Raw genomic sequence first — 71,862 nt, 5'->3', positions numbered from 1 at the left:
CCAGCACAGAAGGCATAGCTGTTCTTCCCTTTTCATGCCCCTCCTGGTCCTACAAGACAGTGGGGCAGGAAAAGGTGGGGAATCTACTGACCCACCCCTCACCTGAACCGGACCTTCTTCCTCTGCCTCAGACTGCCCTGACTCTCCCTTCTCCCCTGGCTCCTGTCCTGTGGGTGGTGTGGCATCCCATAAATCACTGGTCCCTCTCCTGGGTCCCTTCTCTGGTCCCCTGCCTGTGCCACACACTCTTTGGAGCCCTGCCCGTCCGTGACTCAGCAGGACTAAGCAGTCATGGGACAGAGTAGGGGGAATACCAATTTCGGGACCCATGCTCTGACACTGCATGTTAGCAGTAACCCTAGTCATTAGAAATAACTGAAGGTTATCCCTGGAGGTCAAAAGCAGGACAGTAAAGCAGTCACCTATGGTCATCAGACTAATTTTGTGCATGTAAGTCTAAACCACAGAGCCTAGGGCTTGCCAATCAGAAGGTCGGCGATTCGAATCCCTGCAACGGGGTGAGCTCCTGTTGCTCAGTCCCAGCTCCTGCCAACCTCGCAGTTTGAAAGCACGTCAAGTGCAAGTAGGTAAATAGGTACCACTCCGGTGGGAAGGTAAACGGCGTTTCCGTGCGCTGCTCTGGTTCACCAGAAGCAGCTTAGTCATGCTGGCTACATGACCTGGAAGCTGTCTGCGGACAAATGCCTGCTCCCTCGGCCAGAAAAGCGAGATGAGCGATGCAACCCCAGAGTAGTCTGGACCTAATGGTCAGGGGTACCTTTACCTTTACCTTTAAGGTGACCAGACACTCATTTACTCTGCATTAAATGTGCTCCCACTGCTGGTTTGGGAAATGGTGTACATGCAATGTGTACATGCAATGCTACAATCCATGCCTATCCTGTTGTTTCTTAAGAAATACTGCATTTTGATGCATTTCCACCCCCATCAGCTTTGACCTGAATCAAGAGTTGGAAAAGACCTACAGTGTGTTTTAAGCTGGCAATGTCTACACCAGGGGTCAGCAAACTTTTTCAGCAGGGGGCTGGTCCACTGTCGCTCAGACCTTGTGGGGAGCCGGACTATATTTTTTGGGGAAATGAACGAATTCCTGTGCCCCACAAATAACCCAGAGATACATTTTAAATAAAAGCACACATTCTACTCATGTCAAAACACCAGGCAGGCCCTTCAAATAACCCATGGGATGCATTTTAAATAAAAGGACACATTCTACTCATGTAATAACACGCTGATTCCCGGACCGTTCACAGGCCGGATTTAGAAGGCGATTGGGCTGGATCTGGCGCCAGGCCTTAGTTTGCCTTCCTATAGTGTACACAGCTTCTTTGCCTGTTGCTGTGTTTGGGGTGGGCATGTGTGTTAGTTGCTTGGAAACAGCAGAGGATGAAAGAAAGGTGGGAAGCAAAGATGCACTAAGAAGTTAAGGAAAGAAAAGGGAACTCAATGGCAGCAGGAGTTAAGCAACACAATTATTTTGAGAAACCCTCTAGCCTGCCATCTCATTTTCTGGAATACACCTGTGCATTTTACAATTCTCCACAATGGGCAGAAAGTAAGCAGGTTCTGCTATTCCTATGCTTTAAGAGATAGCGCCGGGGGAAATTTCTCTGTCATGCAGCAGCTAAAGATATAAGCAAGTATGTGAGTGTGATATTTTGTTTTGGATCTACTTAGGGTTTCAAAAAGTGAAAACCAGGACGCCCCAAAAGTTATTGAGATTTTTTAAGGAAGACCTCAGAATTGTTGAGAGTTTTTTTTTAAGAAACCCACCGAACAAAAGATGAGCCAAAGATGAGCCAGGCGATTGCCTGGGTGATGGGCCATTAAGGGAACAAAGGAATGGTACTTTTTTCTGTATGAAATGAAAAATGGGTGGGGCCTATACTGAGTTTTAGAGTTTGCTGTGATGTGAGCTAGAAGCTAGAAGTCCTATATCCACAACAGAAGCTGACAGAATGAGGGGTGGGGGGCTCCCATCTGTCCCAGCCTCTTCCTCTTCCTCTGGAGTCCGCCATCTCAGGGCCAAGCTTCATTGTGCCAAGGGATTCACAAGAGTACATATCGCATCCAGTAAATATTTAGCAGCTCTCCGCATGGATAGTTAGCCATAGCAAGGATGGATGTCTTGGCATTCTGACATGCATTACACAGTTACCTAACCATGACTACGCAGAAGTCCTCTTGAATTCAATGGGGCATACTCCCAGGTAAGTGGGGGTTAGGATCGCAGCCTAATTTCTGAGTAAAAATGCATAGGATTGTGCTGCCAAGCAGCCCCCATGTAAGTTCTTGAAGGCAGCACTGTTCTTTGAAAGTCCCATCAAACTGATGGGAACCAAAAATGCGTATCTCAGAAACGAAATGATGAGTCTGGGTATTAAAGCGTGGTTCAAGTGTTCAAATCACTTCACATACATGTAGAGAGCTGGGCTCCTGCACCTTCACAAGTTGTGAACAGAAGATTTTAGGAAGCACACCCTGCATGAAATTCCTGTGCCTAAACCCTTATCCTATACCCTTATCCAGGAGTGAGCCCCATTGAACTCAGTGGGAGTTGCATTGGTCTTCTGAATAGGCATGATGTATGGAATTGTGCTATAAGCATGCAAAGGATTGCAGGATTGCCCACTCCAGCCTCCAGTGCACCACTTCCTGCAGGAGAAGCAGCGCTGCCCTTTCCAGAGCTCAGGGGAGGCGGGTGAAAGTTCCTTCATACACTGCTGGTCTCCTCTGAGCCCTGACTCCTCTTAATCTAAGAGTCTGGTAACCACATCAAAAGGCTCTGCTGGCAGCAGGTGGCCCGCCAGCTACAGCTTGAGGAGCAATTAAGCAAAAGGCTCTCATTGGGAGAGAGATGCATTTCTTCCCAGTGTTCAAGGGCTTCTGCAGAGGCAGACAGAGAGACCACCCTGCAGCATGCCAGTGAACTATAAAAGCTTGGCTAGTCTGGGGGGTCACTAGCCCTGGAATGCAGGGAATGCCTTTTGCATGCAATGTGGGAAAGCTGTCACCCATTAAGAAGTCAATGACCTATCTCTTTATCTCCTCTTCTCCCTGCCACCCCTTCATTGCTCTGTGCTGGCCTAGAGGGATACCTGTTGCATAATCCTCCTTTGCGTGGCGAGTTCCCGCCCCCACCAGGATAAATAAAGACACAAGACACCGTATGTAAGGTTAATTGGGCGAATTAGGCCACAACTTTATTGAATTCAGGAATGAGAGGCATTGGCATAGGCATTGGTCCTAACGGCTATCCGGCTCCAGCCCATTTGCTGGAGACACGGGGAAGGGTTAACCTTATATCGGGGGAGACTCCCGCGAGGCACGTCGGCTAGGAGCTCCCCCGGGTCACCGCTCTGGGGCGTGCCTTTGGCCCACACCTCCATAGGCTTCGGACAGGGCCACGCCCCCCGGGGTCCTTTAACGGACCACCCTTCACTCGCTGGGGGGAGGTGATGGCGTTCCTCCCCCCCCCACACACATCGTCTTAACCCCTTCTTACCAATGCCTACCGCCAATGCCGAGAAGTTGTGACGAGTTGCTACGAGGTAGGCGAAAAACCAAAAGGCCCGAAGTTGCCAATTGGGAAAAATTCCTACCATGCCCCTTGCGGCGACAGACCGAAGTCCATAGCAATGTCAAAGGCCTGCCTAAGCCTAACCTACTTAAAGGGAGGGAGGGTGGGAAAACGTGGGGGCGAGCCGGCGAAAAGAGGGCGAGCCCCCTCCGCGCTGGCCCTAAATAGGGCAAGCCACGCCCCCCCAGCCGCCCAGCTGATTGGCAGGCTGGGGGGGGCCGGCCCGACGGGGAATCCCTTGCTCTTGCGGGGGCTGGAGCCAGCCCCCGCTCCCGTGGGTGGGCGTGAAGCCCGCAACCCCACCTCCTGGGGCAGGCCCGGAAGTGGCTTTCTCTGCAGGAGCTGTACCTCTGGAATGGTGGAATCCAGGGAGCCCTAAAGCTACCCAGTGTCTCCCGGGCTGCCTCAGTATTTGTCAACACTGTTGATGCAATTTCTGTGGCCCTGGCCTTACTGACATCAGCTATTTGGCATGTCAGCCGCATGCTGAGGGCGGATCAGGAAAGCGCATGAAGCTGAAGGATCTGTATCCTCCTCAGCCCCCAAACCAGTGAGAGATTTCCTGCATTGAAGTGGGTTGGACCAGTGGCCCCTCAAGGTCCCTTCCAACTCTATGATTCTGTGATTCAAACTATTTCAGCAGCTGGCCTTAGGCTAGCCCATTAATTTCCCTCACATTGTTTTCAATGGGAGGAAAAGTCTTTTGGAAAAACATGTTAAAAGGGTGCAGGAGTTTAAGGGCACTCCTCTGATCTTGCTTCCACTTTGCTGTTGTGATCCCAGCAATATGCTGGGATGCGGGTGGCACTGTGGTCTAAAAACCACTGAGCCTCTTTGACTTGCTGATCAGAAGGTCGGTGGTTCAAATCCCTGCGACGGGGTGAGCTCCCGTTGCTCTGTCCCAGCACCTGCCAACTAGCAGTTCGAAAGCACGCTAGTGCAAGTAGATAAGTAGGTACCACTGCGCCGGGAAGTTAAACGACATTTCTGTGCACTCTGGTTTCTGTCACAGTGTTCTGTTGCACCAGAAGCGGTTTAGTCATTCTGGCTAAGCTGACCCGGAAAGCTGTCTGTGGACAAACACTGGCTCCCTTGGCCTGAAAGCGAGATGAGCGCCACACCCCATAGTCGCCTTTGGCTGGACTTAACCGTCCAGGGGTCCTTTACCTTTTTAACCTATGTTGGGTAGGTACTTAAACTACCTTAGTTTCCTCTTGCAGTCTCCCAGCCTTAGGATTGCACCGTAAGGCTGCAATCTCATATCCAAGTAACAACGAGTAAGTCCATTTTGACTAAATCCAGACTTATTCCTGAGTAGACATGCATAGTAGGATTGTACTGGAGAAGACCAGTTGCTGGGGATCTTATTTGGTTTGTGCACTTTCCAGAGGCATGTGGATGGCAACTGTGAGAAGCAGGATGCTCAACTAGACGAATTTCTGGGCTGCTACATCAGGCTCAGGAGGGACACAGGTGGCGCTGTGGTCTAAACCACTGAGCCTAGGGCTTGCCAATCAAAAGGTTGGCGGTTTGAATCCCCGCAACGGGGTGAGCTCTAGTTGCTTGGTCCCTGCTCCTGCCAACCTAGCAGTCTGAAAGCACGTCGAAGTGCAAGTAGATAAATAGGTACTGCTCCGGCGGGCAGTGAATGGCGTTTCCGTGCGCAGCTCTGGTTCGCCAGAAGCGGCTTAGTCATGCTGGCCACATGACCTGGAAGCTGTATGCCGGCTCCCTCGGCCAGTAAAGCAAGATGAACGCCGCAACCCCAGAGTCATCTGTGACTGGACCTAACCGTCAGGGGTCCCTTTACCTTTACTTTACATCAGGCTCACGATGTGAAAATAAGAGCAGATGCACAGACCATGCAGGTTTAGAACCAGACTCCTATCCAGTGGAGCTAAATGCGTAAGGTTGGTGACAGTGGCAGGCATAAGCATGCAGTACTGACAAAACATTACAAAGCCTTGAAAAATATAGGATGTGTACCATTACTACTGGTAGCAGCAGCACAGTACCATTAACAGACATGGAGCTTTACCAAAGAAGCAATGGGTATAGTCCCTGTTCTAAGAAAACTACAATCAAAACCTTTTATCCACAGTCACAGAAGAGTTTTGGGAAACACATCACTGCTGCCCTCCCTTGGCTGGCCCTTATTTACCTGGATTTTGTTTGTTTCTGACAGGGTGGAGGTTTGAAGGCTTGCATAGGTTAAAAAAAAAAAAAAAAAATTAACATACAGTGTTAATGAGTACCTCTCCCTCCCCGCCGCCCCTGGAGAAAAGGTAGCTGAAATAAACAAGATGAACAATAACAGCAAACGCAGACACACAGTTAGGAAGAACATCCTCACTAGGGCACTGGCAGGAATGCAGAGCCAGACAATCACAGGAAGGTCCTAACATGCCTACAGTGTATACATGTTTGCTCAACAGGGGTGCAAAAGCACGTTCATTTGCATTACCTCATCAGCTAGCCTTCCACCCTTGTCCCAAATGGCAACACAGGGGTGGGAGTGGAAGAACTTTTGCTAAGGGGACCCTTGGAGAGCCAAACTTCCCCGTGCCTCTGAGTGGCAGAGGCCAGACTCTGAGGGATGTGGAAGTGTTTCATCTTGGTGGCATTGCTGACATTCCAGTGGGCTTGGCAACGTGGCAAGAGCTGCAGGAGAAGGGAACCTCCAAGAGCACAGGCGGAGAGGAAGGCTGGAAGGGCTGGCAAGCTGGGGGCACAGGGGGCCAGACGCCATGCCTTGGCTATGGCAGTGTTTTCTTGAGATAAGGGAGACCTATTCTCGCTCGCTCCATAGCTGAGACAGCAGCCGAAACTTTGCGTCTGACTTGACCTTCCATTGTAGCTTGGTGACGCTAGCAGACGATGGAGTGTAGTGATCCATCCTTTCCCACAACAGCTCCCCATAACCTCTCTCAAAGGGACACCCCCCTGACAACTTTTAATATAAAAAATTGTGCATTCGTGATGATTTGTGCTCATGATGGTTAACAGGATGAATCAATCTGATCCAGCTTTCTCTGTGGAAGTTTCAGGGTGGACACACTGCTCTGTTTAAGTTCAGTACATGTCCTGGAGCTTCCTGGAGAATGGAAGCAAAGGAGCAACCAGGCCAGTTGGCAGCAAACCCTTGCAAGCCTGTTGGCCTCCTTCTGTGCCAGACAACATTCACTGCTGGTTTGACTTTGGAGTCCTCCAGACTTGGTAATCTGGGGCCCTCCAGAGCAAAGTATGAGCAGCAGTTCTTTATCCATGTCTTGCAATTTAGCAATACAGTGGTACCTCGGGTTAAGAACTTAATTCGTTCTGGAGGTCTGTTCTCAACCTGAAACTGTTCTTAACCTGAAGCACCACTTTAGTTAATGGGGCCTCCCGCTGCTGCCACGCGATTTCTGTTCTCATCCTGAAGCAAAGTTCTTAACTTGAGGTACTATTTCTGGGTGAGCGGAATCTGTAACTTGAAGCGTCTGTAACCCGAGGTACCACTGTACCATGGACATAGATGGACCAGCTTTCCACATGCAATCACAACACCTGAAAAGTTGCTGCTGCCATAGGGCATCAAATCCTCGGCAAAGCTGACTCCAGCATGTGCAACCATGATAATTATATTCTGCTTCCACAGTTGGAGACAGCTATGCTTCTGAATACCAGTTGTGGGAAAGTGCATGAGGGGAGAGGGGTCTTGCGCTTGGATCCTGCTTGTAGGTTTCCCACAGGCCTCTGGTTGGCCATTGTGAGAACAGGATGCTGGGCCGAATGCAGGATCTTCTTATGTTAATCTTCAGGGAAACTGAAGGATCATGGATTCCAAGGTGGGATTCCAAGGTGGGGTGGATGGAAGGACGTCTGTCACAACCCAGCATCCCATTTCAAGTCTACAGATCTGCCTATACACTGTGTTGTTGTGCATTCCTAGTACCTGGTGTGTCTCACCTTGCCTCTTCTGTGTAAGGTGGCCGGCTGCAAAAGGGGGCTGGGCTGCTGCACCTTTCATAGTTCTGTAGAGGAGGGGATTTGCTGAAATTCCCTCTTCAAAGAACAACTACTAAAGGTTGGACTTTCTTTTGTACCTGGCCAGCATGTGTCATTACAGTTTCAGGTTACAGACTCCGCTAACCCAGAAATAGTACCTCGGGTTAAGAACTTAATTCATTCTGGAGGTCTGTTCTCAACCTGAAACTGTTCTTAACCTGAAGACCACATTAGCTAATGGGGCCTCCCACTACCACCACGCGATTTCTGTTCTCATCCTGAAGCAAAGTTCTTAACCCGAGGTACTATTTCTGGGTTAGCGGAGTCTGTAACCTGAAGCGTCTGTAACCCAAGGTACCGCTGTAGCTCTTTTTAACTCCGTTAGTTGGGGGAAACCAAGTGGCATATCTACATGCAACAATCTTTCCAATATCATTCTTATACCATTTTAACTCCCATGTCTTCCTCCAAAAGAATCATGGGGATTATATAACAATGAGGGTGCAAACATTCTCCTACGTATCAGTAGCCACGCCCAATTAACCTCAGTTAATCTTCCCAAGGGGAGAATGACAAGTAAGGCAGTTCCAATCTGTAGTGTCGATGTGCCCGAAGAAATAGCACATGCATCCAAAAGAGGACATGTCACAAGTACGGTGTTGGGATTGTGTTCCTCGGACACACACACATATCAAATCCCTGATGTGTTTATACCGATGTGCAGGATCACAGCAAGGCCAAAGGGGTGGGGTCTATTTTAGAGGGTAGGCTTGGGCACCCTAAATAGTCAATACCAAAAATAAATGCCAGGTGTGCCAGGGAATAAATAAGGTTCTCCACCCTATAGATAAGGGGTTAGGGGGTCATTTTGGCACCTGCCCTTGCTAATGAATGATGGGAAGGGAAATTGACTCAAAGCAGCTAATTAAAATGTATATATAATTTTCCTCCAGGATTATAACAGCTGCTCATTCATTGTTTGCGATTTTAAAAATAAAGGCTTCTTGGCATGGGGTCTGGGAGGTGGAGGCAGCCCAGCATCCTGCTAAGAGGTAGGAAAGCATGGCAAGAAAGCAGCTAATTCAAGTACATGTTCATAGCTGGGTCTTTGCATTCATGCATTTTCATTTCCAGTTCTCAAAAAACTGAGCAGGCACTTTGCTGGCAAGACAGAGCGGACACCCACACAGCACATTCAAAGCACTCTTAGACCACTTCAATGGCCTTGGCTTCCCCCAAAGAATCCTGGGGAACCGTAGTTTGCTAAGGGTGCAGAGAGTGCTTAGGGCACCTCTCACAGAGCTGTAATTCCCAGCGCCCTTTAACAAGCTACAGTTCCCAGGGCTCTTGGGGGGAAACCATGGCCATTAAGAGTGCTTTAAATGTATGGTGTGGGTGTGACCAATCAAACCATGTAAATGTAGGGAAGAGGGGTGCTCCAGAAGGTCCATACTCTGCACACAAACTGTATGCAAAATATATTTATGTATGCATAGCTGTCTAGGCATCATGCATTCAAAACATGTTTAAGTATATGGCTTGCCACAAAGAATTCTGGGAACTGTAGTTAACGGTGCTGGGAACTGTAAGTCTGTGGCAGTGAACTATGGTGCCCAGGATTCCTTGGGGAAGTCAAGTGCTTTAAATGTGCTTTAATGGTAGGGATTGTGCACAGCAAGAATGTGTTGACTCTGCAATGAATTGGGATGCTTTATTCCTTGTGCTTTGTCCTGATGGTGAGTTTGGAGTCTTCGCAGAATGGCGTAACAAGCGACACTGGCATTACCGCATTGCGTGTGAGGCCATTCCAACCATGTCACAGTGGAGTGAAGCAGGTTTCCTTGCCATTATTGATCCATATGATTGGGATGATGGAGCACCACGGGTTCAGCCATGCCCACAAATCCAGTGTGAATCAGTGACGTCCCATACCAGGGGACAAGTAACGCTTGCTGGTATGAGTGGAAGATACCACCTTGCCTTGGGATCCTGTTCATCTCTGGTACGATGCTGGCTCCCCTCTTGGAGACCTACCACACTTTAGAAAACAATTGTTTTATTATCCATCACTGTGCCATCAGTCATTCCCCATCGCTGCTTTCCTGGGCATCCCTATCCCTCCCTGTCTGGGATGAGATTAGAAGCAAGTGACTCACAGGACAAGAGGCTTCCACAGTTCACCCTTCATCTCTTACCTGCTGACAAAGACTTTTTGTGACTTGAGAGAGAGAGAGAGAAAGCACCCTCCTCCCCACTTCTCCCCACTCTTCTTGCTTCTCTGTCTGTGATTCAGATTGTAGCTGCTGTTCTCCTGCTTCCTCCCCCGCTCCTTGTGGGGATCCGGTGTTTTCCCCCACGCCTCTGCCACTTTTGGCACATCAGCCACGGCAAATAAAGACAGCATTCCGCAGAAGCTGCCCCCAGATAATTGGCCCAAAAAATATGGAATCAATTGAATTAAAATAAAGAATATTAAAGAAAGGACACGAGAAGGCATAGGAAAACTTACTTGGCCACAACATTAAAAATGAAATAGAAGGGAAGAGGAAGAAGGAATGTGGTGGTCTCAGTTAAAAGTGGTCTCAGTTGCCCTTTGCCAAATCTCTGAGTTAGTGGACTTGCTTTTTTTACTTTTCAGGGAGGAACCTGGGCTGCTGAGAAACTCCCAGCCATTGCATAGCTTCACACAAGGTATCTTCACTTGGGGATTTGCTTATAGAGGTCGCAGGTCCTTTAATTGACAGGTTCTTTAATTGACCTGTAATTTATTTTCATAGCCAAGGAGGAAATATGAACCTGGAGAAGTGTCCCTAATTAAAGAACTCTTATTTCAATCCTTCAAGAGGAAGGCCTGAGTGGAATTCACAATTTGCAGCAAGAAGAGTGATGCCAAAATGAGACCAGATAGTAAATTACATCCCAGAGTTCAAATACTATAAGGGAGGGAGACAAACCTCTCTCCACCTGCTTTCTCCATAACATGCATTGTTTTGCACATCTCTGTCATGTCACCTTTGACTTGCCCTTTCTCTATACTAAAAGGTCCTTAATGCCGCCACTTTTCCTCATAGAGAAGTTGCTCCATCCCCCTTCATCACTGCAAAGGTGCTCCACCATCTGATACCACACACAGAAGACCCTGCTTTGGTCCTGGGGGGAAACAATGTTGCGGGAGCAGTTCAATGCATCGGCCATGTAAGTCTGACGCACTTGCATCATGCAAAAAGCCAATGTCTAGAAATGCACAGGGGCAAACATAGCTTCACAGACCGGAGCAGCAACCCAGGACTGTGATATTAGAGGCTAGTGTGCACTGGCAGGGTCATGCGCATGGTCCAGAATTAGAAGTGGGCGCAGGCGGAAGCTGGAGTGAAAGGCTCTCTGTTTGTCTGACAGCAACCTACCCCACATGCAGCACTGGTGCCTCCTGACATTTACCCACCCCCTCCAAGCCAGCCCACCTCTAGCTTGCAAACAAGAGGCACAAAACACTGGAAATCCCCTCTGCCTCATCATGTGGGGAGGAGGTGGTCTTCCTAGTGTGATCTCACCCTCTTTTGTGTTAATGTGTTGGATTAGTGGCAAAGTGGGCCGGCCGAGGGGGAATGACGGGCAGGAAACCAAGAACACATCAGACGCACTATATTTAGAGGCTTTTATTCAGCTGAGGACAATATTCCTTCATTTCACATTGTTTAGGAGAGGGCAGAGGGCAGGAGCGCTATTGAAACCCTTTGTCTTCAGAGATGCCACTTTGTCTGGGTCCGTTGAGGGGGGGCGGGGGGGACTTGTTAACCTGCTCAGACACGGGAGCTTTTGTTTTGTTTTGTTAGAGAAGATGCCCTAGTCTGGGTGCCGGAGGGGCAGAGGAATATTGCGTGGGTGATGGTGATGTGGTACCTGTCTGGAGACAGCTGACACACTGCTCTCCATTTTCAAGTGCGGAATCAATTAAGAACCATCTCCTGTCACTTATATGGCTAAGGTTAATTGTTATTACCTTTCAGCGGGGGGCGGGCATCAGCAGAGGTGTTCAGCTGTAGGCTGAATACAGCATGACAAATGCTGCTGGAGTTATGGCATTGTGCAAGAATGTCTGGAAGCAAATAGAAGAAAATTCCCAGTCACTGGGGTTTTCCACAGGCAATAGGTAAAGGGACCCCTGGCCATTAGGTCCAGTCGCAGACGACTCTGGGGTTACAGCACTCATCTCGCTTTACTGGCTGAGGAAGCCAGTGTTTGTCTGCAGACAGCTTCTGGGTCATGTGGTCAGCATGACTAAGCCGCTTCTGGCGAACCAGAGCAGCGCACTGAAACACCGTTTACCTTCCCGCCGGAGTGGTACCTATTTATCTACTTGCACTTTGATGTGCTTTCAAACTGCTAGGTTGGCAGAAGCAGGGACCGAACAACGGGAGCTCACCCCGTCATGAGGATTTGAACCGCCGACCTTCTGATTGGCAAGCCATAGGCTCTGTGGTTTAATCCACAGCGCCACCCGCATGCAATATCTCACAGCAAAAATGTTATCTCGTGGACCGATTTGTAGGCGCTATGCTCCTCGCCACTAGACAATTCTTAATTGGATGTTTATTTATTCATTTAATATTTTGCTCCAGGAGATGCAGCCTACGACGGCTCATTCAACCATGTAAAATAATCGTCGCAACATAGGTTATATGGGGCCAAAATGCCCTCAAATAAAAAGCATGTCTTTAAAAGATGGGGAAAATGGGGGGACTCTCAGGAAAAGCCACAAGAACTGTGTGGCCAGTGGCCACCTCAGCTCACGGCATGCAAAAAGCAAGCTGGAAAATTTAAACACCATGAAAAACAGATGGAGGAGCAACAGAATCTCCCTCAACTCAAGGGAAGGGAGCAAAAGGCTGCACAGAAAATGGTGCTAAGAAGGGTCAGTGGAAAGCCACAAATGCCCCAGCACAGCTTTCATCAGCCTAGTGCCGTCCAGCTGTTTTAGACTGCAATTCCCATCAGCCCCAGCCAGGAAATTGTAGTCCAAAATAGATGGAGGGCACCAGGTTGATGAAGAGGCTACCCTGCTTCCAGAGAAAGAGAGGCCCACTTCATAGCTGGAGCCACATGGCTCTCAATGGGTACAAGTCATTGTGACAGCTTGCCCGACTCCTTTCTCTGTTTGCCCATATAGATTTCAGGCGCATGGTTGGAGTAGGGATTGTGGGAGAGTGGTGTGTATTGCATGAGCATAGTGAGCACCTGTGTAGCACTCAATAAGCTGGTGCAGAGGGATTTGAGGGTATCATTCCAGCTTCAGGATTTGTAGGCAGGGCTAAATCCCGAGAAGTCAATAGCCATTCTCCACTCCAACGCCTTGCCCCATGCTATTATACAGAGCAGTGACGATATTGGGCTAACTGCACGCAGAGCCACTCTCCCCAAAAGACCTTATCAAAGTATGAGGACTTTAATGCCAGGCTGGTAAAACACATGGCTCGCCAATACAGAGTATACGGCCAAGCATAATTTCAGCATATCCCACCCTCCAGTTTATATGCAGCTATTATACCAACACTGGAGAATACCCAGGGCAGTTCTTACCTGGCTTCTCACGATAGGAAACAGAGGGGAAATTATTGCAATAGTAGAAAGTGCTGAACCTGCATCTGGCCTGACCCATACAAACTTGCAAACCATCTTTCCTGGTGGGTGAGCAGCAGATTTTGCTCTTATAACAGACAAGCTGCAAGATCAAGACAACCATGGGATGGATCTTTTGGAGGTTCATTTGCCAGGATGTGAGGGGGCCATATCTTTAAATGAAAAGCCCTTCATTTATTTGTGGGAGGGCACCTTTCCCCTTCTATCACACTGATTTGTTGCAGGAAGGGTACTTCCCTGCCAGTTTTAAAATATGGGGAAGCATTCAAACAATCCCCAACTGAGTCCATACTGGTAAAGTTCAGCAAGAGCTGCACCACACCGTTCTGTGTAGCTCGGTTCAAACACTCTCAAACTGGGCTCTTCCTTTGCTGCCTGACACCCACCCCGTGCCCCAGCCTCCCTCTTACCACAGGTTTAGACATTATGTGGGATGCGTGTGCTGCTGTGGTCTAAACCACTGAGCCTCTTGGGCTTGCTGATCAGAAGCTTGGCGGTTCAAATCCCCACGACTGGGTGAGCTCCTGTTGCTCTGTCCCAGCTCCTGCCGACCTAGCAGTTTGAAAGCACACCAGTGCAAGTAGATAATTAGGTATCGCTGCTGTGGGAAACAGTGTTTCCATTCTATCTGGTTTCCGTCATGGTGTCCTGTTGCACCACAAGCAGTTTAGTCATGCTGGCCACAGGATCCAGAAATCTGTCTGTGGCAAATGCCGGCTCCCTCGGCCTGAAAAGCGAGATGAGCACCGCACCCCATAGTCGCCTTTGACTGGACTTAATCATCCAGGGGTCCTTTACCTTTTACCTTACACATTATGACCACCATATGAAAATCACATGAAACTGCTCTACGTAGCAAGCAAGCTGTTGATGTGCAATGGCTCATTACATGAATTAGATGATTTCCCCCGTGGCCCAATGTTTGCTCATAACGAGATGCTGAAAATCACCCAGTTTGATATAGATGAATGGCTCACTTGATGGCCAGCCCCCCTGCTGAAACTACCTTGGTTTAATGGTGGCAATTATGATGTATAAAACTGGCCCTAAACGATTCAACGCTGACCCCCAGTACGTGGCGAGAGCTAAAAGTTAAAGGAGCAAGATCAATCATGTTGTGACACTTGAAGCACTAAAAGGCTTGTTACAGCATGAGCCACATGGGATGTGCACATGGGATGTGCACATGAGCCACATGGGATGTTGCATGGGATGTGCAAACAGAGAGTGCTTCAGCCTGCAGAAGTGCACACAAAGGCAGTGCAAAGCCTTCGTGGACCAGAGGCCGTACATGTTGCCAGTGTGGTATAGTGGTTAAGAGCGGTAGACTCGTAATCTGGTGAACCAGGTTCGCGTCTCCGTTCCTCCACATGCAGCTGCTGGGTGACCTTGGGCCAGTCACACTTCTCTGAAGTCTCTCAGCCTCACTCACCTCACAGAGTGTTTGCTGTGGGGGAGGAAGGGAAAGGAGATTGTTAGCTACTTTGAGACTGCTTAGGGTAGTGATAAAGCGGGATATCAAATCCAAACTCTTCTTCTTCTGACATCCCCATGCCCACTGGAGAACAGAAACACAGAATGCAGTGCTGGCTAAGTGAGACCCATGAACGATCCTGGGCCCCCAGCAAATGCACAGGCATCCCTGCGAGCTGGTGGTGAAAACCCTGAAGAACCCCCTGAAAAGTGGGGGGGGGGGGCGAGAAGAACCCTGGAAAGTGACCCCATCAGATGTCGTATGCAAACTGGTGCCTGGTCAAAAATCTGCTTGGGGGGAGGCAGCCTGTTAGTTCCCTTTTACCCGAGTATTTACCTGAGTGCTTGGCGATTTCCAAAATTCAAGAGCAATTTATTTCCCCTCCTTCCTTAGATCCGAGATGCAAGACAGGCCTGGAGTGAAGTGGGGTTCGCTACATGCAAGGATGGATGGATGGTGGTGGGAATGCAATGGGCTTTTGATTTTCACATCTCTTTATTTTACCTCATGAGTCATGTCATCATGTTCTCAGGCGCTGAGTAACTGCCGGGTCTATTTTTACTCTTGTTCAGCAGGCTTCCTTTCCTCAGCGGCTGCTGCGTGAAGAGGTGAAGGACAGGAGAATGGTGAGTTGGGGGAAACAGGCGGGTTATAAGAGATGGGGTTGGGTGGTGGGTGGAAAGGAGGGGGAGCTGAAGGTGTTTCCCACCCTCCTCGAATTAGGGGGGGGGATATGTTTATTATCCTCAAAGAACAGGGTGTGATGTGTTATATGTCATAAATAGACATATATATTGTTATATTGGTGGTAGCATGGAAGAGGGTAGGGGGAGATATTCCTTTTCCAGTGCTATTTGGTACTTTGGAAAAATAAAGAAGGAAAACAGGACACCCCCCCCTCCATCAAAACAGGAAAGAGGTATGGAGGGGGGAGAAGGGGGGGTGTACCCATCATCAAATGCTCCTCCCGGCGCAGGAAAAGAGTTCCATAATGTCCTGAAGCCAGAGAGAGAGAGAAATGAATGGAATGATGTGCATGTGTGTCTTCGTACAGGGGAAGGGTTTTTAATCCCCAGCTCATAAAAATACACAGGCATCAGCGCACATCAGCTCACCCCACACCCCTCCAGTGACAGCCTTAATTTCCCCTATGCTTTCACTTAGGAAGGAGACTTACGAAGCAATCCTGCGTTCCAGTTTTGTCGAAGGGTGGTGGGGAAATACGTTACTGTTTTGCCCGTTGAATGACCGCCATCTCCTATGCATGCTCAGCTTGGAAAAGAAGGGGGAAATGCACCACTAACTCCCCCCCCCCAAGGGCACAGAAAGAGCAGGCACCCCCACCTTGAAACACCGCCAAAGCCCGCCATCAGGCCAAGGGGACACACCCCCTGCATGCCATGGCATCACAAAACAATGCCCCCACTCTGTCACCTCCATAATGATCTTCCGACCACTGAAGACGACCAATTGGGTTGAAACGCATGTGGTCTTCAACACATTTTGTTATCTGTTGTCATATAATTATTTTGGTCAGGCTTTGATTCAAATAACAAGTCAATTTTTTTTCTTGTATCATCTTTGTAATTTTATCTGTTTTGACCACATTTCTATTTTTGCTTTGGATTGTAAAGCTGTACTTTGTTTTCCTATAATATTTAGAAGTTTTGGGTTGGTTTTTTTTAAAAAAAGAAACTTTCAAAAATTCCTAGCCGATTTAATTTTGGAGTCTGGCTTTGCAGGTTGGGGTCAACATATCCTGTTTTGATCATTCTGCCAGAGTGATAGGCAAACCTACAGGCTTTATCTGTTGTGCTGCTGGCAGTTCTGCAGGAGTCACAGGGCTGTCACCTAACCTGATGTCCTGTGTCCCCCCCCCTCAGCTGGAATAACTTGAATATTATTTCCTTAGGTTGCAACGCTATACACACCTATCTGGAAGTCTCAATAGACTTAATAGGGCTTACCTCTGAGCAGCTATTCATAAGACTGCATAGTAAGGCAGAAGAGTCAAGTTGACCCATCATGGATCAGGTGCTCCTTAGAGAACTCTTCAGCCATCCAAGGGGTCTAGTAATCAAAGCTGCTAAAGAGTGCACCTTTTCATTACTTCCAATGCATTCCAATGATAAAGCAGGGATTCTCATCCACTTTAGTTACTGTATGCAACCAGAGGGTGGTATTTCTAGGTCAATAAATGCAGAGTTCGGAGGTGTGCCAACTCTGCTGGTGGCATGTCATGCACTCAGGTCCTGCTTTTGGGCTTTCCATAGGCATCTGGTCAGCCAGTGATAACAGGAAGCTGGGCTAGATAGGTCATTGGCCAGGGCTCTTCCCATGTTCTTCTGCAGCAAATCTCCACCTAGGTGGCATCTTGCTCAGTAGCTTTATAATCCTTTGATACCTGTAAAGACTGAGCTCAAAAGTCTTTTTTATGCTTCCAGTTCCTAGAATTCAGCATAGTCTATTCAAATACAAAGCACCCTTTAATTCTCTAATCCACTATGTCAACACGCCCCTGCTTTATGCCTAAAATGCTGCCTTTGGGCTACAATTTCCCAAACACGGTCACCCTGGCCTAGGCTAATGGAGCAATCATTTCCATGAAAAATGGTTTGCCATGCATCATTTGGGTATAATTCTTGCAACAATCCTGCAATTCTTCATATGTTGCAAAGGGAGGTGGGAGCTGAAGCTGTAAGAGATTGGCTTGCCTATACAGCCACCTAATGAGTTTATTACAGAAGGGAGTTTCAAAACAGCAGGATCTTCCTGATTTGTAGATCAGTCTCTTAGCCACTCTGCTATAATGGCACTCTATGAGCCATAGATGTGGAACCGTAGGACTTGCTCCCAAAGCCACTGGAAGAACCCACCTAGACTAAGCCAAAGGCCTACCTAGTCTAAGGTTACCAGATTTTTTTTCAAAGAATCTGGGGACACTTTTTTAAAAAAAAGAGGAAAAAAAGTTATTTTAAAAAATATTAAGAAGTAATATCTTCTATTCTGTGGTCTCCTCTGTCGCACGGCCTTCCTCTGGGCCCGGCCTGCTCTCTTGGAGCGCTAGCCACCGTGGAGTAGGCTCGGGTCGGGCCTGGGCTTGGCCATGTGTCCTTGCCCTCCCAGTGCCCTCCTACTTCTCTTCCTCAGCGGCGGCAGCATCATGGCAAGGTCAGGGCTCCCCTCTTTTTTCTCCTTCCTCTTTCTCTCTGTTCCTTCTCCTCCTCCTCTCCTCCTTCTCCCTACGTTGGCTCCGGGGTTTTCCTGGCCCTGGAGAGCTGCTGGGCAGTTGGCTGGGTGGCCGGGCGCTCTTGCTCCCGGCTCAATTTAGGTCACGGGTGTGTGTGTCAGCAGTTGCCCCAGTTGACGCTCCGGGCGTCCCCGGTTCCCCCTCGGCAGTGGAGGCAGCAGTCTCAGCAGCCCGTAGCCAGCCTGGTAGTGCAGTTGGCTCTGGCTGGCTTCAGGAGCTGCTCATTGCCATGGCACCCGCCATTTTGCCTCGCCAGAAGTCCCCATATCATGTTTCTTGTGCCGTTGAACCAATCACGCAACATTCATTCCCTACTAATAAATCCACAACACTTAAAATATAAATCCGGGGACATTAAATGAAATCTGGGGACATTCCGGGGACCGAATTTGTCTGGGGACAGATTTGTGAATCCAGGGACTGTCCCTGGAAAACGGGTACATCGGGTAACCATAACCTAGTCTAGCATCCTGTTTCACACAGTGTTCAAACCGCTGACCTCCAGTCCCTCCCTTGATGCCTTATGAGACATCAAGTAGCTCAAACAAAGCATGCAAGCCAACCTCTATGGATTTCTTAAATTTTACTTTCTGGCAGAGGAGCTGTGGTTCTCTCCTAATTGAAAGGCAGAGGAAGCCACTGCAGCTTATGGTGCCATTAGCTTCAAAAAGAGGATTAGGCTTTAAAATGGATGGCTTTAAAAGAGAAGACAAATTCAAGGAGGATAAGGATATCAACAAGCCACACAATGGCTATGTTCTACCTCCACCTTCAGAGCCGGTATGTCTCGGAATCCCAGCTGCTGGGAATCACAGGTAGGCAGTGTGCTGTTGTGCTGATGTCCTGCTTGCAGGTTTCCCATGGGCATCTGGTTGGCCATTGTGAGAAGAGGATGCAGTAGGACTGCATTCATAAGAACTGGCTTTATAGCAAGGTACTCAAACAGCCATTCACGCTCAAGCAAGCTCCTCTTTCTCCGCCTCATCTCTCAATCTGCAATACATGGATATAGCCCTCCGTATGTTGTTGGACCCCAGCTCCCAGTAGCCCCAGTCAACAGGGCCAATGGCCTGAGGAGATGGAGTCGCAGTCCAACCGCATCTAGAGAGCCCCAGGTTCCCCACCCCCATTGTAATGATTACTGAGGCACTGAATGTAAAGCAGCAGCATTAAAAACAAACACACTAAGTACAGTAAATGCTCTGCATGGTAGGAAACACGCTCTGCACACAAGTTCAAGCAGCTTGAAGTATTCACTTTTAGTTTGGAGAAAAAATAGGTCAAAACAAGCATGCAAGAACATTTTAAGCTGTCAATGAAAACCAACCTTAGTTGGAGAATGATGATGGGCAAGAACCAAGCGAGTGTCCAGTGGTTTGGTGCCAATTCTCCTGGTTCGGTGAGGATAATGTATGTGAGTGGGGAGGTCTGGGAACCTCCTTGCATAGTGTCTATCCATGTCATTTGCACACTTAAGAACAACTCAAGTTGATGTTTTGGTCTCAATAACCCTGCAAAATAGGAGATGGTGAAAGGCACTGACCTGCCTAAGGACACCCAATGAGATGGCAGCTGAGCAACCTTATCCAAATCTGGTCTGGAACCCTTCTAAAGATTTCTCAGGGAAAGACAATCCGTTCCCTTCCCATGTTAAATAAATAGTTACTGAAATCCTTAAAAGCCTTTGAATATTATTTACTTCTGGCCTCATCCAGTGCTATAGGTGGATAGTCTTGTTTCCAAACATCCTTTTCCTCATTGTCTGAAAAATCAGTAAGAATCAGCTTCTCTACAGCCATGCTTCTAAAAATTCCTCTCAGCATCATCCACGTGTAAATAAATAACCTTCTTCCCATCTCAGCTCCCACGTAATTAAACCGGATTTGGAGAAGACAGTGTGCCAAGGGCTCAAAAACGTAACCTGAGATTTCCTATATTCTTGTGTCACAAGTGCCACTTTTAAATTTGTCCTGGTAGGGCTATTAGCACCTTTTACAGTACAAGTAATGTAGCCACTATGATTTGGCCCAAAAAATTACCAAATGAACAAAATATACCAATTGTACATACATGTGAAAGGCATATTGCCTTGACTTTCAGCTACATGCGTCAATGGAACGTCCAAGGAATCACACAGTGGATTATTAAAATATATACAATATCAGTGCTATTTTCTGGGGGTATGCAGGGGTACTCATACCCCTAGATAATTAGTGAATCTTTGTACTTTTGTACATTTACTGTATTCATTTTTCCCATTGTGAACTATAAAATGGTGATTTTCTTGAGTCAAAATGAGAGTATCCCTAAACATTTTTTTAGAAAAAAAGCACTGCACAATATACTACGTTTCTTTCAGAATGCACAAAGCAGTATACAGTAATAATAAAAAATAAAATCTATAATAAAAACATCAAAGTCCACAGGTTTATTTTTCAAAGTCCATATAAAAAGAATTGGCGTGTACACTCATTTTTACATTCCTCAAAACTGTAATTTAATTTTATCATGCCTTTTCTGTAAAATATATAATCAACACTGCTTACAGAAAACCAGCCAGTAAACATGTAATAAAACAATACAATACAAACAGCATTACTAAAATCTCCAAAAAGAAAACACCTACCATAGTTGCTCCAACAGGCATTCAAATTTAATATTGTTTCTTCTCAGCTCTAATCTGTAAAGTACGTTTCAGATCCAGAGACCCTGTTATACCAGTGTTAAAAGATACATAAAAGCTTCTTCAGACTATCAGTATTTTGCTGGAGGAATTCACGCATGTATTCAAAATTTAAGTTTCCACATTTAAAGTGGATTAAGGTGCTCCATTTCCCTAGTGAAACAAAACCACTTTTTTAAACAACACACAGGCTTTTTGAGTTTTGGAAATTATGGGGAAATGAATTGAAAAGTGTGGGGTGAATGAATACAGTGGTACCTTGGTTCCCGAAGGGTTTAGTTGTCAAATAAATCGGCTCCCGAATGCCGCAAACCCAGAAGCAAGTGTTCCAGTTTGCGAACATTTTTCAGAAGCCGAATGTGCAACGCGACTTCAGATTGAGTGCAGGAAGCTCCTGCAGCCAATCGGAAGTTGTGCCTTGGTTTTCAAATGGTTTCGGGAGTCGAACGGACTCCCAGAACGGATTAAATTCGAGAACCAAGGTACTACTGTAATGGTAAGTGACAAGCAGATCAGGACACCTATGTCAGAGGCAATATCTGGTGGGTAGAATACTGTTGCACTAATGTCCAGCTTGCAGACTGTCCACAGGCATTTGGTTGGCCACTGTGAGAACTTGTGTTCTTACAGAAGAATGTTCATTGTCGTAAACCTGACTTACAAACAAATAAGAACAAATGCTCAATAAAGACTGGATATAATATAACTGGCTATAATGCAAATTTTGGTGAGAGATATACATGTTTTGTAAATCATTGCCACATGAATTTGGGATATAACCGGCTCCAGAGACATTTATTCTGGCAATTCATGATTTATGTAAATTCTATGGATTATGATTTATTTGGAAAATAAAATATAATGATGATCTTAAAAAAACAAAGACCAGACATAACCTAACCTGCACATAAGCTTTCTGCAAATATATTGGGATGAATGCTGAACAAACAGGTCGTCTAGAGGGGCCTGGAGGGCTGCAATCTGTGTAGTTTGGCCTTCAGAACTTGTTAGGAAAGTTCGATTGAGATTTCTTTCCTAACAAGTATGCTAAGGACTGCAGCTAAGGATTCCCTAGCAATCCTCCTCTCCCAAGCTGGGTTAACTTGTCAAAAGGTGACAATGAGCAGGACAGAATGATAGAATCAAGAGCTGGATGGTCTTATCCCACAAGAGGACTTGGTGGATTAGGTACCTCTTCAAATAATCCAGTTGGGGGATCTTAATGACAGCAGGGTTAAGACTTATCAAGGCCTTGGAGAGCCACAGCTAGTCAGAATAGGCAGCACTGGGCTGGATGGACCAGTGGTCTGACTCCATGAAAGTTGGCTTCATGTGTTCAAAGAAAAAGCACTCATCAACCCTTATCCCCTCTAGCCTTTCCCAAGCATCTAAGAACACAAGAAAAGCCTGCTGATCAGGCCAATGGCCCATCTAGTCCAGTGGGGAACCAGCAAGCAAGATGGTCAGATCACTTCCTGGTGCAACTGGACTTCTCCGCGACCCTTCCCCTCTGCAGGGAGGTGGGACCAATTCGGATGGTCCGCCCCCGCCACTTAATGGATCCAAATGGTTTCCAGAGAGTGGTAGGGGATGCTTTATCCCATGTTGATGGCCTTTCAGCTGATTCCCTGGTGGCCCGCTGGAATGCGGAGTTAACCAGGGCTATCGACTGTCTGGCTCCGAAGCGCCCTCTCCGATTGCATGGAGCCCGGACAGCTCCATGGTTTTCTTCGGAGCTGAGGGCGATGAAACAATCGCTGAGACGGCTAGAGCGTCGGTGGCAAAAAACTCACTCTGAATCTGACCGGACACAGGTTAGAGCTCATCGTCGAGCCTACCAAGTGGCGATAGCGACGGCGAAGAAGACTTTCTTCACCGCCTCTATTGCATCTGCAGAAAATAGTAGCAGGAGACTCTTTCAGGTGGTTCGTAATTTAACGGAACCACCTTTACCACCGGGGCCTTGTAAAGACCCCAAGATCTCCTGCAACGATTTTGCAAAGTTTTTTGCAGATAAAATCACTCATATTCAGAAGGAGCTAGACACCACCGTGGGAGCAGGGCTGGGGCGGGAGAGTGCTAGAGCTCTATCTGGTCAAGTTGCATGGAATCAATTTCAATCCGTTACCCCCGAGGATGTGGACAGGCTGCTTGGACGCGTGAAACCAACCACCTGTCTCCTGGATCCTTGCCCATCCTGGCTAATAAAAGCAAGCCGGGAAGGGCTGGGCGATGGGCTCTGCGGGGTGGTGAATGCTTCCCTCTGTGAGGGAACATTCCCAGATCTGCTGAAAGAGGCGGTCATTAAACCGCTTCTTAAAAAACCATCTTTAGACCCGGCCAGTATGGCCAACTATCGCCCAGTCTCAAATCTTCCATTCTTGGGCAAGGTGACTGAGCGCGTGGTTGCTGAACAACTCCAGGCACGCCTGGAGGATGCGGACCATTTGGATCCCTTCCAATCGGGATTCAGGCCTCATCATGGGCCTGAAACTGCCTTGGTCGCGCTGGTTGATGATCTCCGGCGAGCTAGGGACAAAGGTGAGAGTTGTTTCCTAGTTCTGCTGGATCTCTCAGCGGCCTTTGATACAATCGACCATAACATCCTTCTGGACCGTCTAGAGGGGCTGGGAGCCAGGGGCACTGTTATACAGTGGTTTCGCTCCTTCCTCCTGGGCCGTGTTCAGAAAGTGGTGGTGGGGGATGAGTGTTCAGACCCCTGGGCCCTCACTTGTGGGGTGCCTCAGGGTTCCGTCCTCTCCCCCATGCTTTTTAACATCTATATGAAGCCGCTGGGAGAGATCATCAGGGGGTTTGGACTGGGTGTCCATCAATATGCAGATGATACCCAGCTCTACCTCTCTTTCAAATCAGAACCAGTGAAGGCGGTGAAGGTGAGTGCCTGGAGGCGGTTGGAGGATGGATGGTGGCTAATGGATTGAGGTTGAATCCTGACAAGACAGAAGTACTGTTTTTGGGGGACAGGGGGCGGGCTGGTATGGAGGACTCCTTGGTCCTGAATAGGGTAACTGTGCCCCTGAAGGACCAGGTGCGCAGCCTGGGAGTCATTTTGGACTCACAGCTGTCCATGGAGGCGCAGGTCAATTCTGTATCCAGGGCAGCTGTCTACCAACTCCACCTGGTACGCAGGCTGAGACCCTACCTGCCCGCGGACTGTCTCGCCAGAGTGGTGCATGCTCTGATTATCTCCCACTTGGACTACTGCAATGCGATCTACGTGGGGCTACCTTTGAGGGTGACTCGGAAACTACAACTAATCCAGAATGCGGCAGCTAGACTGGTGACTGGGGGCGGCCGCCGAGACCACATAACACCGGTCTTGAAAGACCTACATTGGCTCCCAGTACGTTTCCGAGCACAATTCAAAGTGCTGGTGTTGACCTTTAAAGCCCTAAACGGCCTCGGCCCAGTATACCTGAAGGAGCGTCTCCACCCCCATCGTTCTGCCCGGACGCTGAGGTCCAGCGCCGAGGGCCTTCTGGCGGTTCCCTCATTGCGAGAAGCAAAGCTACAGGGAACCAGGCAGAGGGCCTTCTCGGTAGTGGCGCCTGCCCTGTGGAATGCCCTCCCATCAGATGTCAAAGCGATAAATAACTACCTGACATTCAGAAGACATCTTAAGGCAGCCCTGTTCAGGGAAGTTTTTAATCTGTGATATTTTAGTGTATTTTTTGTTTTTATGGAAGCCGCCCAGAGTGGCTAGGGAAAACCCAGCCAGATGGGCGGGGTACAAATAATAAATTATTATTATTATTATTATTATTATTATTATTATTATTATTTAGGCACAAGAGCCCTCTTCCTGCCTGTGGTTTCCCACAACTGGTATTCAGTAGCATTGCTGCCTCCAACTGTGGAGGCAGAACATAGCCTTGAAGGCTAGTAGCCATAAATAGCCCTCTCCTCCATGAATTTGGCCAACCCTCTTTTAAGTCCATCGCTGTCTCCTGTCACTTCTTCATTTTCTTGTGACATAGTTCTCCAGCACGACTAGGAACACAGGAAGCGACCTTGCACTGAGCCACATCATTGGACCATTGAGCCGAGCATTTGTCTACATCGGCTGGCAGTAGTTCTCCAGGGTTTCAGGCAGGAGTCTCTCTAGGTCTCCCTGGGTATTGAACCTGGGACCTTCTTTATGCAACAGCAAGTGCTGCACTGCTGAGCCATGGCTCTGTTAGATAATTCATATAAAAGAGGGCCTGGGGATGCATGTATCCAGTTCAGCTAGGCATGGTAATGTAAATCTTTGAATCCTGAGGCTGTACTGGATTACGTGGAATCACAATGGAGCCTTTAAGGAAATGAATGGCTAAGCCAGTCTGCCAGACAATGGCAGAGCCTCAGGGGATGCCTTGATGGGTCTTGGGGCACCACACAGATAGCAGACTCAATGTTCTGACTGTAATGAAATTCTGGTCTTGGTGGTTGAGTGCCTGTCACAGCTGATACAGAGGCAGGCTGTCAGCTTTAGCATGAGATGTCTGTGCTCTGCTTAATTTTTGCACTGTAAAGTATTTCTAAATCCCAGAGGTATAAAGCTGAAATTAGACCATGCTCTATAATCCAACATGTGTCTGACTATATCTCTGTGACAGAAAAAGAGAATGAGGTAGCTGTGTCATTCTATAACATGTGTGAGCTGTCTGGATAGGGTACGTGTGGGCTTTTCTGGCTAAGAGGATGTTGGTACATCTATATAGCTTTATGGTGCTTTCATTTAAAACAGAACTGAGGAGGCACTCTTGGACTAAACTCCCCCCAACCCTCCTTGCAACCACCACATAACCCATTTCCTCCCAGCAAAAAATACTTCCTTCTTGAATCCTTGATTACATCAACCCCAACAGGGGTGAAGAAATGATAGCAGTGAAATGACTCAAGGGACAAAGGGAAGTGTGGGAGCAACCCCTACGCTTACAGTGAGGTTTCCTCAAAGCAAGGGCAGCTGTAATCATGACCCCTTGTCTCCTGCACCTGTGTCAAGATAGCATCTTACCCAACTTTTTCTGCAAAAAAGCACTCAAACACTAAGGCTGTGCACACACTCCTGGTTACTCTGCACCCAGTGCGCTCCAGTTGCTGGTTTCTGAAGCCATGTGCACAGACTTGAGCCCCAATCCACATCAATCCTGTAGTGTCTTGAGAAATACTGCTTTCTGATGCACCCCCCCCCCCAGGTTTGATTCAGTTTGAAAACATAAGCCATTTGTAGACATCCACACACCCCCTCTACTCACTGGTGTGCACAGACAGCGACTTGGAAACTCATCCAATCGTACTGTTCCATATGATGATGTGGAAATGTGATTTAAAGCACGGAGGGCAGGGGTAATGACTTCACTGTGTTTTGAGCCAGTAATGTGTACACAACTCAACACCAGGGCAAAGGATCGCCCCAAAGAGCCACAAGGTGGCTTTACATCAGGAATGGAGAACTTGTGGCCAGGAGTGAGGGGTGTTGTGGTCAAACATCTGGAGCACCACAGGTTCCCCATCACTCAGTCTCATGGGCCATTTGTGCAAAGCCTAGAAAACTTCTGCAAGGCAAGGCATGTTAAAGACTCAAGAGGTGGTCCTCAGAAGGGGGGGAATGGCAGGGCAAGGAATGATTCTGCTTTAAAAGAGAAATGAAGTGGCTGGCAGCAACCACCACAGATGCATGCGGCTTCCAACTGATCCCCTGCAGCACTGACACTGTGCCCCTCCCCAGCTGCAGGATCCTTTGTGTGTTTGTGTCTATGGATGCACAACATAGTGCAAATTCCACATATGGGACGTGCACTAGACCACCCCTGAAATGGCAATAACCTGCAGGAAACCCCTGGCTCAGTCAGAAGCTATGTGATTGCATTTGCTCAAGTGTGCTGAGCCGGGGGTGGCTGAACATGCAGAAAGTGTTCAGACTAGTGCCTCTGACTGTGGGTGATCTACATCTGATTTCGCCACTGCATATTCTTCTTCTGTCTTTCCAATGTCCTTACTCTCCTTGACCTTAATCAGCCTTTGACCTTCCCACTCTGAATTCCTACCTTGATCACCTAATGTAGGCATTGCACTGTAATCATGGAAGTTATGTGTAGATGAGGTCTGTTCTGAAAACAACTGTTTTCAAACAGGTGTCAGAAAATAGCCATCACCACTCTAGGTCTCACATGCGGTGGGGCCACAGCTCAATGGGGCACCTACAGTTAGTATGTGGAAGGTCCCAGTTCAATCAAAGGCACGTCTGGGTGGAAAAATCTAGACGAGCACTTTAGGCAACCTGTTGGGGGCTGCATTTCCTTGTGGGGTCATCTCTTGGTGGAAAGGACCAGACCTGCCCCATAATCTCTTTCTTGTGTGCTCACAAATACCATCACTTCAGCCTTTCCTGTGGGCAAGGATTCTAAACAGTAGGGCTAGGAAAGACCTTTGCTTGAGAAGCAACTGCCAATCAGAGCACAGAATGCTCAGCTAGATGGACCAATGGTCTGACTCAGTAAAAAGGCAACTTCATTTGCCTGAGACGCAGGATTAGCAGAGCAGGGTCTTGAAGCTTTGCCAAATGGGGTATAGATTTAAAGAGGTGTGACTGGTACGACTTTTCTATACATGGATACACAACTAGAGTAGAGAAAATATAACGTTAAACATGCCCTGGTTTAAGTGGGGGAAATGGTGTTATTATTTCAAAATAAAATGATGACTCTGTCTTGCTCTCACCCATTAACTAATTGCCCCTACTTCCCTCAGCAAATATCTGCTGGCTCAACTTTCCAAAGCTTGGATGTTTATTACATTGTGGAAATTACTATGCAACAAACTGCCTTCCAGCACTGAAAGTAATGCCAAGTGCCAACCTTTGCAGGGATCTTGTTGTAACAACTTTTAAAGATTTCTTTGGCTCTCTTCTCCATTAGTATGCAGATCAAAGATATTAAAAATTCACTCTTCCTTCAGAACCACTGAGGTGGCAGGGCTGAAAGAACACAAATTAATCTTGTCTTTTTTAAAAAAAGTAGCAGCTTCAAGAGAGAATACTAGGTGCCAAGAGCATTTAACACAACCATGTTCTGATGAGAGCTACCCACCCTCTCTTAATCACAATTTTCCCAGGTCAGATTCATCTCTTTGAAAACAACGGTGTTCTACATTTGCTGTGTTTGTTATTGAAGATCTTTTAAAAATCTGGAGTGCTGAATTTCTACACCCCTCTCTCTTTGATTCACAGCCAAGAGAGGAGTTCCTGCAAGACCCGTCTCCACCCCTTTCTTGCTCTTCTCTTATAAAAGAAGGAACAACTGAACTGCTAGCACCTTATTTTCTCACAGGCTGAAATCCAGATTCATGCTAGCTCTCTCCCTGGTGCTGTCTCTCCTCCCACCAGAGCTTACCTTTTTCTTTCTTGCTGCAACAAGAATACAAGAGATCAGCAGCAGCAATTCCAGTCTGGAGACTTAGCAAGACTTAACACACACAGAGAGGCTGCTTCTCCAGAGCTATTTCTTCACCTGTCTGCAAACATAACAACTCAAGCCTCAAACTCTCACCAGACCAAAGCTACCAATGCTCTTTGGAAAGAAGCCTCCAGCAGAAATTTAACAGCGAAGAAGCGATTCAAACCGAAGGGAGCGGGAACTGTTTCAAGAAGTCAAACAAGAAAGAATGAGGGAAGTTTTTAAGCTTTCGAAGCTTAGAAGATTTTGAAGGAATACTGCAAATAATTTTGCTTTTGCCAGCAGACACTTTTGTCCTTAAAAAAAGACCCTGAGTTCATGCAGACTGCCAAATCAAGGGAAATGTTGAGAGACTTCTCGTAGAAAAGTTATGGGGTATGCAAGAGACCAACTCTGGAAGCGCAAGTTTTGATGGGGACATTTCCCCCATTTTATTCCTTCTACGTTCATACCTATGCTTTCTCTCCCCTAAGGAGGAGGCAGAAAGGTAACAAGTAATTATTTTTTTCCTCAGAGCCTTTCAGAGATATCTTACCTAAGTAAGAGTGCATGTTATTTTTTTGGAGAACAAACATTTGCACAGGAGAAATGAGAAAGCGCAGGACCCCCTGTGTATGATACCACAGACTGTATCCCTTTCTCACCTCTGTGCCTGAACTCTAGGAACCTTATTTCTTTTCTTTTCTTAAAAAACAACCCACCTCTCCTTCAATGTGTCTGGAACTTCTGGGAATTGGAGTCGGCATGAATTTCGGAGTGCTCTTCGTGTGTTTCTGCTACCTGCCACTCGTCGGCAGCGAGGTGAGTAATTTATTGTATTTCCTTAAGAAATGAGAAAGGAACACCTACCTGGTGAACTTCAGACTTGTGATAAGTGTGTGAAAGCAAATGAGGGAGAACACTCTGCATAGGTGATTATCAGCAATGTATGTGTACAAAAGTGTTTAACACATGGAGGGGTTCCCCCCCCCCCAAGATCAACTTCCTTTTACTTGAAAGAAAGCCTCATTGGAAGAAATCCTATTTGCTAAGAAATACTTTGTTGAAAGCAATGTTTAGGATTACAGCATTGCAGCACAATACTATGCCTGTTTACCTGAAAGTTCCCACAAATTCAGTTTGATATATGCCTCAGCAGATGTGAATTAAATTGCAGCCTTAATCTAATCAGTAGACAAACAGAAAGTGTATTATTGAAGGAGGCTTGTGGGTTTCATTCCATGCAAACTTTTAATTACTTGAGCAACCTGCTTGAAAAGCTAACTTGCTCTTCACTGCCTTCCTTCTGGTGTTTAGGTTTTGTAGAGCCCTGATTATGCAGACCAAATCTTCAGATTATCCCGTTCATTCTATGTCCCAACACTGATATTACCATGTAAGATAACACACATCTATAAATACTTATCATCGTTCCAATGTTTTGATAGTCCCTCCAATAGTTTTCGGGAGTAAGAGTTCTTATTTGCAGTGCACTGTACCAGCCCCTCTGCCTTGGTGGCTCATGAATTGGCATCTTAGGGATTTTTACAGGCTCCTCAAAGGTAAAGCAGCTCTTCCACAAAGAAGCCATATCAGATTGCCCCAGAGGATCAGTGAGATAGGCCTTTGATGAAATCAGGCATTTCTACCTGGGAATTCTGCCCAGGTACCTGCTGCTGCAATGAGGGTGGGAAAGTCTCTGGTAGTTTATAGGAGTCTGCAGAATATTATCATACTGCCTGGGGGAGTCAGACTGAATTGGAAAGCGCAGAGAATTTCTCTCTCTCCCAGGATAAGAGGTCAGACCAAAGGGAGTTGGATATTGCAGTTTTGGCTGGCAGCTGAATTCCAACTGGGGTTTACTAGCGGAGGGCACGGTTTTCCAGCTGTTCCAAGTTGGAAACTGCCGCAGGAGGGATCCTGTATCAGTTCCAAAGAAATGCCCAAGAGGAAAGAGAGGGAATGCAGAGACTTGAGCTAGGGAGCGGTTCTTAAAGGGCCAGTGCTGCTTTATTTCATTTTCACTTTGAAGAGACGCCTACCAGATCTACATTCCATGCATTGGACAATGCAGAACAAACACCAGCTTTACACCAGGTGGGACCCCAAGTCCTTTGTTTTGAGGGCCACCACCTGGAGGTGGTGTATGGCTCATTTAGCACTGGTTAGTTCTCTCACAACCCGGACAGCTCAAGAGAGAAAAGGGCTTCGATTTTCTCAACAGTTTCACCCTCCGGGATAAATGGCAAAGTGAGGTTTCCGGTTGTGAATACAAAAGAACCCGGCGCGGTAAAATATTCCAGGTTAATTAATGCAGGGCACAAGGCTGTTGTGATCTCAAGCATGCGCTCGTTAGTCAACCTACCGAGGTAACTTAAGGTCCTTGTTTTAGCGAGCATGTGCAGAGTAATATATCCAGAGGGGTCTGGAAACACGCAGCAGGTTGTTAGGGGAATGCATCGCTTGCCGGGAGGCAGGACTGCTTCGATCTGGAGCCGGAGAAGGAAAACAGCAGGAACTCGGAGCAGGGGGCGTCCTAATCCTGCAGTCATGTTATTTGCAGAGGAAGCCGGAGCATGGCACAGGCAAGCATCAGCAAACTCGACGCGGTTCCACGCCGCCCTTTCCAAATAGGAAGCAGGAAAGGGGGGGTCAAAAGGGTTAGGGGGGTCATACCAGGGCTTAACTTGTGCCAAGGCTCACCAGCTGAGGAAAGCAGCGCCTGAGAGCTTCCGGAAAAAAACAAAACACCAGAAAACAAAAGCAGCTCTGAGCATGGGCAGAGTTGCCTTCCCCCCTAAGCCACCACGGCGCGCCTCTTCGTTTCAGGGCTGCAGCCTCAGCTTCCCAACCCCAGATGGGCTTGGCTTATCAGCGCCGCTCATTTTATATTTTAAGTAAATAACATGAAGTGCCTGCTCCTCTGGAGGGGGTGGGGGAGGAGTGTGGCGTTTGGGAGCCAAGGCTTGGGAAGCAGCCAAGCCTCAGGTTGTTGTGCCCACAAACCTGCGCGAAGAATTCTCCTTTTGTTCTCTCTGGGAGAGCGCGCGAGGGAGGGAGGGAGGGAGGAGGCGCGTCACGCGCTCCCCCCCCCCCCGCCGTCCGGGCCTGCCAATCCCGCCCCGAGGGGGTCGCGAGAAGAAGGGGGATCAGGAGCGCGCGCCGGCAGCTCACCTTGGTCTGAGGAGGGCGGCGCGCGCCCCGCTCCTGCTAGGCCAGGCTCCTTTGCGCTTTCCCGACCCAAAGCAACACGCCGCGGGAGGGGAAGGGCTTTCCCTGCACGAGGAGGTCTTCGCAAGGCAACGGTAGCCGGGGCGGCCCGCCGTGTGTCCTGCACGCTCCTTGCTCTCCCGCTGCCCTCGGCTCGAAGGCGTTTTGTTGCCTGAGGCCAGTGGGGCTGGTGCTATCCTGAGTCCAGCTAGGCCTTTTGCACAGACCTCACAGGAGCGCGGTATTGACCTTCGGAGGTGCACGGTTTTATACATTTTGGTTTGCATGTTATAAGTTGCGAATAATATCTGACTTTTCTATTTTGACATCTCCTTGTGACATTGCAGTTAGCATTTTCTGGGGGGTTTACGTGTGGAAGTGGTTAGGCTTGCCCGGCAATTGCCTGAGGTGGCACAGCAAAGTGACACAGATAGGCACCCGTATTATACTCAAGAAGGGGAAATGCCCCAACAGCATTTCTTAGGATAAAGCAAGCAAGCAATAATAACTAACTAGGTATTTCCTTCCTTTTCATGACACCGAAAAGGTAGAGTCCTCTGTGGAATGGTAGGGGTGAGCCTGCCTCACCTTGCTCTCCTGCTGCTTGTGGGTGTGTTCATTTTTGCTTTTCAGGCAGATCTGGGTGGTTTTTAGTTCTTTCCCTACCCCACCAAAGAAGCTCCAGCACTCCAACAGTGTCATGGAAGAAATTCAACTGGTGAAGCTTTTCTCAGCTTGAAAGTGCAGGGGTAGGAAAAGGTTCTACCTGGCAAGATGGTTTTGCCTGTGGTGCATCTGCAAAAATAAATGGAGGCCAGTACTGGAGAGAGTTTGGTTTGGATTTGAGAAGGTTTGAGTTCAAATTTGAGAAGGTCTAAGTTAAGTTCCCGTTGAGCCATGATGTTCTTTTAAGTGACCTTGGGCTAGTCAGTATTTATCCTCGTCACAAAGTAGCAGCAAGGGTGAACTCCATGTATCCTGGCTTGAACTCCAGTGAGGAAGGATGGTATATTAATAAGTCAATCTTCACACACCTACACAGTGCTTCAGCATTATTGCACTGGTATAGTTATACCTGTAACTCCAGGGAAGTATCCCTGCAGTAAGAGTGGCTTCAAGTTTACAGCCCCAACCTACAGCATCTCTTTGTACACCCATCATAAACATTGGTTTAGTGCAGTATATTTTATTTTGTTGTAATTACATTTTAAAAAATGATATAATATACTACACCAAAATTGCAATTCTGACCACACTTAGAAAGGAAGAGCTCCATTGGGTTCCATGGAAGAGCTCCATTGGGTTCCATGGAATAGGATTGGGTTTTAAGCTACCTTATTTTCTTCGTTAGAATGTTAGCTTTCCTTTGTATCCTACCGATGAAGAGATGATGTAGTTTAGACAATTCTATAGTACAGGCAACAACCAATTTATGCACCCGAACCTGGAAGTGACTTTAAAAATGGCCCTAGAAGAGTCCCAAAAGGGCACGAAAACAGCACCTAGCAATCCCACCCCAGGAGCCCTTGCACCAATTGTTGAGACCTGGGGAGAGCTGGTGTTTCAGCAAGGAGGTTTGGAGGGAGCGATTGTGGTGAAATTTGGTGTCTGATAAGTGCTACTGTTTTTTTAAAGGGGTTTTCAAGGGTTTCTAGAAGTTTAGAGGGTGCTTGCTGGTTTCCCCCCATGGTGTTTCAAATATACCAATTTCACTTAAATGTGCAGTGCCTTGGAACATAACTCCTGCATAAATGGAGAGTTGCCTTTATACTTTTTTCCTCAAACCATGCAGAGATCTGCTTCTCAGGCTTGGGGATTGTCTGCTGTAAACCAGGCTACTTCTTGCAGTCTACTTTCATCTCAGGTTATAGATATCAAAGTGCATGACATGTACATGTTGCATTATCAGTGAACTATGGTGGATATAAATTCTCCTTTAAAAAAATGTGAGCTGAGGCCAGTTCCTATTGCATATATTCCAAAGAGTTCTGTATCTGAATACAAACATAATAAGTGCTATTCATTTATTTGCTTTATAGGTTGGTATCTAAGTAAAAATGTCCAGGTTAGTTAATGGCAAGAGATAATTTGTCCCACTGTGGCTAAAGAGTAATGGGAAGAATAAACCTTTCAAATGTTGCCTCCCCTTTTTATGCCAATACATATACTACTGTTGTTTACAATCACTGTGTGAACCATTCATTAAGCTTCATGGCTATTCCCGTCCTATTCAAGCAAACATGTATGAACTGACAAAACACCTGCAAGCGAACACCACGAATATATTGTCTTTAAGCATCCAAAAGTATGCAGGATGGTTAATGAAGGCAAGTAAAGGCACAGTCTCTGCCCCTGAGGAGCATGCAGTTGTCATTGAAACATGGTATAGCAATGAATACACCAACAGAATGGGGTTTGCTATGGAGCAGAATAAGTCTTTGAGACATCATCAGTACACCATTGACACTGTAAGCTTGCATAGTGTGATGCACACTCACTTCAAGGGTTCACCTAAATTAAGGCGAGACATGGATCTCTGAGCAACCCATAGACATGCCTGCAGGTAATCTTCAGGGAGAACACATTTGCTCAGACACACAAATTGTGGTCTCCTTTAGAGGAAGATGTGGGATATAAATTTAATAAAACAATTTGTACACAAGTCAGCTTCTTGGAGCAGAGATAGCCACAGTTGCTTCAATCATGTGACAAGAGCTCAAATATCTTCAGATCTGTTTCACATTATTTCCAAATGCACAATTGATATATACATGATCTAGGATTGGTTTGACCACCACCATATCTGAATGACTCAAAAGCTGTCCTCTAAATTAAACAAATGGCAGCCTTCCACAACTTAGTGTCCTCTAAGTTGTTGGACAATGACTCCCATTATCCCTGAACTTTACCATGCTCTCTAGGGAAACAGGAGTCCAACAAAATATGTAGGGCACCAGGTTAGCTCCATCTACACGGTAAAGTTGGGTTGCTGCGTCATAGACTTACTTGGAGAAGTCCATGAAGTGAACTTGCACAGAACCAAGTGCGTGCTGCAGGCCCCATTCCCTTGCTGTCCTCATCTGGAGCGTTACTATCACAGAACAACTTTACATTATTTCAGCTTCTCTGCATGTCCTGCAATCTACCACACTTCTTTTGCAAGCTATCCTGGGGCAGCACATTGGTTGTAGAGCCCCAACACGGCACCTCTCCTTTCCCAATGTAGCTCAATTCCCATCCATTCACTCATCAGCCAATTATTTCTGTGACACCTTAGCCACCCACATTCCCTACTTTTTTATTTGACTCAGTGCTCTGCAGGGAATAGTGGGGTAGAGAACATTTTTCAGCCTGAAGGCCACATTTTCTCATGGGCAACCTTCTTGGAGGTGCATGTCAGTGGTGGCTGTGGCAACAAATTATTATTATTATTAGCCTGCCCATCTGCCTGGGCTGCCCCAGCCACTCTGGGCAGCTTCGAACATAATAAAAAACACAGTAAAATGTTGAACATTAAAAACTTCCCCATATAGAAATGACTTTGGAGAGTTGTGTAGTTGTTAATCTGTTTGCATTTGATGTGAGGGCATTGCCCGGGTTGGGTGCCACTACTGAGAAGGCCCTCTGCCTAGTTTCCTGTGACTCTTAGCTCTGTACAGTAGGCTACAATCCAGTCATGCAAAAGTCAGAGGTATCTGCATCCAGGCAAGCAAGGGGTATGATTACAGTTCAAAGACACATTCCAGCCAAGCAAAAGAACTGGAGGAAGATGCAGTGAAAGGCTAGTGAAAGGTGTGGTCAAATAGCAAGGCCTGGAGGGCTGCAGTTGACCCCAGACCAGAGGTTCCCCACTCCTGGTGTACTGGGACTAGGTCTGTGCCAGCTCAGTGTTGTTCAGTTTTGGATGTTTTCCTCCACTCCCTTGCACTGGGCTCAATAAATCCTAAGAACACACCCTATTTTTGCATCTATGGCACAAACAGCAACTGACAATCCTGCAAAGATAGGAGGGGATGCAAAAATCTTTAGAATTTACCCAGTGACTCCTCAGTAGGAGTCTGTTGGGATAGATTCAAGTGAGTTAGTGGATGTGGGAAAGCCCCTCTCTTTAAAACTCCCACCAAAGTGATACAAATCTTCCTTCTTCATTAGAGTCAGCCCCCATGTGATGGAAAGGGAGTGAGTGGGTGTGAAGCCTTCCTTCCCCTAGCTGTCCCATTGTTATCCGGGCCATAAAGGGAAGCGGTTGGAGATGTGGGCTGCACTGCGGTTGTATAGACACAGCCGGTTGTATTTCTTCCCAAAGCAGTAAACATTTGTCTTTCCTTGATGGATCATGTAATCTAGGATTGAAAGGAAACGTGTCCCCGTGCCATTTGGCCCAATCCTACTTGGCGTACTCATCCCCCGGCACGTACAGGCACATGCTCGCACATACGCATTGTCACTTGGATCTGGGATTAGGTTGCAGAAATTCCATCCCCTGACAAGACATGTATCCCCTTGCAGAGGACAGCACCTGCCTGCTAGGAAATCCCTGTATGCTAGAGGAGCAGACAAAGTACCAGAGCAATTAAGAGTGTGTGAAGGTTGCTCAGATGAGGCGGCACCCGAAAAAGCAAAGCAGAGTGTACGTGTGTCTTCCTCTGTCTTCCTCTCCATCAGCTGATGTGTGGGACTAGGAGAGAATGACGTTTCTAGGACTCACCAAAAGTGCATCATGTTGATGGGGGAAATCCAGTTTGCATTTATCTGAAGACCTGCCATTGTATGAAGGATAGCTGGGAGTAAAGGTCCTCTGGTTATCTTGGTTGGTGAGGACCGAGGGTTAAAATGTCAAAGGTGAACCAAGAGAGAAAGAAAATCCAAACAAAAGAATTCTTATTTTACAAGGCCATCGTCAAAATGGCATTTCTCTTCATGAAGAACAGACTTCTTCAGAGAGAGGATTTCACTGACATATGAAAGGGAGATAGTTTGCCAGGTTCGCAGAGGTGACCACCCATTGCTGGGTGTGGCAACAGAAGGGTTAAAAGGCATTTTCCCCAAATGCGGAAGCCATGGCCTTTGGGGGTTAAGTCATCTTGTGTATCTCTTGCTAGGTTCTGCTGGGACTCGTTGATGTTACTCCATGCTGAGGAATGTCACGGTGCTTCCCCACCACCACCCCAAGCACAATTTTGAGAAATAACATCTTCAAAAAAAGTTAAAAAGCTGCTTTGCTCTTCCAGTCCTCCAGGTGTGCAGAATGCACCCCACCCTGGTATAGCACAGAGCTGCAGCAGTTAATCACTTGTAAGGCACAGGTTTCCAAAAGCTCGGCTGAGACCTTGTGGGTGGGCTGTCAGGTTGGCAAAAGTGAGGGTATCAACCTGGCATTGCCTGGATCACATTTTCCAGATTGTCAGTTTAGGGTTCCCCCTCCCACTCACTTCACGCTATCATTTTGTTTCCTATGAGGAAAGGAAATGTTTTGGCTTAAACTGAATCCACTCCTTTCCAAAATATAGCAGGAAGATATAGTAGCTCAAGGGACAGGTTGAACTACAAAGCTGGGAGCTTGGATCTGTTTAGAGGTGAACTAAACTGCCTTAAGGAAGGAGAGGAGCCAATGCCAAGAGGGCATGTATGGCTTTTGTCTCTCTTTCAGTTCCTTAATGAGGTGGGCCAGGAGGAGTTCCTTGAATTGCTCTTGTTTCATGGAACAAAAGAAACAAACTGGGAGCAAGGGAAGGTGTTAGAGCTTTTCCCGGCAGTTTGCAAACCAGAAGGCATCCTTTTCAATCTCATCTTCCATGACACTGGCCTGACACTCTAGATACTCAGAATGACTTTTCAAATAAATCAGAACACAGAAATGCGCTTGGTGTTCCTCTCTGAGCCTTGAGAAGTTCTTCCTTCTGCTACCACCCCCAGACTCCAGTTTCGCAATCTTTGTTTCCTTGGGGCCATGATGTCAGGATGAAATATATTTCCGGCCGGAACCTCAGAATAACCACGAGGAACTACTGAGCTGAAATGGGGCTGCTATGGGGAACGTTGTAGAGCTGCATAGCTCATGCCTGCCTTTTTTCATGGGAACTTCCCAGGACTTTGCAGCACTCCCACATTCATATGGATTTGGCAAAAAGGTGTGGCTCCTAAGCCTTCCCTTGATCACAGTCTATTATATCATGCCTGCAGGGTACTAAACTAGCTGCCTGTTCCATTCCTACCTTCACAGACTTCATTATATATGGTCCATGACACTAAAAATGTCAAGGATGGGGGGAAAAGTGATTCTGTGCTGGCCCTACTATTTGACGGAATGAAGCAGCTGCCTTGGGCAGCTGATTTCGGATGTCATGAAAAGGCAGCAAATTTAATGTATAATTGTTTTATTTTACTGACAGGAAGGGAGATGCTTGGAAGATTTTTTGCCTTGAGTGCCAAAATATTTTGGGTGGCCTTGGGTACTAGTCACCTTGGGGGGGGGGCGGACTACTCTTAAGGTTAAAAGGCCAGTAGATGTTGTAGAACAGAAGCGGTTGAAATAATCCAAAACTATGTGACTCTTTTAGAACTTGGGAAACCAAGATAATCTCTGATTATGATTTTAGATAGGACTGAATTGCACAGATTAGTTGGCAACAAAGAGGGAAGGAAAATAGTCCAAATTTGGAACTTAGCTGCTAAGCAGTCCAAAAGTGCATGGCTCCAGAGTCCTCTTGAGAAACAGAAGGGAATATGTAATGTGTCCCCTGTGATTGGCAGACATTGCAAACTTTGGGATTGGCCTGGATAAAGATCAATACTAAGAGTCTGGCCTGCTGTAAGGGCCGGTCTTGCCATGAAGGAGGGTGAAGTGATCTACTTCTGGTAAGCACCATTGTCAAGGGTTGCAGAGGCAGCTCAGTGGTACAGCATTTGTTTTGCATGCAGAAGGTCTAAGGTCCAGTCCCAAACAGCTCCAGGTAGGACCAGGAAAAACACTTCAGATGCACTCCTAAAACTTCCTGTGCCACTGTTCTCTTTTGCTAGGTGAGGTGATGCAGGCAGCAGCAGGCACACGGTTGCTGAATTTAAGGAGGCTGATGAATGGTGCTGGCAATGGGAAAGCAGAATGGCAGCCATCAGTGCTGGCCAGTGTCTCTGGCAGGCTTCAAGGGAAACAGATATGCTTTGGGAGGGAGCAGTGAATAGAAGATGTGGGCCGGTAAAAGTATAGGCAGCATAATTCTAGGCAGGCCCATGGTTGTTGTTTTTTAAGGGAAGGAAAGAGGCAGAAGAGCTGAATTTGGAGTCTTGTTAGGGGGTGGCTTAGGGCCAAGCACTGGGGTGGAAGGGAGAGGGAGAAAGGAGAGATAGATGAAGGCAGGAACTGGTGTCCAAATGGTGCAGTAAGACTTTTCAAAGTGTTGCCTTCAGCATGGCTTGGGGCATGTAGGCTTTGCTTCAGGCAGCAGAATGGCTTGGACCAGCACTGCCTGATGCTCTAACCAGGGCAGCAGAATAGAAACCCTCTTTCAAGACTTCATCCCTGGCTCAAATGCTCAGATCAAGAAGTTTACTGCAGGGACTACCTTGGGTTGTAGAACACACGCTCCGCATCTGGTTCCTGGCATTGTCTTCTGTCCAGCCCAGCCCTCACAAGCAAAGTCCATGAGCCGCTGTTGAAAAAGTGTGTGTGTGTGCTCTTGTACTGGCTGTGTGGCTGCTGCCTTGTGACTAGCGACCATAATAAGGCTGTGCCTGCCAGTACATACTGTCCACTGGGGAAACCATAAGAAGGGAAGGCAAGGCAGACAAAGAGATATAAAAATCGCTGGGCTAGGAATTTGCAGCCTTGCAGCAATGCAAGGCCAGCCCTGAGGCACTTGATAGCCAGCCAGGCAAGAGTCTTCTTTGATCCACAGAGCAGTTAAAAGGAGATCATTAACCTGTTCTGGGCATATACCTTTCCAAAAGCAGAGAAGAAAGGTAACTCCAGCTATCCTGATTGGCTCATGGACAGGCTCTGCCTCCTTGTTGCCATTCCACCTTTCTCCCAGCTAATTCACAGACTCATGTGCATGAGTGGATTGTTCATTGTTTGCACTGGGCACCTTTCCTTATCAGGCTTATGAATGTCTGCTTGTCTGGAACCTGTATGTATAATTGCCTGCCCACAGCGCCTCTTCTAAACTGGGCTCTGTGACATCAGCTTACTGGGACAGTTTGAAATAAACCAGTTTCCTGTTGATAAGTGTAGAAAGCAGTAAAAGAAGCACCTTAATTCACACGTGGAGCCCTTCTGTGCAGACGCACACTCTTGCAGCCCAATCCGAATCATGTTTACTGGGAGAGTACACCTGAGCTCAATGGTACTTTTTGCTAAACAAGTGTTCATAGAGCTTCAGCCTTCAGAACTGATCCAAAGAGAGAATAAAGAGTCTTTGTGGCCCAAGCCCCTCTGTGAGACAGAGGATAATGTACTTTACAAGCTGGGTGTGTTGACATGCTTTGGTCCTACTGATAACATCTCTGACAAGAAAAACTTGGCACCTAAACCCACCTCTCTGAACAGGGAGTGGAGCTCTAATTCATGTAATCAGTTCTTTTGCATGTTGGCCTCTCATGATCTTCTTTTGCAATTCCTCCAGCAGAGCTTTGATCCATAAACATCCATCCAATTTTCCTTCCTCCCCTCTTCTCACAGGAGCATATTGCACTTCTCAGTAGCCCTTCAGCATTTGCTCATGTCTCGGAGGTTCCCGAGTTTAAAATAAAGTTCTATATTCCATGTATTGAGTATCAGGAAGTGCCAGAGTCATCCAAGTAATTGCTCTATTAAGTCACAACTGCTTTTCCTGGCAGGTGCAACACTTTCTACATGTTTCTGTTTATCTCTTTTCCTGGTTAAGCACACCAATACAGTTCTTGGGGTGTTGAGAGCAGGATGTGCAGTATTTCACCACGACATCACTCATGCTATTTCCCCCAGCTACTGATTCCGGAGGGAGATGTGTGTTCTCTGGACATATCTGCCCCACTGCCAACTGGCTTAACAGTTATTCCCTTTCCCCTGGGGAATCTTAGGAACTGTGGGCTTTTCCACAGGACCAGAGATTTCCTACAGAAAATTCTCAGTACCTTACTCCCTGGGTTCTTTTGTGGGAAGCCATGATGGTTTACCTTGCTTGTAAGTGAGGGCTGGTGCTTCATTACCATGATCCTCCTGAAGATATAGATAACACAAACAAACCCACAAATATGCTGCAAATTGTCCGACTTACTAGCATAATCCAAAAAATATATACATGTTCATTATCTCTTCATCATTACAAAACTTCCTAGTCCTAGGGTCAAAATATCTCCTAAGTTGTTCAGGCAGTGGTCGTCCCCCATAACCTTGTGTGTCAGCCTGCCATATACTTGTTGTTTTGTGTGTGTGTGGTGTCATTTTTCATGGTTGTGTGGGGATTTGATCCCTGATCTCCCAGGCCCTAGTTCAACACTCTGCTAGGTAAATAAAAGGTAAGTGACCCTTGGACGGTTAAGTCCAGTCAAAGGCGACTATGGGGTGCGGCGCTCATATTGCTTTTCAGTCCGAGGGAGCTGGTGTTTGTCCACAGACAGCTTTCTGGGTCATGTGGCCAGCATGACTAAACCGCTTCTGGTGCAATGGGACACTGCAGCAGAAACCTGAGCGCACGGAAGCGTCGTTTACCTTCCTGCTGCAACAGTACCTATTTATCTACTTGCACTGGTGTGCTTTCAAACTGCTACACCACACTGGTTTTGATAGTATCTCAATAGTACCTGATCCTTTTTCAAACTCATTGCTTTTTTAAAAAGTTCCCTTTTCTGGAGCGTCTGCTGTCACTGTTGACCAAAAGACCCCTGATCGCACTGAAAAGAGGGAAACCTCTCACCCACCCTTCCAGTTAATGTGAACCCCTTAACATACTTTTGTTGCACCTTAAAGCTGCATAATAGTGCAGTCTGCATAACTCTGGTACAGAGAAGAATATGCAGTCTCAAATGGTTGGCAATCCAACCATGACTTGAATGTGGTCAGAAGTTGTGCGTGTGCGTGTGCGCATACTTGTGTAGCATAGAGAAGTGTAAAGTTCAATGTTGGTGAAAGACCCTGGGGTACTTTGCACATGCAAACAAGTGTTTGTTGATCCAGGATTGTTATTTGGAATACTTCTGGTCTCTGTGAAGTTGGAATAGGTCTGTGAAGGATCATGCCTGATATACCTGATTTCTGTTCTCTTCCAGACTTGATGTTATATGTATCCCTGATCATACAGGCAAGCCATGGGAAAGTACCGGTAGTCTTGGGCTGGGAATATGGTTGTATCCAAATAAACACCATATAATTGTTGTATTTCATGATTCTGTGGAGTTCAATTTTGAACCGCAAAGTACTGTGCAAAATCTGTTTAATCCACATGGTATGTCCCTCCAGGCTGCAGCAACAAAACCTTGCAATTCACATCCCAGTTCAACAGTTGTAGCACAATCCCTCCCCCCCCCCATCACAAAAGACAATAGGGAGCACAATGAGCCATGAAGAAACATTTATGGAGCAGTACTTTTCCTTATTGTTTCTGCAGTTAGGCTTTAACTAGAGCTGATGCAATATTAGGCAGCCAGGGTTGGGCTTTTAACTTTAGGGGGATTATATATTGAAAAGCGGGGAGGGGGAGCCCGGATGACCCTATCATTTAATAAAGGTTTGCCATTAATTTACTGCATATTGCAATGAAAAACTGTTACTTTGATAGCGAAAAGAAAAGAGTGCAGTTCAATGGAAAAGCACAGGCATCTCATGCAAAAGGTCTTGGGATCAATTCCCAAAAAGACACCTGTCTGAAAGTTTGGATAGCTGCTGCCAGTTAATGTACAGACCTGAGTGATTAATGGTCTGGCTCCATTAATGGTCTGGAAAGTTTCTATGGATACAGAGAGTTATATCTGACTGAATGATACTCAGAGTAGAAACACTGGAATAAGCTAGTCATAACAAAAAAATCTATTTATTTCAATGGGTCCACTCTGAATATGGCTTAAATCAGATACAACCCAGAGTGTTTTATTTCACAACGGCCACAATCCACCAGTACAAGCCCTAACTGAAATTAATGGGACCCAGTGAAAAGCACTTCCATGTTCTTGCATAGCTCCTGTTCATTTCAGTTTAAGCTTGTGCAGAAGAACCTCATGGTGAATTGTGTCCAGTGTATTTGAAGAGGCTACATGTACACACAAATATTGGGGGGAAGGGGCTGAATTGCCCCCCATTCATCACAACTTTACTTGTGTTTCAACTCATGGATTCCAAAAGTCTGCCCTGGAGATTTTTTTTTGTGTGTGGGTGTGTAACAACATCTTGGCAAACACTTGGCGCAATTGTAACTGAATATTGGATCAATGTAGGTAATCTCTCCTTGAAAACCTAGATCAATTGCCCGTGTCCATCCCCTGCTTAATCTCCTTCTTGCCTAATGCCTGCTGCAAAGTTACTGAATACACAAAGTACAAAATTACCATATCTCATGTTGGCCTCATGCGGATTTCCGTTTTGTGCTATGTGAATTATCTCAAGTTGTGAATGTGACCCATATGCTGATTGGTGTCTGCCCCACACATAACATTTGTTCTACAGAACATATCTGTTCTATATGCAGATCCAATATGTAGAAACACTTATAGGCTGTTGCATGTGAGAATAATCGCCCAGTTCGTATGTAATGCTAAACCAAACTATGGCTTCGCATGAACAAACAAAATGCAAGTTTCAAGGTCAAAGACAATGGCGACCGCACTCCTCCCGTGCTACATTGAGCTATGGTTTCATTTGGTGTTACAAACCTGGGCATGTGTTTTGTTCCTCCCAGGCAAACAATGAGTGGCAAACCAAGAGCAAACCTTGTTTATAAACTCATGGTTTGTTTGAAGCAAAAAGAAGAAATCAAGCTGTCAAAGAAAAGTCAACATCCGTTTCTGCGCTTTAAGTTTTAACAGTTCTCATAGTCTCCATATACTGGGTCAACACTATAAAATCAGCAAGGGTTGAAAAAAAGCACCTGGAGAACATCTTCAAACAGTTAACTTGATAGCAAGTGGGGCGTAATAAGGTTTTTCCTTTGAAAGACACTAGAAAAGGTGTACATTAAGGCTGGAAAATGGACCTTACTTACAAGAGAGTAAGCTCCCCTGAACACAAGTGGACTTTCATGTACATGCATAGGATGGCACTGCAAAAAGCTTTTCCAGATGATTTGCCTGTTAACAGACTGCTCAGAATTCATTGGCATGTGATTGTACAAGTCATCAAGTATCACACTGTAGAAAGAGAGGGATTATTTTCATGGATGCTGGACCCTCTGAGGTTTCTGATTCCACCGTTTAGAACAATCTTGTGCACATTTTGTCTCGTCGTCCCTCTCTCTGTGATACATGTGATACATGTGAAGTAGCTGGTACAAAACTAGCACATGGCACCTATAGTACCCTAACAGTTATTCTCTCTCTTTCTCTTTATTCTTTGGCAGGGAGACCCCATCCCTGAAGAGATATATGAATTGCTGAGTGACAGCTCATTGCGCTCCATCAGAGACCTTCAGCAGGTCCTTCGGATTGACTCCGTAGGTAAATTTCCTCAACACTGAATGCTTCTCTTCCTTAAACCCCAGTCAAAAGCAACAGTAAGACAAGAACAAATGTATATATCACCCAACAAGGTGCCACTGCGGGCACTCACTCCAGATAAGAAATATGCTGTGTTGTAGAATATTGTTTTGTATACAAATAAGGGCATTCAGATCAAGCCATCCTGCTCACATCTGTTGTGGCCACAGTCCGAGCCCCTTCCATTCCCACCAAATGTGTGAGGGTGAATAGACTGCAAAATGTGTTGGTGAACGGGAGGACAAGACTATCCCATGCATCTTCCCAATTCCTGCTCACATTTTTTTCCAGTGTGTCTGTAGGTCATTTACACTACCTTAATTTAAGACTACTAACTCCATCTGGGTTGCTGAATCCCTTTCCACACAGCTCACAAAATGAGGGTGTGGCAACTTATCCACAGGACAGTCATGTACCCTGCTTACATCTCTGTCCTGGGCATCTGATCTATGCCCAGTGGATCTCCTAGGTAATGTGCATGATGGAAACAACAAAAATGGGGGACATAGGAAGCTGGCTTATGACTCAGGTCGTTTTGTTTCTGTTTGGGCTCAGTGAAATCTCACAGAAGGTTGATAAGATAACTTGTGGCATGCATATGCATTTATTAGCTCCACATATAATATAATATATAATAGGAGGATCTCCTATTTGGAGTTGCTGGGGATTGAATTTGGGAGCTTCTGTATGCAAGGCATGTTCTCTACCACTGGCCCTTCCCCTAAGGTTGGGTTCATGGGCCAAAAATTGGAAAGGTTGAGTTTATGGGCAAATAAATGTCTGGGATCATAGTCTTACCTTCCATGCAACTGATCCAGACACTGCTTCCTCATCCTGCTTGTCCATCATCTCAAGCGGTGAAAGAAATCAAACAGGAATACATGTGTGGCCCTTTCATAGAGCCATGCATTCCTCCAGTCCAGAGCCACAAGTGAGGATGAGCTGCAGCCCCCTTGCCATAGTGGCAGGAATGTAATTCTACCAGCTGGAAGTCCTGCAAGAAGCCTGGGAACTCTAGGAAGATTATGCTAGTCACAGCACAATCTATATGGAAAGCAGAAGAGGAGACAGCTCCACTGCTGGCAGACAAGTCTGAGCAGGAAGTGGAACCGGACCTAGGGCGCTATGGGATATATGCCCTTTTCAGCCCATTATACCTCATGTGAGATGGCTACCTGCCCAAGGTACTCCCAGTGTATGAGAGGTGGGGAGTGGGGACCCATCACAGCTCCCTCCCACATGTGCGCTTGGCAGTAAAAATGCATGAAGCTCTCACATATATATGGTGCCAATGCAGCGTACCTGTAAATTATGTAATGTTTGAAGCTGCCCTTTGCTACAGGATTAGCACAGTTGCAAAAAATAAAAAAGGAAAGGAAGAAAGAAAAATCCTCTGGGAACTTACTTTGCATGATGACTGTATACATGGAAATATTGTGGCATGTAACAGCAGAGGAGTCCTGGCTCCTAGCTGCTGAACTCTTCTCTTCCTCCCCCCTCCTTCTGTTTTCTGAGAAACTTTAGCTCAACAGTATTCACTAGGAATTGCCAAAGGCAAATCTAGATGAAGGAAACGTTTAATAGGGCGGCAAGTGTAATAAAACATACCTCTCTTAGAGATAAACATTTTGAAACACAGCTTAACATGTAACCTATTGAATAAAATATGGCTCATGCAGACTTAACAAATATAGCTGTTGCTATATGGCTCCTGTGAACAAATGCCACACAGATGCCACCTCCACCCGGCATGCTCCCTCTTTCTTTCTTTCTTTCTTTCTTTCTTTCTTTCTTTCTTTCTTTCTTTCTTTTCATTGCCTGTCTCTTCCTCTTCCATGCCTTCATAGCTGCTGTAGGAGAGCAGCGAAGAGCATGAGCTGTGAGCCAAGAAACCTTAAATTTAAAATTAGCCTCAGCTGTGGACTTGCTAGAAGGGCCTTAGGAAACCCAAGTATTTAGCAGAATGTAAGAAGAGCCTACTGGATCAGGTCACTGACCCATCTAGTCTAGCAACCTGTTCTCACAGTGGCCAACCTATGGGAAGCCCACAAACAAGAGCCAAGTGCAAGAGCCCTCACCCACTCCTTCAGTTTCCAGCAACTGCTCCTGATCACGTTCATATCCATACCACACATTTAAAGCAAGTGGCTTCCCCCAAAGAACCCTGGGAACTGTAGTGTACCCCTCGCACAGCTGCAGTTCCCAGCACCCCAACCAACTACAGTTCCCATGATTCTTTGGGGGAAGCCATGTGTTTTATATGCATGGTGCGGATGTGACCTGCCTCACTTTTCTAATCAGTAATCTGTGAATTATAAAGCTGGGCTTCTACAAAAGGTAACTGCTAGGATTAATGAAGTGCTATCTGGCATACAGGCAGAGAAGGCTGCAGTTCTAAGCACTCTTATGTGGAGGGGAGAGCCCTACTGAACTCGGAGGCATTCACTTCTGAATAAGTTTGTTGTCTTAACCTCACTTATCTGGGAGCAAGTCCCATTGAATTCTGTTAAGTCTGAGTAGACGTGGTTAGTATAGCTCCACATGCATTATGATTACTTTCAATTCTGCATAAGTAGGCACCGCTCTTAGGTCAAAATGCATTTAAGCTACCGTAGTTTAAACCTGGACTCACACGCAAGCTGGGATGTGACTGCAAGGGTGTGGCAGGTGTGAAGTGGATACAGGAGGTGCAAAGGAACATTAAGAAATACCCTCAAGGCTCAGCTAGCTAAGGAATAGCTCTGTTTTTATTTTTAACAAGATTTCTCCTTTCCCTCCAGAATTATTATTAGCACTTAAAAACAACAACAACACACACAAACAAACCCCACACTGTGTTTCTTTTAGATTAGGGCAAAGGTCTCCAGGAGTCTGGGAACTGCACCAGTTTCTGCACTAGAAAAACCTATAGCCTTCCATGATTCATAGTGCAGTTAGAGCTGCCCTGTCTCATTTATAGAATCCTGCTCTTTTCTCCCCTGTGGAAAGGAAGAAATGAGCAACACAAGGCAGCTGGAGGGGAGCAGATTTGCTGCTTTATTATGGTGCCTGGATAATGGATTTTTTTTTTTCTGGCTTTGTGGTGGGGCTCTGGGGATACCTGCCCACATGACTGAGGTCACTCAGCAGCGGCTGGACCGAGGAGGTTTTTGGCACGTGCAGGAATGTGAGCACACGTCATGGCCACCAGGTTGGCCCTGGAATGTATTTATAAACGTTTTCTTCAGAGTGAATTCCATTCTACTATAGCCTTTTTGCTCCCGCCTGTCCTCCCTGCCCGCCACCTGCCCCCCTCCCAGCCCCCGGCCTTCTCTCTTGTGTTTGACTGTTTGTAGCTTTGTAATCTTTGCCGAGACACTATCTACGGGGGAACAGAATTTCCTGCTTTTGTTTCCTATGCCAGTCGGACCACTGGCGCGCTCTCAAAAGCATTCCCGCTCCCTTTCAAAAATGCCCGAGAGTGGAGGAGGGAAAGGCAGAGGGAGGGCACCAGCTGTGCTCTGCTATTGTTTCCCTTAGAGAAAAGCGGCTAGTCTCTCCCCCTCCCCCCTTGGATTCCACAAAGCCGTACAATAGCATGGCTTCCAAAATTAGCAGCACTGGCTTTTCCAAGGCTGGGTGTGCTCTCCCCCCCCCCATCAGTAGTAACTGCACTGCCCATATATTGAGGCGAAGGGTACCCTTGGGGGAAAGGGGGGTGGGGTCGAGGGGAGAACTCTGTTTTTCAATAGAAGATTTGTTTCAAGTCAACAGCGCGGCTATTTTTTCCTTGTCTGCTTAACCTTTGCGCAAATGCAACCCCCACCCTAGCCTGATAAAATTCCAGAGAACGGGGGATGAAAGAGGGTCAGGGAAGAGCCTAGCAGGCCCTAACGCATGAATAAGAGATACAGTTTTGTTCCAGTGACTAATCTTTCACATTCCCTTGGGAAGTGGGGTGTTGCCTGTGGGAAGCCCGAAAGCACATCAGCACTTGCCCCACTTGTGATTCGCACTGCCTCTGACAGTGCAGTAGAACCTATGCATTTGTCTCCTTCATGCATTTGTCCAACCCTCTTTTAAAGGGACCCCTGACCATTAGGTCCAGTCGTGGCCGACTCTGGGGTTGCGGCACTCATCTCGCTTTATTGGCCAAGGGAGCCGGCGTACAGCTTCTGGGTCATGTGGCCTGCATGACCAAGCCGCTTCTGGTGAACCAGAGCAGCGCACGGAAACGCCGTTTACCTTCCCGCCAGAGTGGTACCTATTTATCTACTTGCACTTCGATGTGCTTTCAAACTGCTAGATTGGCAGGAGCAGGGACTGAGCAACGGGAGCTCACCCCGTCGCGGGGCTTCGAACCGCCGTCCTTCTGACCGGCAAGTCCTAGGCTCTGTGGTTTAACCCACAGCACCACCCACGTCCCTATAACCCTCTTTTAAAGTCATCCAAATTTCTTGTGGGAGCGAGTTCCATAGTTTAAGGATGTGCTGTGTGAAAGTACTTTCTTTTGTCTGTCCTGCATCTCCCAACATTTAATTTCATTGGCTGTCCTCAAGTTCTAGTGTTGCGAAAGAGGGAGAGAAATATTTGTTTTATTTATATCCCCTGCCTTTCTTACGTCACATAACCCAAAGCTGTATGCATGTAGTTCCCAGGAGGTTTCTCATTCAAGCACTCACCAGACCCTGACCTGCTTAGCTTCCACAAGGTGGTTAATCTCACGCCCCTTCACGCCATCCCCTGGGATACTGATGTTGAATCCCATGTAGAAAATTTGTGGCTGTGGTTCGTTTGGCCATAAAGATGCCTGCTGGTGGTGTGTGCGTGTGTGCGTGTGGAAAGCTTGTTTTCATTCTGCGTTCCATAGATAAACACAGGCCATCAGTTCCCTGAGCCTCACAATCCGCATGAATCCCATAATATTGGCACCTGTCCTGCTTCCCCTTACAAAGTGAGTAGTTCAAACAAGGAAAGATCTGCAGCTGAGCAGGATCTATCATCAAAAATTGCCATTGTTTTAGACTCTAGAGGGACTGGTAGCTCCAGGGAAAGTCTAGGAGGTGTGACGGGAATTGCTCTATCCAGCATTTCCTATGGGAAAACACATGGGTGTGCTCATAGGGAACTGAATTGAAAGCTGGCAGGCCTTTCCATCTCTTGCAGGCTACCCTCAGTGCCTTAAATTTAACATATGCTTGTGTTAGGAATAATGAGGTCCGAGGTACCAAGTAAACTAGTAAGTTTATTCATGTATACCACTACAGCAGCGAGAATCCTATACACACAAAGAGATTAGTACCTACAAAGAAGGAGCAGCAGATGAAATGAATGGAATATCCAGAATTAGCAAGCTTAACCACCAAAATTAGAGAGCAAGAAGAGAAAAGTTTTAAAGAGGAATGGAAGCCATTTGTAGACTACCTTAAAAACATTGTGAAAATGTTAGAACTTTAGTCAGTTTGGAGTAAACTCAGCAGTTATAGTTTATAATGAGAAGAATTTGAATGTTTAAATAGTTAGGAAAAATATGCAGCAGGAATGGGAAACTTTAGGGAGTCATAGAAGGACGGACAGGAAATTGATGGAATAGAATTATGGATGGATGTAATGTATCTATCCTCCCCCCTTTTATTCTTCTGTTTCTTTCATTTTTTTCTTTTATTCTTCAGTTCTATATTTTGTGAATATTTTTTTGATAAAAAAAACTAACATATGGTTTTCTTACCCTGTGAGCCAGTGAGATGGGAGGAACTGCATACCTCATTTGTGGAGCACAAAGCATGCAAAGGATCCCAGGTTCAGTCCCTAGCCCCTCCACTCAAAAGAATAAAATAGCAGATGATGTAAAAGATCTGCACCAGTGCCTAAGAGTCTGAGAGTTGCTGCCAGTCAACCCAATTCTGGGTTGTGCTATACTTTGCATAGTCCCGGCTGCACCTGTACAGTAGGTGCGGAATATGGTTTTTCCACTATATGTACAGGTTTGTTGAAGTTTCTGTGTTGCTCTTTCGGATGGCACAATAGGTGCTCCCTTATTTAGAGGCTGCAATCTTTGACTGGTCTTTGTTGCGATTCAGTCTGCAGGTTGCTCTCCAGCTACTCTCCACTTTCCATTTTGCGCAAAAGTCTTTTCTCACAGGCAGAGAAAGACTGGGGGAATTGCTGTAGAATGATTTACAAAACAAGTAACATGCAAGGTATTTTGGAATGCTGGAGGAAAAAAATCTTAGTAATTTAGGAGGTAGATATGGTGTAACATTAAAATTCTGCTAGCCGATAACATCTCCAAATATTTTAAAAACATGTTTCCTGGAATGTAGAGAAATATATTTTAAAGTTAACGTCTTTGGCACACTGCTTGTTACTTAATTCCATGGAAGTGGCTCGGGGCTTGCTCACTGCTGCTCTGTGAATTACACCATGTTCACATGAAATGAGTAGCATTTTCCATTTCAACCATTCAAGGGTATGCTGCTGAGATATGCATACGCTTAAAGCTGTTTATTTGACACAGTCCCAATTTTGTGAAAGTTGGCATCTGGTACAAAATGTGGATTCCTAATAGAATAACAGAATCATAGAATTGTAGAGTTGGAAGGCACTATGATGATGATCCAGCCCAACCCCCTGCAATCTTTTGCCCACAACTCTGAACCCCACAACTCTGAGATTAAGAGTCTAGTGCTCTACCAACTGAGCTATCCAACAGCTAGTTTTGCCTTTACTTTTATTTATTTTTTAAAGCTATGTTTCTTGTCTTTCTGACAATTGCAAGGTACATTTGCAGGGTTATGTTTATAAAAGGATCTCATTATGGAAGACGTAGATATTCCTTGCTTGGCATGACTGTGCATCTTCCTTGTGGCCCCTGATCAAGCTCCTTTACATTTCTATTGCCTTTCTAAGATTTATCATTGCTCCTTGCACTTTCACGCTCTTTCTCTCTGTGTGTGATTGGCAAATATACAGAATAAAGCATGGAGACTGAGCAAGTCCCTGGAAAATAAACCAATTTATATACATTTGATTGGTTGGGAGAGAGGCTGCAGTTTATGGAGGTTTTACTGGAAAGCATATGAACTATCCTACACACTCCCAGAACTACACTCATTGCAATTAACCCTCATTGACCTTCCTAATGATTACCCTAAGGAGACACAGTAGTAATTTACCTGAACTAGCGTCTCTCCTGTCTCCTCCTTTTAAATTATGTTTATCTCCATGTACATACTTTGATAATGTAACCTTTCCACTGCATTACTGTCAATTACAGTTTATGTGTGCGTGTTTTCTTTTGCAGAAGAAGATAACTCCACTTCATACCTGAATACTACCAGAATACATCCTGGTCAAAATCCTGTTTCTTTTCTCCGAGGGAGACGAAGTCTAGGTAAGTTGCAGGCATGACATATCTAATCTATGTGAGGGAATTTAAGCACAAGGCTGGCCCTCTAGAGACCATGAACCAGATGTGTATCACTGTGTCTTTCTCTTCAGGTAATATGACAGCTTTGTGAGCTTTCTTATAACTTTAGGTGCCATCCCATCAAAGCCAGCTTGGTGTAGTAGATTATGTTGCACTAGGAGCTGGAAAAGTTGAGTCCCAGTCCCTTCTCAGTCTGTTTCTGCCTCACCTACTTCACAGGGTTGTTGTGAAGAAGGACAGGGTTACAAATGTGGTTAGATAAAACAGATACCTTTTACATGGGATAGTATTCATTTGGTGTTGCATTTCCAGAGACGTAAGGCTACATGCTTGAGGTCAACTCCTAAAGTTGTGGGTGAGGGCCAACAAAGCTTTACTCAGAGTAGACCCATTGAAATTGATGGACATGGCCGGGTTAGGCCCGTTCATTTCCATGTGTCTACTCTGAGTAAAACTTTAGTTGACTACCACCCTGTTTCTCTAACCTTGGGAATTTAGCTGAGAGATATGGGGTGGTGTCCAACATTCATCACACTCAGAGCAGACACATTGTTTGTTGCTCTGAACTGCTTTGGGAGGCAGTGCAGGAAAGAAATATAACAAATAATGGGCATTATGAACTTAGGTCCAGTAATTTCAATGTGTCTGCTCTGAGTGCAGGTAAGTTGGATACAACCCCTGAGATTCTAATTCCTTAAAAGAAAGCTCAACACTCAGATTCTGCAAAGGAAAAACCTGAAGTTCTGCAGTTGGAATGAAACAGAAACAGGGTATTGGTGATTGTGTTTTTAAGGAGTTTTCATAGAATTGTAAAGTTGGAAAGGGCCCTGAGGATCATCTAGTCTAACCCCCTGCAATTCAGGAATATGCAGCTGTCCCATATGGGGATTGAACTTGCAACCTTGGTGTTATTAGCACCATGCTCTAACCAACTGAGCAATCCAGGTGTTCAGTGCAGAGGGGCAAATATCAGGGGCTTGAAGAACGACGCAGTTCTGTGTTGCCTGAAATAACCTCCACTCTTTGACAATTGCAAGAGACTTACCAAGGCTCCTAGTAGCTTCTAAGGATGTGTGAGAAATTACCCCCAGTTTCCCCACGCCTTTCTCCATAAACATGAATTTGTACTTTCGTCTGTCTATAGCCCTGCCATCTCACACAAGGCCAATATGTCAGTGCAACAGTGCTCTTGATTCCGCAGATGATGATGTGGGTAATATGAGATACCCATTAAAACTGGACAGGCAGTTGAATGGAATAGGGAAGAATATAGTCCTTGTTGATTAAGCCAATAGCTTTTCTTATTGGATCTTTCCAGTTGGAGGAGAACCTGTGGAGCCAGCAGTAATTGCAGAGTGCAAGACACGGACAGAAGTCTTTGAAATCTCCCGGACCATGGTGGATCCCACCAACGCCAACTTCCTGGTGTGGCCGCCATGCGTGGAAGTGCAGCGGTGCACAGGCTGCTGCAATACCCGAAACATGCAGTGCCGCGCCACGCGGGTCCGTGAGCGCCACATCCAGGTAGACAAAGACAAAGGCCTGCTTTGGGAGGTGGGGGAGTGAAGTTTATATGGGGAAGCAACAGCCTGCTGAAAGTGTTGTCTTTGTACTTTCATTATGCTCTTCTTGCATATTTCTTACTAAAGTGAGTCTCCAGTGCTAAAAGAAACTAAATCCAGTAGCACTGGCCCTGGAACTTTTCATCCCACGAAGACGGGAAAATGTGTGACATGATGCATCTTTGTAATAATGCAAAAGGCTCCTTCCTGCGGCCTTTATATCAAGGCAGAAGCGTAGATTTTAAGGCTGCCACCTTAGAGCACACTTACTAGGGAGAAGGTACCATTTGACACAATGGAACTTACTTTGTGAGTTAGTAAGTGGAACTTACCTACCAAGTAAGCAGCACACGTAGAATTGCAGTGCATGCTTTTGTTTTTAATCATTTGATACACGTGAGGGGGAATGACTTAACAGGACTATTGAAAAAAACCTTAAAACTCACAGCTAAGGGTAGCACTGGGACACGGGTGGCACTGTTGGTTAAACCACAGAGCCTAGGACTTGCCAATCAGAAGGTCGACGGTTTGAATCCCTGTGACGGGGTGAGCTCCCGTTGCTCGGTCCCTGCTCCTGCCCACCTAGCAGTTCAAAAGCAAGTCAAAGTGCAAGTAGATAAATAGGTACCGCTCTGGCGGGAAGGTAAACAGTGTTTCCGTGTGCTGCTCTGGTTCGCCAAAAGCGGCTTAGTCATGCTGGCCCCATGACCCGGAAGCTGTACGCCGGCTCCCTCGGCCAGTAAAGCGAGATGAGCGCCGCAACCCCAGAGTTGGTCACGACTGGACCTAATGGTCAGGGGTCCCTTTACCTTTACCCTTTAAGGGTAGTACCGGGAGATCTGAAGATGCTGACCTGTTCTTCTTTACCATGCCAGTGCACTTGCTCTTCCAGCAAATACTCCATTAAGCCAGCAGCTCCTCCTCATTCTCTTGTCTGGATGTGCTGTAAGCGGATACCTGCCAGCTGACCTCTCATTCTGATCCTGCTAAATATCCAGCCAATAAGTGATCTCTGCACTTCCTCCCAGACAAATGACTTTAAAAATCATTTAAAAATACAATGCAGATCCCCTTGGTTGACCTATGCATGAGGGAGGATTCCAGGGGTCTTCCATAGTAAGAAGGCACGGGGGTGGGAAGATATTACACCATACATTTGCCAGGAAATTCCTTTCTCTAGAAAGTCACACTGAATAGAGAGAATAAAATGGGGCCGCGGGGAGGGAGAAGAAAGCAGCAGAGGGAGTTGTTTTCGTGGGAAAAAAAGCAAACAAGAGGTCAAAGGGCAGCCAAGAAAATGTGACCTGGAAATGCTTCCTCTGAAAATAGAGGTGCCTGCATTGTTTGGTTGGAAATGTTTGTCTAGCCAGAAGCATGTGTCCTGATGTGTGCAGAGCGGTGCATTAAGAGAAAAAATGGTCGTGGTGAAGCCTTCAGGCAGGAAACAGCTCTATGCTCAGTGGTAACTTCCAATTGCCTTCAGCAGAGTTACCATCTCTTCCAGATGTAAGCAGCAGTTATTATTTGGACTCCCTGGTCCTATAATCAGTTGTGGCACATGAATTGAGTGCCACCAGTGCTTGGGTGTTTTTTAGGGGGCACTCAAGGGCATGCAGTACCGGCACCTCTTTTGTTGTTGTTGTTAAAAAGTTTGGCACTTACTTTAACAACTTCATGGTGAGTACCGGCACCTATTTTTCTAGAAAAAAAGTACGAGTACCACCACTGTGCCACCTTCCTGTCTGCAGTGGTGCTGCCATGCACCAGGACTGTGATGAAGCGCTGCAGAGGGGCAGCGAGGGCAGGGAAGTATCCTGTTGCCGGCTGCAGGTGTAAATGCCACTGCACTTGTGCACACTGCTGTTGCCCTGCCCCATTCTGCTCCTAGCAAGCAGCAGCAATGCTACAGCTATCTGGAGTGACATGGACCTATTCGCTGTGCGGATATCATTTTGCAACGCACCTGCTCTGCACTTGTGAAACACAATGTGGCAGGTGGGCAGGCACAGATGGATGGGTGGCCGTTGTTTCAAAGAGGTTGGGCTGAATGCACTCTCCATCTCTTCCATTCCTGTGGACCCAACTTATCCTGATTATAGGATCCGACATGGCAAGCTTGACAATTCCTAGATCATAGTGCATCTCACAATGCACTTTCATGATTACTGGGTTGGTTTCAGAAAAATGATCCTGAAGGCCCAAGAAAGTGATTTTGGTACTTATTAAGAACTTTGCCGTATCCGTATTTCACATAAGCTGCAAAGGGCTTCAAAATGTATATAAATATATAACATCAATGGTGCTGGTTCATCTGAAGTTAATATTTTATATATACACACATGACAGATTTGTGTTGTTTTTAATCTCTTCCAATAGGTAAATAAGATTGAAATTGTCCGAAAGAAACCAGTCTTTAATAAAGCCATTGTGGCCTTGGAAGACCACCTGGAATGTCGATGTGAAGCAGTATCACCCAGAGTGTTCAGCCGGCCAAACTCACGAGAGCATAGAGGTGAGCATTGCAGAGGGTTGGATGGGTGGGGAAGAGTCAGAAGTAACGTCAGGGAAGGTGTTTGGGAAGAGAAGAATTTGATTAGCAATCTCCATGAGCTGCTGCCTGCCAGTGTGTATTTCATGCACCTTCCTTTCCTAGCAGGTGGGCCGCCACTGAGCACTCGGGCTTCTCTTCCAGCAAGGGCACGAGCGCACCGGTTGCCACCACAAAAGAGGAAGCATCGGAAGTTCAAGCATGTGCACGATAAGAAGGCCCTGAAAGAAATCTTCCCAGCATAGAAGATGCCGGCGGGCAAAAGTGCAAATGTCAGGTAACTGCGACAAACACAGCTGCCATGTTGTGAATGCACAGGAACCTCTATCGCAAGAACACCACTTGTGCTTTTGCACAGGCAATCGGCTGGAAGCAGAATTAAAATGACAGTTTCACACAGAAATTAGTTGTGCTCTGTCACAAGGGGAGGCCGTGGCACAGCAACAGAGCGCATCTTTGTAGGCCCAAAGATCCTGAAGAGCCAATAGACAGTGTTGACAACTGAGTCAATGGTCTGACTTAGTATAAGGCAACTTCCTGTGTGTCCCGTAGCAAAGCTCCTTCTACAGTGTTTACTCATGAGGAAGCCTACTTCAGCTAATGTACCCATTGGAAGTTTCCTCCTTGCAGCTTCCATGCCTGTCGCTGCTTACTCACCCACCCACTTTGCTGCGTAAGTTTCAATCAGGCGCACAGTGTGGAAGTCTCAGTGTGAGACTATCCAGCAGGCAGCATGTTTACCAATGGAAGGTGCCCAAGTAGCTTTGCAAATCTGCCTCTTACAACAAATGTTGTCAAGCAGTTGGAGACGGTTGGGCTCATCAAGCCCATGTAGCTCAGAATCATTAAAAACGTTGTTCCATTGTGAGTCACATGGAAATCAAACTTAATTTGCCATTCATGTTAGGAAGCCAAAGAATGAGAGGAAGAGACAAGGAATAAATATTTCCTCCACTGGGATTTGTCTTATCAAGGAGCACTGTGACTGTGCACAGCTTTGATTAGGCTTAGTGGTCTGTCACCTGTCCAGGAAGGAAGGCATAATAGGTGTAGCAGACGCATAGTTCTGCTGATTGGGAAGACCTAATCAAAGGCAAGGAACAAACAGACCGGTCTGTCAGGCTGGCAGCTTGCTTCTTGAGATGGGATAGACCACTTCCTGAATCGGCTGCCCTCCAGATGTTTCCATTGGCCATGCCGACTGAGACTGATGAGAGAGTTGTTGTGCAAATTATCTGGAGGACACCAGGTTGAGAAAGACTGAACAGAAAAATGGCTTTAAGTGTAGCAAAAATGGCTTTTCCGAGATTAAATAGAGCGTAATAAGAGCATGCCCATTTGTGCCTAGAACAGTCTCCCTCGGGAGGTTGTGGACTCTCTTTCCTTGGAGGTTTTTAAGCAGAGGTTGGATGGCCATCTGTCATGGATGCTTGAGCTGAGGTTCCTGCATGGCAGGGGGTGGGACTAGATGGCCCTTGGGTCCATTCCAGCTCTACAGTTATATGATTCTATGGCACTCCATCCACCGCCCCTAGCTACTCTTCCTACCACCACACTGTTTTCTCCCACAAAAAGCAAAAAAACCCAATTCTATAGAAACCAAAACTTTAGATTGAGATTAAAGTAAGCAAACTGGATGATAAGTACGTTTGTATAGAGTAGCAGCCTGTCAGCTATGAACCTTCTTGTAGGCAGGGCATAGCACATCATCGTAAAGAATAACTAGGACGAACTGAGCACATGATGGACTCTTAAACCTACTTTTTCTGTTTGCTTTTCTTCCAGGTTTATTATTTAATATATTTGCTGTATTGCCCCCATGGGGTCCTCAGAGTTTCTCTCCGTCCATCCGCCTCAATGCTACTTTTGGACGGCCAATGGTGCTTCCTGATCCCTTGCTCGCTGGACGTTCTCCCACCAAAGTTTACCCTTCGACTTCTCACCTAATTGCATTTCAGCATTGTCCCGAAAGGAAGAAACCGGGGTGGGAAATAAACGGAAGAAAGAAAACACAGCCATTTGGATGGACAATATACTGCCTGCTGGAGCAAACGCACTGGAAACGGGCAAAGACTTGTGGCCCCGATCTCCTTTTGAAGGAGGAGGCTTGATTTCCCCACCACCACCCTCTTTCTTCCTCCTTGCTCCCACCCAGACTGTTAGCTGGGCTCAGGCAGCTTACAGCGCAACAGATGCAAGTCAAGGCAGTCAGAGTGGCAACCAGTGACAGCAAATGCACTAAGGACTTCTATCGTGATGTCTGACTAGATATCTTTAATGTGTGTGTGTATGTGTGTGTGTATATATATATATATATGTTTTATTTTTTAAAACCACTAAAACATGCCATGCTCTGGGAATGGAAACAATGAAAGCAAAATTCATTTGTCCAACGACGCTTTCTGCTGCCAGCTGGGGGTGGGGACAGTGAACAGGAACGGAGCAGCTGTACTATAGGGGACTGCTGGTCCTCCCCACACCCATCCAGGGAGCTGCTTGGGTTAAAGAGGCCTTCTTTGCACATGATTATGGAGGGCTTGACTTATCCTGTTGCTACTCTCCTATTGTAGTAGCTGGAATTTGAAAACCCCCCCCCCTTTTTTTTTTTGAATGACTCGCTATGAGGTTTTCTTAATGGCTTTGCATTCAGTAAAGTCAGGATTACCACCACTGGATAAACTGGAGCCCCAACCCAACCTGCAGTCCCCATTTCAGAGGCTTTATATTTTAATGGGACGGGGTGGGTAGGTTAATCATAATAACCGTATTAGAGCATGTTCTTCGAATGACAATCAATGCCACCTCTGTTTAAGCGATCTCAAGTAGCAGTGTAGACCGAGAAAGAGACATTTGCTTGGTATTTTGCAGAGCTGCTGCTCATCAGGGGTCAAACAGCAACGGGTTGCGCAGATCATTGGTATGACTCTGTGATTACCACCAGCCCAGCCCATATCACAGGTCCCTTGTGGGCGACTTTATTTCCAAGGCAGTGTTATTACCATCCCTCCTATGATACAGCAACGAATATGCAGATGCTAACTTGTCTTAATAACCTCAGGTGAACATCATCTGATCGGATGGAAACAGAGCTGTGCCAAGCCTTGCAACAGCCATAAAAGATCGCACGATGCATTGCGTAGTTGCGCCTGTGTGCCAAGTGGTGCTTTGCACCTCACCCTCTGTTTCCAGTGCTGTCCAACCAGAGTCCCTGGACAAGGAGCCAGTCAGTAGCATCCAATGTATGTGGGGGAGGCAAAGAAGCTGAATAGAGATAACTGGCCCTCTTTAACCACTGGCTATTTTTAATCTTCTCTGTTTTTCTCAGCTGTCCTATATTTTGTCTCTTCAAAGCTGGGAACGGTTATCTCTTTAAAGGTTCACAAGCCATTCCAGATCACCAAAGAATAATCACCGCTGAAGGTTTTGTGTGAGAGAGAGAGTGGCCTATCTTCAGGAACGATTGCAGGGGCCTGTGGGAAGGTAAAATAAGAAGGAAAGACATTCACTTTACCCAAGTCAGAGAAAGGATCACTCACCTGTTTATCTTTAAAGTGTTGGAGGAAAGAGTAAAGAAGGATTGCACAGACAAAACTTCATAACTTCTACTTTCCACCTACCTCTTTCAGTCTCTGTATTCTCTTGCAAAAGAAGAAGGCCAAAAACACACATAATGAGTGGAGAAATGGGTAGAGCTGCCTTTGCCAACCTGGTGCCCTCCAGATGTGTTGGACTACAACTCCCATCAGCCCCGTCTGGAGGGCATCAGGTTGGCAAAGGCTGGGATAGAGTTTGAATAAAATTTTGCAAGGTAAGTCCCTCCTTCTCCCCTGCTCTCTGCCTCTGCCATTTCTCTGGTCTTTGTGCTGGTTTTAGCCCAGCAAAAGGCACCTTGGATAGACCTTAATGCTTGGAAAGATTTCCTGCCATGTCTCAGGTAGACCAGAAGAAGAGTTGAAGCATGGCAGTCATGTGCGTTTGTTAGAAAGAGACAGACACATCACACAACGCTACCTAAAAGATGTATCTGTGCAAATGTTTGGCGCAAGGAAAGAGAAGGAATAACCTGTCCCTGGAGTCACTTTTATAGGAAGCATGTGAAGCGCAACATTTGCCTGATGACCAGGTTGGATTGAAAATCCAGGTTTTCCTCCTTTTCCTGCAAGGCTGGCTTAAGCTGTTTTGCTCCATTCATTTGTATGGAACAAGAGGAAAAGGCTACAAACCGGGAGGCTGGTAGGAAGGTAGGCACACTGACTGCAAACTCATGGGACAAACTGGGTCTGGTACTTCCACTCTCTTCAGTTGTAGGAAGTGGGGGGAGGAAGAGAGAAAACTTGTGGCTCACACAATTGCCCCCATACCTCAGATCCTGTTATCCAAAGGGTCCAAGGGGGTGGGGGGACTGTTTCCCCCTTGAATTGCATTTGTATGGAGTACTTGGATTCAGGTGCTAGAGGCAGGTTCCTGTACTGCCTGATGCTGGAATGGGAAACACTATGCCACCTTCCAGGCGATGTTTGGCACTCCAGTTCCCACCAGTTCAGCCAACATGGCCAATGGTTAGGGAACATAGGAGCTGTAGCCCAAAGCCATCTGGAGGGCCATGGGTTTTCCCCTCCCTGATCTGTTGTATTGGGTAGGCCAACTTTTCTCCTTGCAAACCAAGACTATGGGCCGATCAAACCTTGCAAAACTGGCAAACGATCAGTTGGCAGTATGGTCAGGCACTACTGGCTTACAGTAACGGCTGTGGTCTCTCAATATAGTTTCATGGAGGAGGCCAGTAGCAGGATTTTTTTTTTTAAGGCTGATGGAAACAACACAGATTTCCTGCCTGCCTTATACCCAAAGCTTGCTCTCTGACATTAAAGAACACTTCTTGCTATTCAATCTTACTTCTCGTTGTCTTTAAAAGACCATTTGTTTTCCTGCATCTTTTTCATTTGTAAGGAGGGCAAGGTCTCTCTCTCCAAACCCATTTTATGTAAAAATTAATTTATACTCAGTACTGTATTTAAAGTTGTTTTAAAAAAAACCTTAAATTCAAAAATTCTGCGGTTTTGTGTCTCTTGTTTTAAAGCAGCTAAAAGCAGGGTGGTGGGAATTTGACAGGGGTGGGGAGAGGAGTTTCCAAAAGGCCGACTCTACAACCTGGAAGAAAGAAACACTTTTTAGAGATCATAAATCCAGACGTAATAAATTTGCCTGTATTTATTCTCACCCATTTCCCCAAAGTAATCACATGTTCAAAATGCAGGGATTGCCCAACAACATTCCAAGAGCAGAAATGCCAGATAATATTGTACCAGACAGAAATGGTTAGTGATCTCATGTAAGACATGGCTATGGCTAGTAATGTTATATAAAACTCAAATTCTAGATGCATTATGCGAACTTAAGCATTGCCCTATTTAAAACAGGTACATCGCACAGCTGAATGTAGACAAGCTTTGCTCAGACAAGATGAGTCACTCCGCTTGTAACTGGGATGACTCACTGTTTGCTGTGTGCCCCAAAGGTTTCATGAGCAAAGGCAACAACATCCTATCGTGGTGGGTGGAATGGCAATTTGCTCTTGAGTGTTCAGGGCCTGGCATCTTGTTAAAACTGGTACAGCCCAGCGGGCAGCATCTCAGCCTTGTTATTAGTAGACAGGAAAGGTAAATCTCGAACTCTGTTGTTAAACTCACACTCTCAGTGCCACGTCCATAAAATGGAAGTAATAACAATGATCTTCCTACTTTGTAAGGACTACATAGTGTTAATAGTGGTTTCAAAGCATGTAGAAGCTCAGTTCACAACAAGCCAAACCATGGCTAAGTGTGAGTAGTGTGTGGGTACTCACAATAAAGATCACAGCCACTTATCTTCGCTCCCCTGTGCTTGTCCTATTGCCACCCTACCCAGAGCTAGACTATGGTTGAGTTTCATGTTACATCCATACCTGGGCTCATGAATGGTCTCCCCCAGACAAACCAAAAGAAGTAAGCTAAGAACAAGCCATTGCTGCAGCATGTGGTTTGTTCTTGCCTAACCGCTTGTGGTTTGTTTGAAGCAGACAAACCTAATGCTAAGGCAAACCATTACTTAGTTCCAAATAGCGCAGTGGCAGGATGACTGGGGAGAAGTGAAGTGGCCACAATATTTTCTGTGAGTACCCTAAAGTTTGCACGTTCACACTTAGCCATGGTTTGGTTTGGAGTTACCCATGAACTGGACCTTTATGTGCTTTGCAGTCACTGTTAAAATTGCAGTGTCTCTAGGAAGTAGGATCATTGTTCTGTTTTATGGATGTGCTTACTGTAGGCAGCAAACTGCTTCATTATCCAAGGTATTTACCCTAACATAAATTGAGATCATACATTTATAGTTTTTCAAACAGTCCTGTAGTCTTTTAGTTTTTGTTGTAATAGACTAATGCGGCTCCCTCTCAGGGAATGTATAGTCTTCATTACTCCAGAGTAAAATATCCTCACTTTGTACCAACTACTGCTCACAAGGATGATGAGAGCCAGCAAACTATGGTTATTCCTAGGCTTACTGCAATCTAGACCAGTGGCTCTGCAAACCTTTTGTCTATAAATAACTTCGGTGGAGGAAGGTGAAATCCTCAGAACTGCAATTCACAGTCCCGGGAACAAGGCGAAAGCTGCTGATTAAGACTTAAATCACAGGTGGGCAGACTTCTCAGGTCCAATTCAATTTCTTTATTAGAACCTCAAGACCCAACAAACCAGAGGCAGGTGCAAATGGCAAATTACAGATATGGAATGGAAAAGAACAAGATGCCTCTGAGCACAATCATAAAGCATAAGAAGAGCTTGCTGGGTCAGGCCAGTGGCCCATATGGTCCAAGCATCCAGTCCTCACAGTGGCCAAACATGCCTGTGGGAAGCTCAATCGGTAAAGCATCTCAGCTGTGGCTTCAAGCCCCACGCTGGGCAAAAGATTCCTGTATTGAAAGGGGTTGGACTAGATGACTCTTATGGTCCCCTCCAACTCTATAATTCTATGATCATGAGTGCAACAGGACTCTCCTCTCTTACAATTTCTAGCAACTGTTATTCAGAAACACACTGCCTTCAACAGCAGAGGTAGAAAGAACATAACCATCAAGTTTAGTCTGAGCCTAGGAATATGTTTTCAGTTGTAGAAGTGAACTGAGCCCACAGGTCTATCTCACAGAAGTCCACACCTTCTTAGTTTTCTTCATTTCAACAGCCTAATATGTGAGGAAAGCCATGTTGCTGTTATTATTAAACAAGTGGGAGTTGGGAACCCTTCCTAATATAATGCAAATCATAGTTTTTCAAACAGCACTGCTGCTAGGAGCTTCACTACAAGCCTTCACAAACTGTGTCTGCCCTAAAACACATCAACTGTGTGTCAAAGAGGAACACCAGTCACTGATGTGCATATTGTATTTTAGGGGAATTTGTCTCCTGTCCCTAAACATTTAAACTAGGAACCCCTGATAAATTTGCAAGGAACCACAAGATTACCTGGAACACACTGTGAATAAGTCATGGGGATTTCTCAGTCTAATCAAAATGTCACTGCTGGCAAATTCTTTCTCATCTCAGATCTCAGTCTAGCATTCCCAGAGGACAACATTTTCATCTTGCCCTTAATTTTAATGCACTTCGTACCGTTCCGAAAATTCCTCTCCCCCTTCACTCTTTACACCCTTCAAAGCTTTGCAAAAGCGAACGTATTCCTCCCTTAGTCATTGTCTAGACAGCTGCAGCTCAGAGTTCAGAAGGGCACATTGTTTTCCTTCCTATGAGTAAGGGAAGTGGTTGCACACACTGGCACCTGCATGCCAGCCACTGCCACAATGCAGTTAGGGCATGGATGGGTATAAACAATGTCTTCTGCAACTTGCCTATTTAACCAGTAGTTGCCGGAATCTCCTTTTCTCCCTATAAAAGGACCAACTATCCATTTATTGTAATGCAATTTAAATCATTTCTATACCCCTTTGCATTTCCAATAAGCAAAGAGAAGATTACAGAATATCAAACTAAAACTTTACAAATAAGAATCTGAGACAATAATGAACCACGTATAAATCAGCATAATTAACAGGAAAACCAAATGTACTCTTAAACATTAAAAAAGAGAAAACAGTACAAATAAAAATCAGATATAGAAATGCAATAAAAATTCCACATAGAAACATTATTAATGACGAAATAAATGTAAGTTGCACCCAGGTTTTTTTCCCCCCCAGCTGGAACTCACCAGAACTCAGTTCTCGCATCTCTTAGGTGGGCACCATTCTAAGAGAACGAGGGAGGTGTTCACGGTGAGTTCTGGCACCTCCTTTTCTAGAAAAATAGCACTGGTTGCACTCACAGTTCCCCTGCCAAACCCCAGTAACATTAAGCATAATTTACAAGTAGTTCATTCACCTGCCACCATCTAGGGAATGTTTGGCTCTTCAGATGTTGCTGGGGCTGATGGGAACTGTGGTTCAGAAACATTTTGAGGGCCAAAGTTTTTCCCACACCTGGCAAAATACCAAGAGCTGCTGTGGGATCTGTTGTGTATTTCTGTTTCTTTCTTTTTAAAAGATGTGTATACCGATTGAACTAAAATTGAAGTTAAATTAAAAACAACAACAACTATGTAACTCTGCGCATCTACCAGCAATTCAAATGCCCAGCAAGAGAGTTCTAGGAAATGGTGCATGGGTGACATAGATCATTGCCTAAATCCACATTTTGTAAAACAATCTTGTCATAAACAATTGTTAAAGATGAGTGTGCTATTCTTGCGCAATGTCCTGTCTTCCATAGAACATGTCTCCTAGCTGCCATGAGTCCTGTGGAGATGTCATGGGATGGACGGGTAGATCCAGAGGAGGAATGGGAGGGTCTCGGGCCGTTGGAGCTGGACAGCCCTGCAGTGTGCGAGAGCTTTGTCTGCCCATGTGGCCTCCCAACAGATCACGGCTGATGGAATGAAACCCTCAACAACAACAAAACCAGGTTCCCTGCCTTAGGCAACCATTATCTTCATTGGGCATATTTTAGAGGGTTGTTGTAAAGATTATTGGGGAAGGAGGGTGAATGTTAGAAGCACTTTCAGCATGTGGAAGAAGCACAAATACACACACCTGCCTTGTTATTCTTATTACAGCTTAATTCCAGCTAGCTAGCAAGGGAATACCCAGGGCTGGGTTTTCCATTCTGCAAAGTCTACCAATATTTTGTTTTCCCAATCAGTCATATCAACAGTCTCTGTGGCGGAGAGAACACTGATGAAATCTGCCAGTAGCCTTTGGAGCTAATGGGATCATCAGGCCACAATCGCTGCTATTTTTGCTTCTGCCCCTCATATCAAAGGAATTTAATATCCTGACCTTTCATGCATTCCTGGTAGGGAGGAGCCCAGTTGCTAAAGTCACCCTTGGCAAAATAACCCACAGAACACCAGGAATAATTGTTTAAAATCATAATGAATATACACCTGAATGAAGTGCTTTGTCAGTGAGCTTGAAATATTGCCTGGAGCTGCACTGCATTGTTCTCCTTAACCATCCTGTCTTTGAGAGTCTCTCAGAAGCAAACAGGTGAAGGCAATGGACTTTACCAATGCTAATGGCCCACCACTGTCTTATTTGCAACCAGGAAAATAACCCAAACTCACTGCGGAGCAAAGCATAATGTATCTCTTTGGGTGACCAGATGTAATAGAGGAGAGAGCTCAGGTGCCTGAACAGTTGGGTAGGAGATTTTGGAATTTCAGGCACATGCAGAATTTCTCACCTCTGCAGCACTAGGGTGGCTACTGACCCTCTTGCTAGGCAAGAGTGAGGCAGTCAACTCTGGTGAAGAACGCTGGGAGTAGCAGTGAGTTGTTGGAGGACAGAGCTGTGTGCCACAAGGCCTGCCATGCCATGTGACCCAAAGCTAGTCTGCTGCCCTAAAATGCAGTGGAGGACACAATCTCATTGCCTGTATTGAAGAAATATTCAGCTCCCAGGTCGGCTGGCTTTTGTACATGGAACGAGGGCACCATCTGTTCTCTTCTGCTGTGGCTGCTTTGTGTGGTGTTAATTTATATTTCATGTTTTAATGTTGTGGTCATCTTTTACTTCATAAGGCACTTTTGAAGGTCTTTGAGTGGGAAAGAGGCCTACACACACACACACACACACACACACACACACACACACTTTATTATTCTGTTATTATTCTTCTGTTTATTAGATTTATATACCGCTCTTCATCAAAAGATCTCAGGGCGGTTCACAATATAAAAATACTATCCATATCTATCTGTCTATCTGGAATCAAACAACCCTTCAACGTAGGTCAATTCAACGTAGATCAATTCAAGGCAGAGGTGAGATTTGAACAAGGGCTCTGGGGTTCATAGCTCAGCTGCTATGCTACCCTAGATGTGTTAAAGTAGTTTGCCAGCTGTTTGGCAATAAAGTACAGGCCAGCTGCCGGAGCTTCACTTTTCACTGAGTGAGTGGGTTTCACCCCACTCCACATTCTAGTCTAGAGGATGGATTAGTTTCTACCCTGAAATGTGAAATCTGAAGATTGCTGATGACCATAGACAGTCCTTTAAAAGAAGGGAAACGCTAAGGCCATAAGCTATGTCCACTTAGTCATGGGAAGATTAGGGGCAGTGCTCAAGAAAGCAATCAAATTTGCCTGTGGGTTGTGTGAGGATAAGGAGCGAACAGCTGCAAATATGTCCTGGTTTTTAAATCACGTCTTGGGGTCGAGCTAAGAGAGCAGCAGAGCTCTGTGCTAGGAATGGATCAGGACACCCCTTGGACCACTGCAAAACAGGGGCTGGGGAGGGAGGGGGGACTTTTAAAGCATCGCATGCACAGTTGGGGGAAAGGGAGCTAATCACCTGTGCTTCCTCTCCCTATCACTCCCCCCCCCAAAAAAAACTATTATAATGCAGCAGTTCCGAAACCTCTTTCTTCATGGACCACTTGAAAATTGTGGAGGTTCCAGGCAGACTGCTTAATGATTTTCCTGCCCATTGGAGCCACTGTAATCTGCTGTGCTTGATGCCAGATTTTTTAAAATTTGTATTTATATTGCTTCTTTTATTTCTTCTATTGTATTTCACAGAATTCAAATTAGGATACAGTAAAATGCAATAGAAGAACTAAAAGAAGCAATATAAATACAAATTTCAATATATCTGGCATCAAGCACAGCACATTACAGTGGCTCCAATGGGCAGGAAAATCATTAAGTAGTCTTTAATTAAAAATACAATCTGAATATTTAGTGGGGGCATACCACAGACTACCTGAATGAATCTCATGGAGTGATGGGGGTCTGTGGACCACAGCTTGGGAACCCCGGGTGTAGTGGTCAGAGAACATCAGACGAGGACCAGGGAGGTTCAAAATCCAGGTCTCCAAGCTCTCACAAGTTTGGTTTGTGTGCAGAGCTGAGCTGACCAGTCTAGAAGCAGTTCAACAGCAGGGACTCAAGTATGACTTCCTGGCTGGCAGGACAGTGTGTCCCTTTAATTCTGCCACCAAAGGCAGCTGCCTACTCTACCTGTACAGTTCAGGTGGTCCTGGGCACTGGCAATGCAGACAGCCAATATATAGCATCTGGCCATGCATGGTCTGCCGCCAACATTACAGGTGCTGCACATGAGCCCGAGGTGTGCAGGTGCGATCTGACCTGACCACTGCACTGATGCAGCTCCTTCTCCCACCTCTTCCTGTTGGCCTGAGAAGAGGAGAGAGGCAAGGTGCAGAGGTGCAGGAGGAGCTGCAGTGGCGGCAGCGGAACAGCCCTTTCCATCTCCTAGCAAGGGTACTGTTCTCCCAAGGAACAGAGACAGGGTATGAGCCCCACATTGGGCAAAAGATTCCTGCATTGCTAGGGGCTAGACTAGAAAACCCTTGTGGTCCTTCTCAACTCTAAAGGTAAAGGGACCCCTGACCGTTAGGTCCAGTCACAAACAACTCTGGGGTTGTGGCACTCATCTTGCTCTATAGGCCGAGGGAGCCGGCGTTTGTCCACAGACAGTTTTTCTGGGTCATATGGCCAGCATGACTAAGCCGCTTCTGGCGAAACCAGAGCAGCGCATGGAAACGCCGTTTACCTTCCCCCTGGAGCAGTACCTATTGATCTACTTGCACTTTGACATGCTTTCAAACTGCTAGGTTGGCAGGAGCTGGGACAGAGCAACGGGAGCTCACTTCGTCACGGGGATTCGAACTGCCGACCTTCCGATCGGCATGCCCTAGGCTCAGTGGTTTAGACAACAGCACCACCCACGTCCCTACATGGCATTGTACAGTGATTTAATTCTGGGCACTGCAGGTCCAAGACAAAGCTTATGCTGGGCTCTAGGTAACCTGGAGCAGGCCATATGTGGGTGTCTGGCAACCCTAGAGGGAGCAGCCTGCCCTCCTGTAAACATCCCGCTGGGAAAGAACTCAAGACAGTTAAACAAACAGTTTGGAAGCAATTAAACGCAGGTAGCTGGCAGCACAAAGGTTTATGGCTTTGACAGTCAGCTATTTAATTTCAAGTGCCTGCTGTGGTTTTGGGAATGCTTGTCAGAACGAAAGGCAAACAGACTCGAGGCTTCTGGAGGTGAGTGGAAAGATGCAGACCTTCCTAGGGAAAATTCACCAGTCACTTTGAGCTGTTGCAAACCATGCCTGATATCCCGCCCAGCCTGCTAATTCCACCCTTGCAACTCCACCCTGACTGGCAGAAGCATCTGCAGCACCCAGTGCTGAAATTTGGACTATGCAGGAGTATTCCTAATCCATTTTTACAGCTGCAGCTGCATTTAAAAAAAAGACAATTCAGAATGACACCAATGTTTGACCAGGCTGCTCCAAAAAACTGGGATGTGGCCAATTTACCCTGGTAGCACCACAAGCAAACAAACACATGTGAAAAACCTTTCTGTAGATTCTTCCTCTGGCTTTGCCAAATCGCTTCCTTTAAGTCACGCCATTCTTCTGGGATTCCTTATGTAGAGACTTTTATGCATTTCTTTAGCATTATGTTTACTTGGTTTTTGGAAATAACAAATGCAATAAACAGAAACAGTCAGATTGAGAATAATGTCACACATAAATCTGCATGAGTAGATTCCGTGCAAAGGCTGAGGAACACTTTAGCTTGGGAAAGCATGCAAAAGTTTATAACCAGTTTAATTAAACAACAAAATTATTCTCACAGTGCTATCTGTTGTGGATAGTGTGGCATGCGGATGGCTTTAAAGGAGGATAAAACAAATTTATGGATGATGATGATGATGATGATGATTTTTTTTTTTTTAAATTATTTATACCCTGCGCTCCCCGGCCAGAGCCAGGCTCAGGGCGACTAACACCAGTAAAATTACAATAAAAACATAACAGGGGGGAGAAACAACAAAACAATTTAAAATACAGCTTAAAATGCAATTTAAAATGCAGCCTCATTTTAAAAATAGCCCATGGATCAAAACCGTAATGAGAGGGAAAACATAAGTGTCAGACTGAGTCCAAACCAAAGGCCAGGTGGAACAGCTCTATCTTGCATGCCTTGCGGAAAGATGTCAAGTCCCGCAGGGCCCTTGTCTCTTGTGACAGAGCATTCCACCAAGTCGGGGCCAGTACTAAAAAGGCCCTGGCCCTAGTTGAGACCAATCTAACCACCTTGCAACTTGGGACCTCCAAAGTGTTATCAACGCTATCAATGGCCAGAAGACACAATGGTTAAGCTCTACCTCCATGGTTGGAGGCAAGTAATGCTTGTGGATACCAGTTGTGGAAACTGCAGAGAGAGAGAGAGCTCTAGTGCTTGGATCCTGCTTGCGGGCTTCCCATAGGCATCTGGTTGGCCACTGTGAGAACAGGATGCTGGACTAGATGGGCCACTGGCCTGATCCAGAAGGCTCTTCTTACATCTCTTTTAAGGCTGCAGTCCTATGCATACTCTTGGGAGTAAACTCCATTGAACTCAGTTGGACTGATGTAAAGCCATGGATTGGATGGGGACACAATAAGCAGAGGGGACATTGGAGCCTAGCCTGTTCCTAATCAACACTTCTGGGCTTACAGCAGAAAAAACTAGTCCGTTTGGGGAAAGATGGCTACGCATGCAAAAGCTCACAGCTTCCATTCCTTCCATCTCCAGGCAAAAAGACCAGGGGTGTACCTAGGGGTTGGCTAGGTTGGCCCCCACCAAAAGCGCAGGCCCAAGGGGGCGCAAAAACCACGCCTCTCCATTCTGGCTCAGAGTGGCTAGGAACCCGCCCGCCCATGTGGTCAGACAAACAGACTGATGTAGGAGGAAGAAGGGAGGTGGAGCAGAGCACATCCGGCCCCAAAGACTGTGGAGGAAGTCACTAGTGGAGCACAAAAGGTGACAAAAAGCAGACTTTCTGAGCTTCTGGTCCATTGTCTCTCCTGACACTGATGCACAACCGAGGTGCAACTTCTGATTGGCTGCAGGAGTTTCTTGTACTCAAGCGGAAGCCGCATTGGACATTCGGCTTCTGAAAAAACGTTCAAAAACCAGAGCATTTATTTCCGGGTTTTTGGCATTTGGGAGCCGAAACATTCCAAAACAGAGGCGTTTGAGGACAGAGGACTGTAAATAATGAAATAACAATAATAATAATTAGAAGACTTACTTCTTAAATTTTTAAACATACTTAAATGGTGGCAGCGTTGCCATTCTGACTCATGTTAGGTCCATCTGCAACCCAATAGTAGTGAGTCGCAATCTACCATTTGAAGAGCAGCAGCGTAGACAGCACTGAACTAGTTGAACCATATAGCATAGCTTCCTATGTATTTATTTAAATGCTTTTGCGACATTCACAATGAACACTACTGTATATGTTTTCTTCTTTCTACACCTGGCTACTGTTCAGTTTCAAAAGGGCAAATCAAACTCTTACTTGGGCAATGCTATGTATAAAAAGTTTTTTACAACTTTGCACCTTCCAATTCAGCACCAGCCTTCCTCAAGACATTGTGCTAAATGAATCCACACATCTTTCCATATATTAGATTAGACATGCTACTTTGGCCAGACAACATTCCATCCAATACTGTCAATACAATACAGTAGAGTAAATTCCATCCAGCGTAGTCCATCTGTTCAAACACTATATGGAATCCGGGGCCTGACCGAGAATGTGAATGCCTGAGAACCTCAGGGCTGTTTCTCATGTTACTTCAAGCTTCAAGACTTCTGATGCAGTGGACTCCATAAAAGTTTATGCAATAATGTATCAGTTAATCTTTCATGCAACAGACTTACACGGTTGGCATCCCTCTGGAATTTGCCATATTTGTTTATTTACAAGTATACAAGCAGTGTGCTTTGGGACCAAATAAACAACCACTAATGCTGCCTTGGATTCCAAAATTGAGTATCTGCACCCCAAGGATAGTTTGGGTTTTGCTAACTCCAGCTAAAAGCTCTCCCTTCTCCGCCCCATCTGCACCCAAGTTCAGACTGCAAAGGCTTCCAGCTGTCTCTCTTCCCCTCCCCCTATTTTAATGGTGTCACATTCCAAAAAGTAGAGAGATTTACAGGCCATTAGAAACCATTAAAGCCCTTTTGTTATATATGATCACCCATCCTCAGGTAAAACTGTATTTACAGGCTCTTTCATGTGAGTGGCAGGTGGCGCTGTGGTCTAAACCACTGAGCCTAGGGCTTGCCGATCAGAAGGTCAGTGGTGCCAACTTAGCAGTTTGAAACCACGTGAAAGTGCAAGTAGATAAATAGGTACCGCTCCGGCGGGAAGGTAAACGGTGTTTCCGTGTGCTGCTCTGGTTCACCAAAAGCGGCTTAGTCATGCTGGCCACATGACCCGGAAGATGTACACCGGCTCCCTTGGCCAATAAAGTGAGATGAGCGCCGCAACCCCAGAGTCAGTCACAACTGGACTTAACTATCAGGGGTCCTTTACCTTTACCTTTACCTCATGTGACTGAGCCTCAAAGCATCATTACCAGGAGCCAAAACAATTATTATGGAGGGAGCTGTGCTAGAATGGAGAGGAATATATCTGAGCTCCCTCCCTATGTTCAGGAGCCATCACCAGAGCATTGTCTTGGGCTCAAAGGACATGTGCCTGGTGTGTATCAGGTCTCAGGTTCAATCCCTTGGCTCTCCAGTTAAAATAGTTAAACTGGAAAGGCCTCTGTAGAAGACCCTGAAAAGGCACCATTGATTGAAAAAGAGAGTACTGGAGTTGATAAGATCCTTGGTCTGAGGCTGCAATCTTATTTGTTAGCAACAGAAGCTGCTCTAGGGGAGTGCAACTGGTGTGGTCACACTGGGCAAGGAGCTTCTGGGGTGCTGCAGCAGGTGCCACCATTATGTCCAAGGGAAGGCGTGCCAGATTTTGGATTGCACAGGGCGCCAGTGAAAACT

At 46.1% G+C, this 71,862-nt stretch overlaps 1 protein-coding gene across 4 annotated transcripts; it reads left to right on the top strand.

The window, feature by feature from the left end:
• The first annotated feature begins 15,217 nt into the window (after window positions 1-15,217).
• Window positions 15,218-60,509, top strand: PDGFB (platelet derived growth factor subunit B). Of its 4 annotated transcripts, none has more exons than XM_081877681.1 (8): window positions 15,218-15,325; window positions 27,867-28,893; window positions 43,806-43,902; window positions 51,224-51,313; window positions 52,668-52,873; window positions 55,288-55,423; window positions 55,604-55,736; window positions 57,245-60,509. In XM_081877681.1, the coding sequence occupies exons 2-7, from the start codon at window positions 28,804-28,806 to the stop codon at window positions 55,702-55,704; spliced, it is 720 nt and encodes a 239-aa protein (XP_081733807.1). In that variant the 5' UTR covers window positions 15,218-15,325; window positions 27,867-28,803; the 3' UTR covers window positions 55,705-55,736; window positions 57,245-60,509. The 4 variants fall into 4 exon arrangements, with proteins under 4 accessions (XP_081733807.1, XP_081733806.1, XP_081733805.1 ...); XM_081877680.1 differs by having other exon boundaries at window positions 55,568-55,736; XM_081877679.1 differs by having other exon boundaries at window positions 55,565-55,736.
• The last annotated feature ends 11,353 nt before the right edge of the window (window positions 60,510-71,862 follow it).

The sequence above is a fragment of the Podarcis erhardii genome (genome assembly GCF_964252035.2).
Source record: "Podarcis erhardii genome assembly, chromosome: 10".
Classification (NCBI taxonomy): domain Eukaryota; kingdom Metazoa; phylum Chordata; class Lepidosauria; order Squamata; family Lacertidae; genus Podarcis; species Podarcis erhardii.
Note: the sequence above shows the minus strand (reverse complement) of the source record. Positions and strands in the feature narration are given on the sequence as shown.

Bases quoted from the DNA above. Each gene is read 5' to 3' on its own strand.
- PDGFB (XM_081877679.1), top strand. From the start codon at position 28,804: ATGTGTCTGGAACTTCTGGGAATTGGAGTCGGCATGAATTTCGGAGTG. The intron at 43,903-51,223 runs GTAAATTTCCTC...TTTCTTTTGCAG, and splicing joins CCTTCGGATTGACTCCGTAG to AAGAAGATAACTCCACTTCA. The intron at 52,874-55,287 runs GTAGACAAAGAC...CTCTTCCAATAG, and splicing joins TCCGTGAGCGCCACATCCAG to GTAAATAAGATTGAAATTGT.